The 61,055-nt window shown below is 42.5% G+C and overlaps 4 protein-coding genes across 9 annotated transcripts; 1 reads left to right on the top strand and 3 right to left on the bottom strand.

Moving 5' to 3' along the window:
* Positions 1-2,587: 2,587 nt before the first annotated feature.
* On the bottom strand, positions 2,588-11,777 carry LOC124854874 (von Willebrand factor A domain-containing protein 7-like). The gene is made up of 16 exons (XM_047343527.1): positions 11,737-11,777; positions 10,363-10,550; positions 9,972-10,244; positions 9,750-9,840; positions 9,364-9,495; positions 8,468-8,654; positions 8,208-8,377; positions 7,666-7,778; positions 7,445-7,561; positions 5,054-5,275; positions 4,832-4,964; positions 4,585-4,734; positions 4,079-4,171; positions 3,716-3,990; positions 3,334-3,627; positions 2,588-3,231 (listed from the first exon to the last, which is right to left on the bottom strand). The coding sequence occupies exons 2-16, from the start codon at positions 10,537-10,539 to the stop codon at positions 2,728-2,730; spliced, it is 2,931 nt and encodes a 976-aa protein (XP_047199483.1). The 5' UTR covers positions 10,540-10,550; positions 11,737-11,777; the 3' UTR covers positions 2,588-2,727.
* A 1,535-nt stretch (positions 11,778-13,312) lies between these two features.
* Positions 13,313-17,543, top strand: LOC118122425 (protein ABHD15). Its single transcript, XM_047343340.1, is given in 10 exon segments — positions 13,313-14,080; positions 16,084-16,135; positions 16,138-16,176; positions 16,179-16,311; positions 16,401-16,453; positions 16,456-16,546; positions 16,584-16,675; positions 16,678-16,761; positions 16,764-16,805; positions 16,808-17,543. Coding segments are annotated over 10 exon segments (1,620 nt in total). The 5' UTR covers positions 13,313-13,360; the 3' UTR covers positions 17,122-17,543.
* Positions 17,544-19,954: 2,411 nt separating this feature from the next.
* On the bottom strand, positions 19,955-39,430 carry taok1b (TAO kinase 1b). 3 transcript variants are annotated; one of them, XM_035179136.2, is made up of 21 exons: positions 38,446-39,430; positions 29,959-30,217; positions 29,634-29,705; positions 28,953-29,054; positions 28,800-28,845; positions 28,562-28,658; positions 28,341-28,454; positions 27,939-28,030; positions 27,615-27,708; positions 27,108-27,189; positions 25,923-26,090; positions 25,472-25,678; positions 24,731-24,865; positions 24,394-24,630; positions 24,168-24,296; positions 23,776-23,859; positions 23,407-23,526; positions 23,084-23,323; positions 22,789-23,001; positions 22,176-22,358; positions 19,955-21,936 (listed from the first exon to the last, which is right to left on the bottom strand). In XM_035179136.2, exons 2-21 carry the CDS (start codon positions 30,088-30,090, stop codon positions 21,436-21,438), a joined length of 3,048 nt encoding a protein of 1,015 aa, XP_035035027.1. In that variant the 5' UTR covers positions 30,091-30,217; positions 38,446-39,430; the 3' UTR covers positions 19,955-21,435. The 3 variants fall into 3 exon arrangements, with proteins under 3 accessions (XP_035035027.1, XP_035035028.1, XP_047199616.1); XM_035179137.2 differs by lacking the exon at positions 38,446-39,430 and adding an exon at positions 37,736-38,399; XM_047343660.1 differs by lacking the exons at positions 27,615-27,708; positions 27,939-28,030; positions 28,341-28,454; ... (4 more) ...; positions 29,959-30,217; positions 38,446-39,430 and having other exon boundaries at positions 25,923-26,034; positions 27,108-27,168.
* Positions 39,431-41,024: 1,594 nt separating this feature from the next.
* On the bottom strand, positions 41,025-55,382 carry smg6 (SMG6 nonsense mediated mRNA decay factor). Of its 4 annotated transcripts, none has more exons than XM_047343657.1 (20): positions 55,284-55,382; positions 51,698-54,074; positions 51,398-51,590; positions 50,781-50,891; positions 50,432-50,538; positions 50,027-50,105; positions 49,648-49,758; positions 49,102-49,317; positions 47,043-47,104; positions 46,774-46,919; positions 46,291-46,443; positions 46,035-46,109; positions 45,434-45,608; positions 44,958-45,177; positions 44,607-44,786; positions 44,229-44,396; positions 43,814-43,958; positions 43,459-43,721; positions 43,266-43,347; positions 41,025-43,166 (listed from the first exon to the last, which is right to left on the bottom strand). In XM_047343657.1, exons 1-20 carry the CDS (start codon positions 55,372-55,374, stop codon positions 43,036-43,038), a joined length of 5,085 nt encoding a protein of 1,694 aa, XP_047199613.1. In that variant the 5' UTR covers positions 55,375-55,382; the 3' UTR covers positions 41,025-43,035. The 4 variants fall into 4 exon arrangements, with proteins under 4 accessions (XP_047199613.1, XP_035035025.2, XP_047199614.1 ...); XM_035179134.2 differs by having other exon boundaries at positions 46,330-46,443; XM_047343658.1 differs by lacking the exon at positions 46,035-46,109.
* Between the last annotated feature and the right edge of the window lie 5,673 nt (positions 55,383-61,055).

Here is a 61,055-nt window from a genome sequence, read left to right as displayed (position 1 = left end):
GGTTTGGTTGAGACCCGAGGCACAATACCAAAATAACCAGAATCCCCTGCGCTATGACGTCCTCCAGAATGTTGTTGGTGCAGTCGTCTCCATCACAGTTTCGACACGTTGCTCTGCTTATATCTGAGGAAAAGTTCATCAACAAGACATTTGGTTTCCCCAGCTTCACCCAGTTACTATGACTGTAGAAATCCTTAACCAGAGAAGATAAGGGCTAGTAACTCAACAAATCTATCTGAATCTAAATGAGTAAACCTTTTAATGATTCATACCTGTAATGGATGTAAAATCTCCCCCAGTTTCTCCATCGCTGCCTCAAAGTTTTCTTGCTTGTTGCTCGCTTTGACGGCCTGGACTCCCTCTGCGATGATTCTCCTTCCTTGCACAAACATCTCATCGTCAAAGTGGAAGCTCCCGTTGAGTGCATGACGGAGGTCCACCCGTACGTTCCGTAATATGACAGATGTGACGGCCAGCAGGAAACTCTTGGAGGATTTTTGCGTTGCAGGCAACAGCAACAGCCTCTGTGGTGTAAGGCTGCGACACACACCGACATTACTAACAGAGATGTAATAATTTCAAAATTTCTAAAACTTCCAGGGAAGTGAACTCTTACAGGAAATGTGAAGTCTGTCCCTTCAGCTTGAGCCAGGTCACAGCACACTTGCACAACAACTTTTAAAATTGCACCCTCAGTGATTTCCAGGTGACTCTGAGATTTCCCGGGTAATATCGCGAACCCATGAGCTCCAGTGTGCAGGAGCAGGAGGCACAACACGGCCAACTCCGACGACATAACGTACCTGAGGAGAAACAGGTTTATTTCAGGTCTTTTTTGTTTGTTTAATGGCAGTTAATGGCATCAGTCATTTCCTGCTTCCATCAACAAAACAAAGGGTGTGTTACATGTTTCAAATGCCAAATGAGGACAGGTACTATGTAGATTTGCATTTATATAAAAAAACAGATCCTACCTCTGTTCATCAGGTGCAATTAATAATCTTGAGTTAAAAGTGTACGGTACCTGAAGTCTTGCTGTTGTCCTCTAAACTCATTATTATTGTGTCAACACCTGCCTCATGTGTCTCGGACAGGGCGTGACCACGCTGCACTTGTTCAACCTGTTACCAACTACTAAACTTCCTCATAGACACACCGGTTATTAAGAACGGTGAATGAAACTATCTCACACTGAAACTTGCTCTGAGGGACAAACTAAGACACATTCCTGTGCGTTCTCAGCATTTCAAGCCCTCTTAAGGTGTCACCTGCAGAAGGAAGACAGCAGGGTTGAGGTCCGGGCTCGTCGGGGTTATTGGATGTTCCTCTTTCTGTCACATGGCTGCTGTCGGTCACTTCAGGGCATCATCCACTTATGTTGCTATGGGTGTCACCTGTTTCTAGAATGAAGTAATTTTATGCCATGAACAGGATCTGTTGTGTTTGTGTATCGCCGCTATCCAAATTACATAGCCGGAAAAGATGGCAGCGTTTCAATAAACATTCTATAAACAGTCTATCTGGTATCTTTTTGCCCCATTTCTGGATATTGGGAGGAATTTGAGACGTGTCTGTATATACTTAAGCATCTCTTAATACTGAAGCCCCTTTTCCACTGGTCAAAAAAACCCACTAACACCAGCAAACATCGGGCTTTGTCTGCAATGGGAATGGTTTCAATCGGGATTCCCCCCAGGGTCAAATTACTCTGCAGATCACAGGTCTGGATCAACACTAGCTCCGATCGGCAGTGATGCGTTGGAGACATGTTGAGGTCCCCACATCTACAGAGAAGTGAATGAGCTAATTGACCCAACACAGAAATGGAGGGTGGCCCCAATGCTGTGTCTTGTCATGTCTCCACAGGGCTTCTTCTACACCTTGTTGCAGTGACCATACTCGTACAGCACGCCCTGCGGACTGTGCACTCTCCCGTGAACACAATACTGAGTGTGTATGTGTATTGTCTGTGGATCGAGAAATTAACTCTTTGTGATTAGATTAAAAATCCTCATGGGTTTGAAACATTACATCATATCAGCTTCTTTATTATGTATGAGTCAGGGATGCTCATTCTTCCTCCACTAGATGGCGCACTAATGGTTTTGTTCAGCTCAGGAAAGAAATCACTTTGGATCTCTGCTGCTCCCATGTGAAACAACCCAAAACTTCATGTTCTTATTTCCCATTTCTTTCATGCTTATATCACATTTTGGTGATAGCGACCAAATAGGATGTTTAATTTACCACCTTGTTTCATTACTAAGATTAAAGCTGATCCAAAATTCCCCCCCCCCTTTTTTTAACCTTTGTATCATGCCACTAAAAGCTCGACAGTATGGGCTTGAATATTTCCACTTCATTTTGTAATCCATGTTTTGGTTTTATCATGATATATCTTTTTATTATTTGTGAAATAAATGAGTCTCAGACGTAGATAACATTTTCATTTAATCAACAGTAACAATCACAGCTTTAATATCATCAGTAGCCTGTAGTCGCCTACTTGTAGCAAACAAAGCTTCAATCTCAAAGCTCCCAGGTTATTAAGGATAAAAACTATTTAAATCAACAAGGGTAGACCAGATTTTAGAAACACCTCTCAGTAGAAAACTGAGATCCTGAGTATATACTGAGAATAAACTGGCAACTCATTTTCAAAACCCCAAAAGCATGTCTTAATATTTGATTCTTGATCCTTGATGTACAGATTGAACTGATCCCGTTTCAGATGGTTAAGCTGAGCCCTAGAATTGTGATGCTGAGGCAAAGGAGAAAAGACTGAACCGCTTGTGCAGAAGCTGCTGTTGTTGTTGTTGTTGCCGGCTGTGCGGTGGTTGTAGTGGTGTTCACAGTAACAGCAGCTTGTGTAGAAGCTGCTGTTGTTGTTGTTGTTGCCAGCTGTGCGGTGGTTGTAGTGGTGTTCACGGTTGGTGTCGTTGTCCGGACCGTGTAGGAACAGGAGCCTACATTACCCACCTGATCCACAACTACTATCTCCACATCAGGCGAACAGCAAGACGCATTATAGGACACCAGCGTTGCATTACCAGCGAGCAGGCTGGTGTTCGTGGTCCCGTTGCCTTCTCTGAAGCTGATGGTGTCGATGCCCGTCCCGTTCACCCCATCGGTCACCACCACTGACAGCTCCCACATCGACGCGCTGCAGTTTGCAGAGCAGTTGGACTGCAGGTTGAGCAGCTGACACCCTGGCTCAGTGAAATCAGTCACCTGCGGAGAGAGAAGAAAAAAGAAGATGAAGTCAAGTGATTTTACATCAGCAATTCAAATAGTTAAAACAAGGATGAAGGGTAGAATGATTTTGACAGTTACCGGGATGAGGACAGTCAAACGCAGAACGACATAGTTGGCGTCCGTGCCTCCTGGAGCATTGGCCTCGATGGTCAGGGTGACGTCGGTGCCAGATGCAGTGCTAGCAGGTGCTGTGATGTTCACCGTGCCATTAGCCCTGCTTCCAGCGGTCAGGGGTAAAGTGGATGGGAACGATAGCGTAAAACCTTGGTCATTGGTAGCTTGGATTGTGAAGCTTCCTCCTGAGCCATTATTCAACACAGAGAAAGGAACAGAAAGAGGTACTCCTGGTTCCAAGACACCTTCTAAATCATCCTTAAAAAAAAACAAAAGGAAAAACATTCAATAACAGGTGAAACATCAGAACTGCAGTTCAGTTGTTAGCCCGATGTATTTTACGTACAGCAGAAACAGTCACAGCAGAGGCACGGATAGAGTTGGATGTCTGCCTTTGGAAAGATTCAGTTGCTCTGGAGGAAGTGTTGCTGCTCTGGCCCTTCACAAGCACCACAAACTCACCCGATGGAATATTGTCAAACCGAGCTAAGAATTTTCCTTTCCCCAGAGCCTCCACGCTGCCATTAACCCTCTCTGACGTTAACGATACCACCAGAAACACTTCTGTCACTACGGCAGACACATCCCCGGTTACCGTCACCCTCAGGCTGGCGTTAGCACCTTCAGGGTAAAAAGAAAAAATCCATTCAAGCATGTAGAAGTTGATCGATATTATTTTTGAAGCATCACAAAGATCTGGGTCCTTTACCAGCTCTGGGGCGATTTTCCAGGACTTCAAAACCTCCCAATGGGCCCTCGGACACCTCCAAAAAGTCAGAGAGGAAGTCGATGGAACTCTCACCTGCAAAATATAAAAGTTTCAAAAAAGTGAAACATAGCAGCCATATGTAAATCCGGTGAATAATGACTTAATTCACCGTAACGTCACTTGCAATCAGTAGATGACGAGATATTTCCGCCTGGACCAAGCTGGTCGATATTGTCACAGCTTTAAACACATGAGTAGTTGACCGTTGATTTTATGGCTCAGTGGTTGGGCCGCACATCTTCCATGTTGAAGATCGTAGGTTCAAAATCTGCCTAGCAAGTTTAGCAAGTTTAGCTTGAGGAACAAAAATAGCACTAAACCTTTTCTAAGTAATACCATGTTCTTTTGTGTTTTGAGAAAATTGTCCGGTCCAGATAAAGGATATACAACAATGTAATGTTAAGTACTCATTATGTGATTAAGCAACATAATCCCGGAGGCCTCACCTTTGACCTTCAGCGTGTAGGGATTTGTTGACACTAATCTTATTTCCCACAGTCCCACTTGTGTTGTCAGCTCCAGAGTCTGGAAGTTTCCCACTGACTGGGTTGAACTGATCAAAGGTCCCGTCAGGTTAGTGCTGCTCTGAGACACATCTAGAGAAAACAATAAACAAAGCACACTGGTTAACTATTGAATAAATGGTTGATAAACACACACTAATCGCTTTAACCAGTAACAATGACAGATCACCTGAGGGACTGATGAGAGTAAAGGCGACTGAGCGCCCATTGATGTAGATGGTGAGGTTTTTTACCGACTCGTCCACTGTGAAAGTGAAATTGTCGGATTTTCCAGGATTCCTGGCCGCTTGCAGAAGGAGGACCTGGAAGATTAATTAAAACTAATGACACAATTTAATCTTGATCAAGCATCTAAAAATGGCTTATGCCAGTGTGAGCGTTTTGTTTGTACCTGAGCAGAGCTGGAGGACCCTGTTACGATGGTGGTGGCCGCGAGCAGCTGACTTTTTGTGGTCTGTATAGCCACACCTCCCGAAGCCTGCGCCAGGTCCGTGTACACCTTGGAAGATGCTTTTGTTATCGCTTTGGGTTGTTGTTGTTGTTGTTGATCGTTGGTATTATTACTCTCTCTTCGGCGACGAAATCCCAGACTGCCAGTTATCATGAAGTTCACCTAAAAAGAAAGTAGGTAAATGAGACACTGAGACAAGATCATGTAAAATTGCAATAAAAACATGGAATGTATTATCAGTCTGTGAGAAGATAAAAGCTAATATTTGGCCAATTAAACAACAGTACTATCTAACCTGGCAAGTAACACAGCCCAGAAGCCTTTACAAAGCTAATTTCAATCCTGCTTTCCTGTTTTAAACGTCATGAAAATGACATAAGTGCTGGTAAGATTGAGTTTTGTGTTTTTGCGTTGGTATAACCAGGGAGTAGACCACTAACTGTGGACTATTGAGTATTGTGCACACCTTTAAAGCTTAAAGAGCGTGAGGCACACTCACACGATGGTTGCCAGTACAGATGAAACAATATGCTTCATTATTATGTTGGGACCTGGTATTTGTTCGGCCTACATGTGCCGTCAAAAGCCTGAAGCCGCATGTCCCTTTGTCCTGGAGAAAACCAGACCCTCCAGGACTCAGTCTCCCAGGGGCCATCAACGTCACACAGAGGTGTGAAAACCCCCCAGGGACACAGGTTTCAACTCCTATTGGTCACTTTGGGCCCCATGACCTGTGAGGTCACCGGGCCAATATAAGGCCTGTTCCCCCTATCTTCTATCTCTTTCTACAATCCTTCCGAGGGGAGAAGGCATCCAGCCTCTTTCCATCCACCTCTTCGAGAGGAGCTCAAAGGTGCAGCTTCCAGCTCATCTCACCAAGGAAACCTCCTCGCAAGCTCTACCAACGTCCTAGCAGCGACGCAATGTCCTGCAGGAGAACTTCAAACAGCAACTGAGCTGCACAGCTCAACAGAATCACTAAGGCAGGAGCCACAAACCAGCAAGACGACTTCACAAAACTGCGAACTGCACAGCAACTCTTTTTCCCCTTTCCACGGATGGGTAACACAACTGGGCTCAATAATTATACTACGCTAAGCAAGACTGTTTATTCGATTCTGTGTGATGTTTATAAGTTTGATTTGTGGGGTTGTGATATACGCATATCTCTTCACCTAATTACCTCTGAGCCCCGCTACATGTCGTAAACATTCCAATAGGGGGGGAAGGGTGTTATCTTCAAAGTGGCCAGCCGCCATTTTGGAAGCACACAGACACACAGACACACACACGTATACTCATATACACATCTTTGTTTAGTCAGTACACCGTTAGTAATTTGTGTTTTTATACTTTATTATATTCATAATAAATGTTTTTCTTTCACAAATGTTTTTTTATTAATGTTGCATAAGTGAATTTTGCCAACCTCTACACTGTCAAGAACTCCATATCCTTCAACTTAGCTAACTATCTATATGGTAATTTTGGTTATAGTTATTAATTTAATTGTTAATCAGAGTTCCAAATTTGTAGTTAGTACTTTTATGAGACTTAATCAATAAATTGGCTATCTTTTCCCTTCCTTTGAAGGGTGGTGCCCCGAGGTAACTTTAATCAATTAAAGTTATTATTTAATATTAATAATAAAATATTCATATTTAATATTTTATTTTGATAACCAAATTTATTGAATGCCGAAAGGCACACCATTTTATGGTATCACGTTTAATGCATTATTGCACAACAATTATCATAAATATATGAAGTAGGTCACATAAGGTGGATCATTAATGAAGTCAAAAAGGGCCCAGTCACACAAACACAAATGCAAAACCAATATTGCCGGTCAAAGTTGAAGTCAATGCGAAGCCAAGCTGTGATTTTCCTGTTTTTTTTGCCTCTGAAGCGAACGAGGAGTGAAGGTTTGCCACAGATACACGATGCGTGTGACCGTGCCTTAATCCTGCTGACAAAGAATAAACCTACATAAAAAGAAGTTGTGTATCTTCACCAAACTGTCACCGAGTAAAGCAGGTCATGTTTCTCTGGTCAAGCTTTGCTGTGCTGTGCATTATTGAATTTACAGTAAACAGTGGAACTATCCAGTTTGACTTTTTCCCACATTAAACTCAAGGACAAGAACCATAGAATTTTCTTTAGCATCCCAACACTCATTACGGCTGTTTTAGCATAGCTCTGTTATTATGTCATTCATTTTATTACAGGCAGTTATTATTTTGTATTTCTAAGTAAATTTTCTGATACAAATTTACTGCAATATTAATTTCCCCGGCCTGTGCTTTTACTCGGACAAAGGACGATACTCACCACTGATTTGGTTCGTTCTACGAGTGTGATCACTGCACCCAACAGGTAATCGTCTTTAGCAGTTGCATCAGTGAAGAGGAAGATATCAGACCCTGGAGGAGCACCGGTTAAAGCCAGCTGTATGAAGGAGACAGGCAGCACCAACGTAGTTTGTTTTAAACCGTTATCGTGGGATTTTGCGGGGTCAGATCTTGAAGTAGTCTCAAAGATTTCAACAGTACCCGAAGTCCTGAAAGACTCATTTCTGGAAAATCTCCTCCACCAGTTGCAGTAAGTGAATTGATAGCTCTCTTGAAGACCTCTGGATCTGTAGTCCTCGTCAGGGGCCCAAAGGCTGGGTTTCAGGTAGAGACGAGAGGGGAGGAAGTATTTTATTTTTCATCTTGGTGAGTAGTTTCCGATTTTTGTTACCCTTCTCACCTAAAACCCATATTTATACCACGGACATCATGAACTCTCAGTATAAGAAGCTCAAATGCTGTTATGAAAAGTTGTACGGCTGTGATTCAGGTTCAAGGTCAAATAAACAGTGATGGAACTTGACCAAACGATAAATCTGATTGGACGACAGCTAATGTTAGCAGTCGCCACCAGGGGGAAATCATAACATTTAACTTTTGGGGCACTGTCATGTTATCCATGTTCTTATATAGTCTATAGTTAATATGACCTACAATTAATTTTGGTTTAACAGACAAAAAGAGTAAACTCTCTGTAGGAAAAACGACCTATGTACAGGATTATGAAGACTTCAAGGTCCCACCTGGATCATTGAACGGTACGAGAATGTAAGCCGAGGGCTCGTCCTCTGTCCCCACTCTGCTGTTGATTATAACGCTTGTGACGGTCCTCACTGCCGCAATGTCATCCCTCATGCTTCCCGTGGTGTCGATCACAAAACAAAGAGCTTTCCCTTTGTTGATTCCCATCAGCCTGAGGAATGAGTTTTCAAAAAGTTGAAATTAACTTTGTGATTCAGATTTTTAAAGTGCATACAGTAACTGTGACCGATTGGTTTCTTACTGTAGGAATGTGGCGTCACTGGCAGCCCGACGAATGTCCTCCAGCACCTGCCTGGTCGCAGCGATGGCCATGTTTGCTGCTTTAAAGTGGAGATGTCCGTGTTCAGAATCAGTCGTGTCTTTGTTGATCCCACCCGTAGGATCAGTGCTGCTTGTTCTGTCAAATCCACCTCCATGGCTGCATTTTCCTGTTTACCGTTAGAAACAGAATAAGAATGACATGCTCAGCTTGACACGTGCCTCTTCTATCGGTGACAACATTCCTCCGTATGCATTTATATGTATGCGTTTCAGTTTTATGACCCTGGCTAAGGTGGTTATGTTTTTACCCGTGCCTGTTTGTTGGTTGTTTTATTTTTTTCCAGGATTACCCAAAAATGTTGGTGCGGATGCAGATCAAGGTGGTTACTACTGCGTGCTGCATCAGATATTTTATGTCTAACTTAAATTAAAAGAACATATAAGCCATTTATTTATGTTGCATATGTATTGATTTATTAACACGTTTATATATATCGTGTTGGTAAGAATGGGGCGGATGGACAACCCAAAAACATAATGCCTCTGGCCACTGGGTGTCGCCAGCGAGGAGGCATGAAAGCCACAGCATCCACAGGTTTATTATTGTTGGATGTCACAAAAAGTCAACATTTCATGAGAACATGATTCAACTAATATATGTGTAGCTTGCAAACACATTGTTAAATACGGTCCATATCTGCAAAGTGGGCCACTTTAGGCTCACATCCATTTTGTTTCGGCCACAAGAAAGCCAGTAGTGCCGCATTGTTGCCTGAGGTGGCCCACATCCTTCTGTCATCTGGGAATCACACTCATCAAACTAGCATTGGATTCGGATCCTGTCAATGACCCAGTCAGGTACATGAAGACATTTACCATTAGGTTTGGAGAATCCAGGCAAAAATTCAAAATATCCTGTGGTGAGTATCTTTTCACGCAGGATGTCCTCCAGAATGTTGTTCCTGCAGTCGTCTCCGTTGCAGCTGCGACAGGTTGCTCTGCTTTTTGCTGTAGATTGGATGAGATTAGATTCAGTTTAGTTGCTGTAGAACACAATCAACACCAGTGCAGTGAAATGCAGTTGAGCATCAGCCCACATTGAGCAAAGAGGAGTAAAAGTGCATGTGGACACACAAATCAGTGTAAAGGATAATAAGCATACACTTTTTAAATGTTCTATACAATTGGTTAAATAAAGTGCAAGAAAACAAGGTGGTGAAATTGTCACACACACACTGACATTATAGCTATGATGCTTTTACCTGCTGTTTTTCCGATGCTTCCTGGTTTGATCAGCTTGGAGTTTGGATTTGTTTCTCCCATTTCCACCCAGTTGCTGTGACTGTAGAAATCCTTCAGATTTAAAAAGGTAAGACACAGAAGTTATTTTCACCCAGATCCCCCCAAATAATATTTCATGCAATCGAAGCACAATTTTACTTCATAAATTACCTGCAATAGAAATAACCACAAATAGAAAGTACCTGTAAAGAATGCAGCAGTCTTCCCACATTTTTCCTCGCCGCTTCAAAGTTCTGGAGCTTATTGTTGGCCTTGACAGCTGATAATCCGTTCGTGATGAGTTTCTTTCCCTTCGTGAATTCCTCGTTGTCGAAGTGATGACGGGCGCTGTAGAAATACCGCTTGTCTATACCCACATTTTTGTCTTGGATAAACTCGATGGTTTGGCTGAAACTCTTGGAGGATTTTGACGCATCACAGGCACGAGCAACAGACTCAGCAGTGTAAGGCTGTGTCTAAACACACACACACACACACACACACACACACACACACAGTTTTATTGCAGTGTGAATTAATAATAATTATTTGTTAGCACGAAATCTGTGTAATTTAGCTTGATTCAACCCTTACTGGTGATGTGAACTTTTTGCCTGCAGCCAGAGCCACATCACGGCAAACACCCAGCGTGGTTTCAAGGATGGCCCTCTCAGTGATCTCCTGATGATTCAGAGAGTCTCCATCAAAAATATCAAATGCATGAGCCCCAGTCTGCAGGAGCACGAGACACAGCGCAGCCAACCAACCCATCACTGCAGCACCTGTGCGATAGACACGAGGGAGAGATTACAAACTGGTACAATTTCATTTGTATAGTGCCCAAACACAATATGCACTCCGTGGTACTCCCAAAAGCTGTGCAGCCAGAATGTGTTTGTTTCATTTTATTTGCTGAACAGCATTTTTCTTTGATTTCTAACATAATAACATAGGTGACTGTCTCGTTATTTAATTTTTCAAGTGTTATGAAGAAATTTTGTAAATGTAAGCAGAACTCAGGTGGAACCTTTGGCACGGGATTACCATTATTATTAATGTACTTAACGTCGGAGTTTCTACCATGACAGTCTTATCTGTCAGTGAAAAATGATCCACCCATTCTTTAGAGCATTACGTTTATTAAAGATAATCATCAAATCACTGGGACAACAACAACCACCAAACCTGTCATACAAGTTCACGTCCATTTTTCAGATTCACTTATTCACAGTGGTGAATTTTACTGAAGTTTTTTTGTACTCAATTCAACAACTTTACTTCAACATGACTTTGCGTATTCACGTAAATGACACAAAAAATAAAACCAACAAGTACATAAGGATTATGTTATAAGAAAGTTACCTGATGTTACATGATTTTCACAGTTTTAACTAGAATAAATTTAGCAAAATGTAAGATACGAAAACACACAAATGTTCATATTCAGGGGATCAATCAAAAGCAGAGAAAGCGGGGGTGAGTTGTTACAGATATTATATATATATATATATTTTTTTTATAGCTCTGATTACTTAACACCATCTCTTCTATTTCTGTGATCAGAATTAAATGCTTGAGCTGGTTGAATTACCAAGGGCTACCATTTACATACATACCGTGCTTTAATTATTTGACTGATGGTATTAATTGCAAAGATCTATAATAAATCGATTATGTTATAATTAATTAGTTAAAGCATAGTATGTACATGAATAGTAGCCTTTGGTATTTGCACCACCATAAGCATTTCATTCTGATATCACACACATCCAAGATTTGGGTAAAACAAACATAAGAACGCTAGTGCAGTGAAAACAAGAGTTAGGCGCATATAATAATATTCTGAAAATCTAGGCTCTGGTTAGGACAAGAAATTGTATTAAAATCTAAAAATGTGACAGATGTCACTTTATATATATATTTGTTTTAACATCACTAATGATTGTTAGATATATGAGTGTAACCTACCTTATGTCTTGAAGTCGTCTTGGAGACTTTATCTCTCATGGAAACTCTGACATATATAAGAATTCACATCCGGGGTGGAGTCACTTGTTTGACCGATTTTCTTTGTCACATTATGCAGGTTTGATTTTAATCATACTTTCATTTATGGGAACTTGCATTACCTCCTCAATTGATTTCTTGTAAATGGACACACCTTAAACTGTTTCTATTGATTTGATTTGATTTATCCTTTATTTTTGCAGGAAGTCTATGGTTTAAATACTGCATGAGCTCCTCAAGCAAAACAAAAAGAATTGCTTCATAGAAAACATGCAAAAGTAGTGCAAAGAATTCTATACCTCAGGCACAAAAATGAATATAAATATATATATAAATATAAATATATATATATATATATATATATATATTTATATAGTAAACAAGGCTGAGATGTAGGGAATTCACTAATAAAGTCTGTTTTTGAACTATAGAGTGTAGCTCACGATCGAGCTTTGTCAAAAAATTCATAGATTTGAACTTTTTCAATAAATGATCAATGTGCATTTAGTGTGCACATTGAACTGTTTTTGAACTGTTTTACTAAATTAACGGTCATCATCATTTTCTTTTGTTTACCTCTTTTACCTCTTTTACACTCTCTATCTCTTTTATTCTGCTCTTTTTAATCTGTTTGATTTGACTTGAAAGTTGTTTTTAGCAGTGCTACCTGATTTTAAATTGATTTATTCTGTCTCGTGTTGTTTCTACCGTCGTTAAAGTGATCAGAACCGAAGCTGGTTTCAATCCTCTTGATTACAGGCTGGTGATGGTATGTGCTATTTATTTAACTGGCTGTTGCATTGTTTGCAGAAGCTTTTCAAGGTCAACCATTCATGAGCTGATAAGGAAGTTCATTAAATTACATCAGTAGTCAAACAGGCTCATGCTTCATTGGAAAGAGGTAACCTGTTCAAATAGCTAAGTTCCCCTTCCCGTCAAGAATGAACTCAGAACAATAGAATGTAAAAGGATCCCTTGACATTGTATTTTGTTCCTTGACGTGTCGTGAAGGAAAACAACTTTCAAGTAAAATAAAATAAATTAAAAAGAGCAGAATAAAAGAGGTAAAGAGTTTAAAAGAGGTAAACATAAATGAAATGATGATGACCGTTTATTTAGTAAAACAGTTTAGTTAAAGACACTTGTGGCTGAGGCTGAGGGGGTACAGCAGTTGTCCTCCAAAGTATTAGTTTGTTTTTTGCATGTCTGCCAACATATATAGGAACATGTGTATGTGTGATTATCTAACTTAAATCTTTATACTGTTTGATTCCAGATTGCGAAGTAGGAGTTTTTCTAGTTGAAAGACTGTTCTAATCATCTACAATCTGTTATTTCTATCATTTATTCACTCTAATTTAAAAATCCTCTCTGAGTTTATCCCCTTTGTAAAGTTTAAATAGAGTTAGAGTAGAACTCAGTTTCCTGCTGTATCAATAATCCCAAAAATGAATTTCCAGGTAACAACCGGGGGAAAGAATACAAAAGAAATGACAAGAGACAAGGTTAAAGAGGAGAATCATACTAAAGTTAATGGGAAACGAGACTTCAGTGAACCTATCAGGTCAGACCTTCACTCTGGTGCATGAAGCAACAGTTTGTAAACGATCGGGGTCAAAGGTCAGTGAGGGAATCACAGCAGAACGTCCCAGAGAAAACCACTGGATTACTTTATGTAAAGATGGCACCGTTTGTATGGGACTGTCTGTCCTGTTTGCTTCCTTCCCTGTTTCTGTTCCTGCTGAGTCTCGTCCTCCGCTGGCTCAGAGCACGTTGTCGGACAGGACGGGCGTCCATGACTGAAGAAGAACCCACGCTCATCTGCAAAACCTCTGCACTGGCCAAATATCTGCTCCGCCACTGTGGCTCTCTGGCCAGGCCGAGACCGGCCGCCTGGCCCAGGGGAGACCCCCACCTCCAGACCCTGTCCGCTCTGCTGTGTGGACCAGCAGGAGACACAGTAGAGTTCACCAGGGACAATCTGCTGCTGAGAGACGGGGGGATTGTAGCGGTGGACTGGGCTCTGGAGACCGGACTGGCTGAGAGGATTGGGAGGGGGAGGTGGGAGGGGAGGAAGGAGCATCAGTCGGGGGGAAAGGCGCTGGGTTGTTTCACCTCGACGCCTCCTGTCCTTCTCCTCATCCCTCATTCATGGGGAGGGGTGAGCCCTCACTTGAAGGCCCTGTGCCATCAGGCCATACGTCAGGGCTTTGACGTGGTGGTGTTCCACCCCCGGGCCACAGCAGGGTGCCCGCTGACCACAGCACGACTCACTGAGTTTGGAGACCCGGCTGATCTTGAGCAGGTAAAGAGAGAAAACCTTTGATTCGCAACAGGTGCAAACTTCTTTTCTTATCACGTTAATATTTTTTGTGGGTATGAGCTGAAATTATTAGTAGATCCATTGATAGACAGAAAATAAATAGCCAACACTTTCAGTTTAATCATTTTTAGTAATTTTATTTCTCAACTAGATTCATGGCCTCGTCGTTGGATGTGTCCACCAACTCGTCAAGTTACAGTTTACATGATGTTTGTGCAGACTCATGTTAGTGAGGACTTTTGTGAGGTCGGAGGGAGTTTGACCTACTAGATTTAATCAATTTGATTAAATCTCTTTAATCTGCTGGAATTCAGTGTTAAAAGTCTATTCAGGTTAAAGCAAAGATGGATCATGATTTTATTTTTATGGTTTTAGCTCCAACAATATTTTTTATATATTTTTATTTTGTTGTTCTTATATATTTTTTTTAAAATATTGTTCTTTTGTATCTGTTTTGTGTTATTGCATTTCTCAGTAGGATCTTTTTTTTTTTGCACTTCTTTTTTATTCTGTGTTGTGCAATAATGCATTAAACGTGATACCATAAAATGGTGTGCCTTTCGGCATTCAATAAATTTGGTTATCAAAATAAAATATTAAATATTAAATCATAACTTTAATTGATTAAAGTTACCTCGGGGCACCACCCTTCAAAGGAAGGGAAAAGATAGCCAATTTATTGATTAAGTCTCATAAAAGTACTAACTACAAATTTGGAACTCTGATTAACAATTAAATTAATAACTATAACCAAAATTACCATATAGATAGTTAGCTAAGTTGAAGGATATGGAGTTCTTGACAGTGTAGAGGTTGGCAAAATTCACTTAAGCAACATTAATGAAAAAACATTTGTGAAAGAAAAACATTTATTATGAATATAATAAAGTATAAAAAACACAAATTACTAACGGTGTACTTACTAAACAGAGATAGGTATGTGAGTATGCGTGTGTGTGTGTCTGTGTGACTCAGCATGCTTCCAAAATGGCGGCTGGCCAAAGAGATAACACCCTTCCGCCTTCGGAGTGTTTTACGACATGTAGCGGGTTCAGAGATAATTAGGTGAAGAGATATGCGTGTGTCTGTGTGTGTGCCAAATTAGAGAAAGTTACTAGATGCATGCAAGGAAAGACTGAAGAGCATAACTAACATTAACTTTCAAATAACTTGTAACCACAATATCACAGCAACACAAATCAAACTTATAAACATCACACAGGATCGAATAAACAGTCTTTGCTTAGCCTAGTATAATTATTAAGCCCAGTTGTGTTACCCGTCCATGGAAAGGGGAACAAATTAGTAGCTGTGCAGTTCGCAGTTCTGTGAAGTCGTCTTGCTGGTTTGTGGTTCCTGCCTTCGTGGTTCTGTTGGGCTGTGCAGCTCAGTTGCTGTTTGAAGTTCTCCTGCAGGACATCGCGTTGCGGCTTAGAGGTTGGTAGAGCTTGGATTGCGAGGAGGTTTCCTTGGTGAGATGAGCTGCAACTCTCCTCCATGAAGTTGATTTGAGTTGAAAGAGTGAGCTGGACCATCGCCATTTTCCTCTGAGAGGATTCGTGGAAGGGCCGTGTGCTCCTCTCAAAGAGGTGAATGGAAAGAGGCTGGACAGCCTTCCCCCTCGGAGGATTGTAGAAAAGAGAAGATGTGAGCTGGAGAAGCCAAACTTCTCCCTCGACGGGTCGCATGGAAAGAGATAGAAGAGAGGAGGAACAGGCCTTATATTGGCCCGGTGACCCACAGGTCATGGGGCCCAGAGTGACCAATAGGAGTTGAAACTTGTGTACCTGGGTGGTTTCACACCTCTGTGTGACGTTGAGGCCCATGGGAGACTGAGTTCTGGAGGGTCTGGTTTTCTCCAGAACAAAGGGACATGCGGCTTCAGGCTTTTGACGGCACATGTAGGCCGAACTTTGTTTCACAAATTCGAAGTCCCAACATCTGTGAGCGCTACAGAAATAAAGTGGATTTCTTCTCTTTTCCAGGCAGTGACCTACATTCACAGCCGCCACCCGTCCTCCGAGCTGGTGGCGGTGAGTGAGGTTCAGGTTCAGGAGTCCTTCTCTCCTACCTGGGGAATGTGGATCCAGCACATACCTGACTGCAGCTGCTGCCATCTCACCTGTGCTCCTGGGCCAGCTGTGGTTCCAAACAGCCATGCCTGCCATTTATCGCTGGGGTGCGCTGTTTCACCGGAAACTGCAGCTGAGGAGGTGAGAGAAATTCAAGTGTGAAGTGTATAACACCGATATAAATATAGACATGATCATAACTTTTACTTCTCACATGGCTCCGGTGTAAGATACGCAAACTCCTTCAGAGGAGTTGTGGATGTGGACCGGGCCCTCAGCTCTTCCTCCTGAGAGACTTTGAAGAAGCTCTTTACTGCTCTTCGGCCCAACTTCCAGAGAAACCTCCAGTAAACTCTCTAAACAGCTCTGGACTGAGGTCAAGACCTCATTATGAGAGGAGGTGGCTCCCTCAGCGGCCTGGGCACTGGGGAAAGGGCTCAGCCAGCCGAGGACTGGGACAGCTACTGGGAGAGGAACGAACCCCTGAGAGATGCAGATGAAGTGGCTGTCCCGTGCTCTGCATCTGCAGCCGTGATGACCCTCTCCTCCCTCCTGCCTCCACTCTACCCATCGCCCTCTTCCAGAGCAATACTCCCTTCTTCTGGTGTTGACGGACAAAGGAGGGCACTGTGGATTCACTCGAGACCGACAGGAGATGGAGGGAGGAAGGGTGAGAATAAGGAGGTGAAGGAAGGTAGCTGGAGTCACATCGCAGTTCTGGAGTACTTCAGAGTGGTGGCTGATTTCCTAAGAGGTGAGAGGAGGGATGGGACAAGCTGGGGGTCACTGGGAAACATCCAGGCTGGGCAGAGGAACAGGGGCAGCACCATGGCCCCTCTCCGCAGGAGGAGAGCCACCGTGATGAGGAGGCCGAGACCTCAGGCACCAGAACCGAGCAGCGTGGATGCAGAAGGAGAGAACTTCACCTGGAAGAGGTCCTATACACGCTGAGGATGAAGATGGTGGAGGATCAGAAAGATTCTATTGACTTTTGGACTTCGTCAATCAAACGTCTGGAAGATAAAAGCAGCCAAGTAATGGACAGCTATTGGAAAAGATATTTTAGTTCAGGAGACAAAAAAAACGTTTTTTCTTCAACAATTATTCATGTTGATCATGTGGATAATGGGTTAAGACAAACTAATATCGCTCATGATAGAATAAATGGTCCACGATAACGATATCACCATACAGCGATTCTGCAGTAATCATGCAAGACAATCGTATAATGACTCATCACGAACTAAACAAAATGCCCCTAAAGAGTTGAAGTGCAGGATTCATTCTGTAATTTAGTGTCAGTTTCAGAGTTTGACACAAACTGAGATGAACCAATGGACAAAAAATTGCATAAAGTTGAAAATTCTAATGTCTCTTTGGTCTTTAACAAACACACTGTAACTTGTCACATGTGCCATCATTCAAATGTAAAATAACCACAAACTAGAGAATATAAATATAACTAAATATTGAAATTTGGCCCCAGCATATTGATAATGTGAGTAAGGATGATAATAAGTTGCAGAATCTGTACTTTGTCCCACTCCTCCACTTTGTATGTATCAAAACATGATGAATCCACGTTCAGAGCCGCTTTGAGAAAAAAAAGTCAATAAAGAAAAAGGTTTTTAAAGCTTTAAATACTTTTACTTTGTCATTCTCCTCAAATACAAAACGCCATAGGACAACGAAATATTAAAATTACTTTATTACAGATGATTCTTTATCCAGTAGCCCTCTTCCAACAAAAAATAGTAATTACAAACAAAATATTACATTTATCCCCTAAACTTTGTTTCTGAATTTCTTTTATACATTTTAAATCACTTTGTCATCTGTGAGGAATAGCTTTTCTCTTCTGCTATGCAACATTCAGCTTTTTGCACAATCTATACAGTTTAATACAGTTTAATACAGGTCTCTGGACCAGGGAGAATAAAACAGCAAGATCCACCAAATGACAGGAGAGATAAAAGAAATACTGATCAACAGACTGTACAGAAATGACCCTGCCTCCCGCCTACTCTCAGCCAATGGCAGCCGTCCCTCAGCACACTGAGGGGGTGGGGGATCACAGTAGACTCTTTAATCTGGTCAATCACTTGTGCAATCAGTGCAACTGATCCAGTTCAGAGTGACCAAGGTCTAAAGCTAGACTCTGCCCCAACTGCCTCGAAAACACACAACTGGGACTTCTAGTAAACACAAGAGAAATCTAAAAATCTGCCACTGGTTTGGCTGCAGACATCGAATGGAAAATAAAATGACCCTTTCTGGTGTTAAAGGAAATAAAATCTCTACGGAACTGGAAAAATAAAAGTTGTTAAAATATGTTGGGTGCAATGGCATCCTGGCAGAAAAAGTTTTCTGTGCCATTAAAAAAAACCAACAGGATTGTAAATAGTGAGTTCAGGGAGGTAAGATTAAAAAAGGCAAATTCTTTTAAGTGCAGTGTGAAAATGCTTTTTGTAAAACCAGAACAGAAGCAGGAACACATTTCATAAGTCAGACGCTCAAGTTCAAATAATATCAGTGGATCCCACAACACCTAAGAGTAAGTCTTTGTAGATATCAAACAACAGATATATTTTCACTGTCTTGTGCAAGAACTTGTCGGGTTGTGGAGGAAACCAAATATTACAGAACTGAGCAGCTTTTCGGACAATTCTTTATTTTCTATGTCACTGTGACCTCAACCTAGAAACCATGAAGAATCTAAGCAGACAGCTTGAGTCTCTATACTGGGTATTGTAATGTCAGTAAAATATAGCCCATGCTAAATCAAAGGCACACCTAACTAGATTTCAAATGATGTGCAAAATTATCCTCATTCAGCATTAAAAAAAGAAAAGGTTGCCGTTACACTCGAGTCAATCTGACCAAGAGTCCTGTTGTCATTCACAACAGAACATCTGTAACAAGTCTCAGAACTCGTGGCTGCAAGTAAGACAGTGAAAACCCAGCGGCTGTAAAACACTTAAAAACCGCTGGTCTAAAACCACGTCAGTGTGTCCGCATCACAAGTTAAATTGTCTTTGATTTGTCAATTAGGATTTCCATATTTTCAAATTCAAAATATACAATATTAACAGGTTTCCTGTACATTCCACCTCTGAAGATAATATAATGCATAATCTCTGCATTTCACAATAAGACTCCCACCTTTATCTCCATTTCTCTATAATCCTTTTTTTTCATAGATTCATATAATACATATATTTTTTTCTTTTCTTTCACTTGAAGAGCTCTTCTCAAAGACAGGAGCTGGGGGTTGGTTGAAGACCACAATAGGCTCAGGGGGAGGAAACAGAGGAGGAGGAGGGAAGCAGGAGACCGGTGGTCAGAGGCTGACGTTGCGGTCACCAGGGTGAGACAGAGCGGTGTACACCGGGGAAGTTGCAGGGTCATGAGCGGAGATCCCAGCATCACCACCCATGCGCCCACGGATACATTCAGCAGTCACCAACCAGCAGAGCACCAGTGACGCTCCTCCGTGCATTCAGTGTTCATTCGTTTCAATTTGACCCCTTTTTTAAAAGTCAGAAACTTTTTCAGACAAATATTTCAGACAAATGTGATGGACATTAGCCGAAGAGTTGCACAGAAACAAATAATTGTTTGAGCGCGCGTTTGTTTATTTACGACCAACACAGCTATGTGCACCATTTATTTTCACTTAAATGTCCCAATACCACTTTCACAAAATGTGACCCTGTACATGCATTCATCAGTAAAGTGTGCAAAGGATATAACTGGGGCCCGGGAATATAAAAAAACCAAAATTCTATTTCAAGTGAATTTGTGTGTGTAAATGTGTCAGATTCATATTTCCTGTGGGTAAAGGCCTGTGCCAAAGTGCAAGTCATTGTAAAGTCACGACACCTTGTGGTGAAGCTCTACTTGAGGTAGGCAAACAGGCATCGTTCACTTTATCAAAGAAATTCATAGTGCATCGATAAGACGGCGCCAAATTGGAGCAGGCAATTAGGGCATTAAAGTGAGGAGTGAAGAGTGAATGCACAGGTTTGAATCTATTCAGGTAGAGGTTGGGTGCTGCTGAAAAGCCACCCTGTCATGACGGCTGTGTAAGGCTGTAGTATCCCTCAGACTGGGCAGGTGTGAGTGAAGGGCAGAGGCCTGTGGAAACCAAGAGTCGAACCCATAAGGCAGAGCACGAGCACAGGAACTGAGTGCTTCTCTCCTGCAGTCCAGCTGAAGATGCATCTGTTTGGCCTCATAGTTTGAACTGAACCTCCACTGAAATCTCATAAAAAACTTCACAATACGTTGGCATGAGTAGTTACCACAACAATATCTGACTCTGTACCTTTGGCATCTTCGCAGCCCTGCTAGTAAACAACTCCCCACCCAAGGGTGTTCAACCCATGAGACATTCAGGACTGGGTGTGATTTTTAATCTTAGTGAATCAGGTGATTTCACAGGTTACATTTCCACTCGGTGGTAGATACCATCCTCAGTTACATCACTGCACTACATCTTTAAAGTCAGAGATACCCACTGACATCAATCTCTGTTCTGTTCCTTCCATCTCCCTTCTACACCTTTGCAACATGTTCTGAAACTCTGTTCTTTAATCGTCAGTCTCAAGTCCGACCCCTACGTCACCTCCTGCCTTCTCATCTGATCTGCCTGCAACAGTACATGAGCAATAATCTCATAAAACTTTCTCTTATTACGATTTCTGTGCTTTAATCTTGAGCCGTGAGTGGTTTGAAGTAAAAAATATTTAAGTGTTATTAAAAAAAATTGCACACATTGAATGCTAATTTTCCCCTGATGCAACTAATTTTGCTATCACAAAACAGCATATAAAACAGCATACTGCAAACAAACTCCTCCTGATAAACTCCTGCTAGATAATCTGAACTCTACTTTGAGTCTATGGCAACAGAGACTAACATTGCAAATATAAAAACACATAAAATAGCACAGTAGGCTACAGTAAAACACTATTGCACTGTGGGATACTGTATATGGCCTTCAGCCATCTTGGATTAATCTCGAGACTGTTGGGTTTCCACAGACCGCTGCTGGTAGCAGTGCACTGGTGAAAGAGAAGTGGTGATGGGAGCAACTGGGTGGAAGTAAACCCAGTGTCAGTACTGTGCAGTAAGAGTCAGACGTACAGTGGGAAATAAGTGTATGTGAAGCATGTGTGGAGTGTGTCTGTGTACAGTGTTACTTCGGTGTGTCAACGTTAAGACATTGACTGTTTCTCTTTTGTGTGTGTGTGTGTGTGTTGCCTAAGTGTACGACAGATGGGATCCGTTGGAGATCTGAGAGGTGATGCTGGCGCTCCTGCTCATGCCCTGTTCATTCCTTCCCCCTGATGACGTCCTCCTCATAGCCTGCGGGCTGTTCCTCACCCCTCCCGCACCGCCTCCACTCCCCCTCTGACTCCCTCCTCCGGGGTGATGGAGGCTCCAGGGCGGTGGACCCCCAGCCAGCATGGGGTGACCCCAGGGCTGCTGTGAGCTGGAGCTCCCCTGGTGGTGATGACTATGGTGGCCCCCTCCTCCACCTCCTGCAGGCCAGTGGCCTCCCCCCTGAGCCCCCTGGCCTCCTCCACCTCCGCCCCCCCAGCCTCCCTGGGGATCAGAAGCCAGGTTAGTGAGCACCATGTTGCTAAAGCCCAGCCGCATGGACTCAGAGTCAAAAGCCTCGATCTCTCGGGCCTGTCGCTCCAGCAGCGAGCGGATCCGCTCCAGGCGTTCGTTCTGCAGGGCGAGCATTTCCTCCTCAATCTGTGGAGAGAAACAAATAATATCAGCTTGATTTCACAACTTAACAACTCACATTGAAAGTGAATGAGTAAGGGAGTCAAGTCAATTGCCTTTTAGCAGGTTTACCCACGTTTAAAAACCTGCATATACCTGCAAATTTTGGTGTAAGGTTTAAGTAAGGACAGTATGTGAATGTCAACATTAGATTTGTGCGATAACCAACACGAGACGACACGGTGTCCGTCCAGGCCCTTTCTTACTTTCTGCTCCAGCAGAGCCCTCCGCAGAGACACCCTCTGCTCCAGCTCCCTCTTCTCCTTGTCGTGCTGGGCGTCCGTCTGCATCTTGATCTTGCTCTGGTACGCGTTGAGCAGCTCCAGCTCCTGCTGCAGCTGCATCCTCAGAACCTGACACTCCCCCTCTTGAGCTTCATCTAACCGCAGCTGAGGGCAGGGAAACAAAAGACACAGAGAGAAAGAAACTCAATCTTTCTCTGTGAGCACGTGTATTTGGCCAGTGTCAATGAAATCTACTTTTTTTTAAAGGAACAGAGATCCCTTAAATAGCCGAAATTAGAGTATAACTAATTTCCATCCCTCAAAATTGACAATGAAATGTAATCATGCATCAAAATTAGAATCATATACTATTTATTGGCATCCATGTGTTAAATTATACATCATATTTAGATTCTTCTTTCCTGAGATAAATGATAACTTGGGACTATTTTAACAATGCAAACTCCCGATGGCAGCTTTGTGTGAAGACAAATCAGACACTGATTTGTTTGGTGACAGTAACGAAACTCGACTGAAAGGAGACATTTCCATCTTTGTTTCATGAGCCTGTTAGACTTTCTCTTCAGATACTCACAGCCTGCGTGGAGAGCATCTCATTGATGGAGTGGTCGTACTGCTCTGCCAGGATGGCCAGCTTCCTGGTCTGCTCCTCCTTCAGCCTCTTCAGCACAGCCTTGTGGTCAGACTTGGGCGTGGACTCCAGCAGATGATTCCTGAGGGCCTTGTACTGCCGGGTCTGGGTTTTACAAGTGTCTTGGAATTGCTTCTTAATCTGAAGCTCCTTAGACTGAGAAACATATTGACTGTTAAGTGACATGTGTGTCTGTGTGTGGTTTGTCACAGGGTCGGTTTCAAAGTGTTTTTTGTACCTTGAGGCTCTTGGGCTGCTGTCGGACCTCCATGACATGTTTCCGCCTCAGCTCCCTCTCCCTCCTCTTGTTGTATTCCAGCTGGTTTGTGAGCTCGGTCTGGTGCTGGGTACGGATCAGCTCTGCCCGCGCCTTCTGGATCGTCCCCAGATGCCTGAACTCCAGCTCCTGCATCGACTCATGATGCCTGAGCAGCATGGCGTGCTCCAGGTCCTTCTGCGTCTGCCGTTTGTTCAGCTCCTGGAAAAAATAGGAGACAATTCAGGGTGGAGGTGAGACAAGAGCAGGTGATGGCCTGTAGTTGTCTCTGCATGTTGAAGTACCTCTCTGGCCAGATCCTGTTCCACATTGTGTCTGGCGATGAGGACCCTGCGTTTGAACCGACGACACTCCAGCTCCAGGTACTGCCTCTGTCTCCTCAGCAAGTTGGCCTCCTCCTCCGCCTGGTAGTGGACACATGGTCACATGACTATAATGTACAGTATATCTCACAAATCGACTGAAATGGAGACAAGAAAACTTGGCAAGTGAAGTTTTGGGGGACAAATGAGCTAAGCAGGGTCAAACCTGGGTAGTTCTTAGATGAGAGGTACATTTTGTTAACGTTACAGATTCAACTTGTCCATTACCAGGTCTGAGGAAAAATAATTACTTGGTCTTGGAAATGTACGTAAAGTCTGAGAAATCCTCACCTGGAAGTGCTGGATGTTCTCTTTCTGCTTGGAGAGCCACTCTTGCTTCTCTTTCTTTGGAGTCGACTGGTTCTCACTCAGTTCCTGCCACACAAGTGATACTTTGTTTTCTTTCAGTGTATCAGGGTATCATCACTATTGGGTTTAATATCAACATTTAGCAATTCAAGAATGGGTAGTTTGAGCTCTGGCTTCCTCAGCCTGTGTTAAGTGCCTGGATGAAACTCAAAACTTTTATTTCATGAAAACTGGCTTTATGAGAAACTTTCAGGAAAGGGTTTCTTTGGGGTTTGGACAGGTTGTCAGAAAAAACAAGATATCTGGTCATATCACCGTGTGTGCGTGTGCGTGTGCGTGCGTGTGTGCGTGTGTGCGTGCGTGATGTATGTTACCTCTTTGAGCTGCTCCTTGCGTAGTTTATATTCTCGTTTCTGAGACTCCAGAAAGCTGCTGAGCTCTTTCTTCTGCTGCACCTGGATGTGCTGCTGGAACTTCTTCTCATCATTGGCAAATGTCTTCAGCTAAACCAAACATGGACAATGAGTAAAAACAAATTACACTCTTTTCATTTTTAGATTAATATTTTGTGTGTGTGGGTATTTTTCTTAATTTGCTGACATCTTTCTCGAGGGCCGTCTGGTGTTTTTTGAGCAGCTTCTCCATCTCTTGGGTGAAGTTGCTCCTCTGACTCTCCAGCTCTTTGTCCAGCCTCAGACGGTGCTCATCCATCTCTCCCTTCAGCTTGTTCTCCAGACCCATCAGGTGCTTCTGATGTTGCCGTCTCATTCGTTTGTATCCTGACATCTGCTCCCGTAGCTCAGAGTCCTGCTCGTGTTCCTGCATCTCTCGAGTCACCTACAAGATACACGCCAGAGAGAATCAGTAAGGTCCGGATTATTTAAAAAGGTGTGTTGGTATAACAGAGATGATGAAGGAGTAGTAAGTGTGTTCTCACAAGTGACGCTGTGCGTATGGTGGCAAAATGCTCTCTGTTGCGGTAGTGCTTCCTTGGGACCTGAGCTGGTGTTGCCTGGGGCTCAGTGGGTTGACTGCTGGGTTCCTGCTCCCCAGAGAAGCTCTCCTCTTCTTCCTGGAGACATGAGGCAGCACTATTAACAAATTACTCTGTCACAGTAATTAACAGTACACATACAAAAAAAAAGAAGCATTGGGAGCATGAGGAAAATCTGGGACAGAGCGAGAATAAGACAAACAGAAACGATCAAGGTGCTACACAAACATCACGGCAGTGAAGTGCGATGTCTCACTCTGAATCCATTCACCTGGCTGCTGTAAGAAACTCCCCACTCACCCACTTGATGACACATCTACCCTTTTTTTGCATTCATCCATCCAATATTTATTTAGTATGATAAAGAATAATAGACCAATTAATCATAGGGATGCTCTAGCAATGTTCTATTGCACTTCCATAAAGTAAAGGGATGGGTAGAGACAGATTGCCCTGGACCTTCTCTGAATGGTACTGAATCTTTCAAACTTGTGCCCAATTTGCAGGGTTTCAGCTTTAAGGGCAAGGTCACACATGAGTATTTGCTTTGCCACAGGAAGCAAATATTTCACTCGCACAGATAGAAAGTGAACAGGAGGGAGTCATTTTCTCAGACTAGACAAAGTGCCCCTTTTTTTGTCAGAATTCCTCTAAATAGTTGAGTGTCTGAGTCACTTTACCCACCGGTTTGATGTGGATGACAGAGCTATTGGACATGACTGTGTGGTCCCCCTCCATCAGGTCCAGCTCGCTGTGGCTGTCCTGGGCCGCTTCATTCAGGCTGTTGACGGAGCTGCTCTGGGAGCTGGCGCTGATGGACATACTGGGGATGGACTGATTACTGCCGACGCTGTTCACTGTTCCTGTTCGACCTCCACCAGGCTCCAGCTCCTTGGGACAGAGTGGAAAGAGCACACACACACACACACAGACAGAGAGCAGAGAGACAGAGAGAGAGAGAGAGAGAGAGAGAGAGAGAGAGAGAGAGAGAGGAAAGACGAGAAAGGGACACAGAGAGACATGCATACAAACCAATGCATGCCAAATTATTTTCTCTTCATGGTTGTTTTCTGTCCCACACAAATTTTCTTTGTATTCAAGCATCATTATTTTAACATGCAACACACACACACACCTCATCTCCATCCTGAGGCTCTGCAGCGGGTCCGTTGTGAGCCTCCTGAAGGAGGATCTTCTTCATCTTGCGGTACTGCAGGTTGTCCAGCTCTCGCACGGCATCCTTGGTCCTTTGAATAAGATCCATTAGCACAGAGTCTGGACGTTCACGCTGCAGAAATGCATGCTGCAGTGGAAGGTAGCAGGAAGGAAAAGACGGAACATCATTGAACAGAGAAGTCACAGAAGAAAAAGAAGGATAACAGGAATGAAATACAAGTTTTTCACACTGAAACTTTGTGTTTAACAGCGTAAATAGGCGTGAAAGTTTGTGCACTTATTTATTATGTAAAGTGTAATAGCTGTTTTTTCTTCAGGACGTGTAAGATGTAACTCTGGCTAGAGAGCGAGGTGAGAGAGCTTTTCAGTTTCCGGCGCATTTGTGACCTCAAACGTGACGTGAGAGGGAAATAAAAACAGAAAAAGGCTAACTCTTCTACTGGCAGTGAGAAAGGAGTCAATTAGTGGGTTTACCAGCGGGTTTACCAGCGGGTTTACCAGCGGGTGCCCTGCCTATACTCGCTAATTTTGGTGTAAATGAGATACCCAAAGAAAAAGAAGCAGATCATGTATGGCCACTGTCAAAGTTAGTTATTAGGAACTAAAATATGACAGGAAATCCCATAGCTATTGTAATGACCTGCAGCCCATTAAGAAACATTAACACTGTCTTCCTGTACTTTGTAGTAAAGTAAAGTAAAGTTGGACCAGTAGTTCTGCTGAAGAAGATCAATTAGACAATAAGTTAAAAAAGAAGATTGTAAGAGTTTGAATTTTTCAAGCAAAGACTGTTTTTAACTTAACATTTAACAAAGAAAGACACACTATAGTGCTTACAGTACCCCAAGGACGACTTCCATTAGCAACAGTGAATCCATTAGTGAGCTAAGTGACAGCTGCTCAATTACTTAACAGTGGGTGGAGAAGTCGCATCTCTTCAGTAATTACATGTTCTTTCTACAAAACCGAGCCGTGTGTGTGTGTTTGTCCATGTTGTGGATGTGTGTGAATCTGGAAACAGGGGATTAGTGAATCAAAATAGAAGCTTATTGAGGACAGAACTGAGTGCAAACGTCAGATTTATCGCAGGAGGGCCTGTCATCAGGTTTATGTGTGGCAGTGCACAGTACGGGCATGAACTTACACCCAGCATGTCGTCAGAGTGCGGCCGGTCCTGGGGGATTTTCTGAAGGCAAGAATCGATAAAGTTTCTGAAGTAATCCGTCCTGAAACAAAGACGACAGGACAGAGGGTCAAACCACAACAAGACACTGACACCGATCGTCCTAACAAAAGTCAACACAATAGGTTCAGGTGCAAAACATACAACGTAAATACAATACAGCCCAATTTAAAACTGAAGCAAAGCATTTCATAGCATGTTTGTATTTTTTAATGGTTTAATTTAATTATATCACATTTCATTTGTTCTCTTTGCTCGTCATTTTTCATTGCCCACAAATTAAAGGATCAACCCAGAGTTTTTGTACGATCAGTAGTAAATCATGTTTTCTTAGAACTTACATAGAAACAAAATAATTTTCACAGGTAATGCAAGTTCATTAAGTAAGCAGTCAAAATCAATTCACAGAGACGTGCAACTTTGCTAATCTATGCTATTTATTTTCATTGTGTGTTTGTGGCAACTTACCATTCACTAGACATTAGTGTGGGACTCTCATTCTGCGCTATGTGGTATAAGGCACTCATTGCATTCATGTTAAACAAGGGAGGCTTCCTCTCCGCTGGAACAGAAAACACAAAGTCAGGACTTATTTCTTCTTATTAAATCAATAGTATGACAACCAGAGAAGCATAATATAGGCTCTTTGTATACAAATCATTTTACCAGTGATAGCAAACTGTGTTTAAAAAGAATGGAAGGGCTATATTTTATTTTATATTAAATATTCTATAATATACTGCAGTTTCATCCTTATACATAAAATAAACACAAACATACACTGTTACCTACCTAATTCTATACAGGTGATCCCCAAGGACCAGACATCCACCTTCCCATCATACTGGCCCTCATCCATGGCGAGAATCACCTCAGGGGCCATCCTGGAAGAAGAAGTGGAGCAGAAAGATAAAGTTGTGGAAAAAAGGGAAAGCTTAATTTACTATAATCGTCCAAAGTTCATCAGCAGCATGAATAAGATTTTAAAAAGCAGGTCCTCCCTCCTGAAGACGATATCTCTATCCTGAGCAAAGCCTTCAAACACTACAGCAGGCAGCTCTTTACTTGTGTGCGAGTATGCAAATAGAGGTAAATACCATTTAAAGTGAAATCCATTTCAATAATCAATACTTCTTTAAGCAGACTGTCAATCACAGACGGCTTCTGGAGTCAACATTCTACACATTCACTTACCAATATGGCGTTCCCACAAAGGAGTTGGCAGGCGAGGCGATGGAGGCCGAGCCAAAGTCGGCCAGCTTGACCAGCCCCGGTTCAGTCAGCAGGATGTTACCTGCCTTCACGTCCCTGAGCGACAGAGAAACAAGAAGAAACGTGTTCAGATGATGGGGTGTGTGGGGGGGGATATATATTGTTTACAGACAGTTCTGCAAAGATTTAAAAAACTGCCTCACCTGTGGATCATATTGTGGGAATGAAGGTAGGCCAGCCCCTGCAGAGCACCATGTGTAATGGCAGCGATCTCTACTTCTTGTAGAGGTTTTTTATGAACTGTAGGAGGAAAAAAAAGACTTGGAACGCCAGCTGATGAGGACACATCAAAGACTACTTTCTTTTCTTTGAGCTCAAAAAGACAAGACAGATCAAAACCTCATCTCTTGGGAAAAACTGAACCACAGAACACCTACTCACCTTCTAACAGATCAGAGGCTGAGCCGAGACAATACTCCATCACCAGCTGGAGACAACAGATGAGGTTATGAATAACAGCGAATAGACAAATACAAACCCATATATTTGAATGAGATGATGTTTCAATCCTGTGCGTGTAGTCAGGTGATTTACCCATGCTGTGTGCTCACGGAGGTAGCATCCTTTGTACTCTATACTATTGGGGTGCCGGATCCTCTGGAGAAACTTCACCTCCTTTATTATGTCCTGCCATTTCTGTTGGGGAAAGCAGCGACTTCAAAACAAAACATGCAATGCCTTGATTCTCGTCACAGATTATGTGTAATCTGATTATAGCTAATCTGAAATCAGGAGCTGTATCTAGGTGAAAGTGAAAGTGAGCGCACAGGAGCGACCTTGTTGTATGTTTAAAGGATTTTAAATCAGAATTACAATGATACCCCACTTTAACAGTGTGGTCCAGCAGCTCTTGAAAAAACCTTGATGAAGCACAGAAACAGGCAGTTTTTGTTAATGGTTGTCATGTTAGGATTTTTACAGTTTGACAAGAAGAGGGTTTGACGATATCAGCATTTATTATTTATTGCTTACATTAAGTATTTAAAATGTATATATCAAAAACTTGTATTGTTAGTTTGTGGTAGAGGAAGTAGAAGACAAAGAGCAGCTGTATTGACCTGAGTTGTATTAAAGTGCACAAACATTATTCACAATTATTCAGTGGAGAATATTTCCTGAAACGTGTAGAAAGGTTTATTGTCAAAGTCTGAACTATCGTAGATTATTAATTATACTATCACATATATATAAATATTATTATCATTCTTGTCTCACCTCAATAGACTGTTTGCCATTGTAGGACATCTTTTTGATTGCCACCACCTCATTAGTGCGTACATCCCGTGCCTGGCAAACACAAAGGACAGTCAGGACACATTTTTAACAGAACATACAGGACTTCTAATGCTCTGTACATTTTCTGTAATCATGGACCATGGACTCAAATATACAAGTTGTATGTGATTCAGTTGCTTTCTCAAAAAGCCTTGAGCTACTGTTTTAATCACAGAAATGTATACAGTAACATAAGGAACAAAATTGACTGAGATCTGATCTGAGATACTTTTATATAGTTAGTGCAAAGATGTAGTTGACGTACAAAGTAGACGGCGCCAAAGCTGCCATGGCCAATCTCTCTGAGGTCTGAGAAAAGCTTCTCTGGGTCTTCTTTGAAAAAAAGATCAGACACCTCCGGATCCTTCAGGCTCCCTGCCCTTACAGAGGAGGGCATCCTGGTTAATGTAGTCCCTTATCGCCCACTCGAAGGGGGTGGGACTATCTGGGTGCTGAGCTACGCCAAAGCAGCTGAAGATTCATCTGCAGTAATGGATGGGCCTGAGGAATCAGCACATGGGCGCCTAGATGGACAGAAGGGGTGAGGGGGAGCGGAGGCAAAGAGAGAAAGACAGAGGCGTTAGCAAGGACAAGATAAAACTCTCATGCAGGTTTGAGGAAACTACATCAGCGAATGGTAGATGCCACATTTTTTAAAGTCTGCTCTCCATCCATACAAACTACAACACAAAGACACACTACACAAGGTGTAAAACCAAAATGCTTTGATTAGGTGTGCAACAGCTCTCCAAATCCAGAGTTCAGTTCAGACTTCCATTTTTGAGCCACAGTTCAGTTCAACTGAATTTCAGTGTTATTATCAATCCTTGAGCTAATTAATCCAACCTGATCACTCCATCGTAACTGGGCCACAATAATCATGTGACAAATGCAGTTGGAAGACAATACAATAGGTGTGATATAACTTTATAGCCCTAACTTGAAATAGAATTATGCATGTGTGATTGAGATGTGTTGTTGTGTAAACTGTGAAATGAAAAATGAATTGTTGAGCTTGACAGGCTGCAGCTGAGGCAGCAGGACGGGGTATTGTGGCTGTTCTGTTTCACAAAGCCTTGGGAAAAAAGGTTTGTACCTTTCTTTGTATCTTTAACAATTGTGAAAACACACGTGGGCTTGAGGCATCATTAAAATATCATACCGCATACGACAACACACTGGCTGAAGTGACATACAAAGTTTCTCCAGAAAGATTAGAGGCTCCACATGTAAACACGGTGACTAAAGCCACTGGTCGCACCATCAAATGCTGACCCCAATATAATCCACTAACTGCAGAGTCATCATGAGTGTATCAGTTCAGTTCAGATCGCTTCAGCAATTATTGCAGATCTGTAAGTGACTGGAATACTGGGCAATGCAAATATCCCGGCTCAGAGATTGATTTCATGTCTGGTGCTATGAGGAGGCCGACAGTAATGAGGGGTGAACTGCATCAGAAGATCAATTAAAGGACCCGAGGTCAAATTTGACTGTGTACTCTAAACTGGATGCATCAATTGTGCCCTTGTTAATTCATGTAATGTGCATATAAGATTAATACTGTGTTTTAATGCTGAGTGTGTGTCAAAGCATATTGTATAATCTGCATCTATACAGCAAATTCTTCGAGTGTGTAGGTGTGTTTCAGAATTTCATCACAAAAACGAAACTGGCTTATATAACGTTTCATGCAAATGAGCAGTATCTGTCAACATCCTGTATTGTACAGGTAAAGGCTCAGTTATGCTCAAAGTTTGACATACGGAAAACGGACAACAACTTCTGTCAGTACTCTGCTTTCATTACATCCATATTTGTCTTATGAAAGCTTACAGAAATGGACGATACAGAGCAGTGCCACCAGAAATCATGGGAGCAGTGCACCCAATAGTTCAGGCGAGATGACCATTGGACATGAGAAAGAAATTTCAACAATGACAGAACTTTTTGAGGGGACTTTGCAAGTAGGGATGAAACTACAGGCATTTACAACGTGGCCACTTTTGCATCCTCTATAATGAGGAACTTTATCACAACAGCGACCATTGCCGTGTTTGTTGTTGTCAGAAACAAATTGTTGTCAATTTTCTGAATCAGCTTTTCAAAGTAAAATACAGAAAAAAGCTGGAGGTTGTGATTTTTTGTTATATGCAAAGGTTTAGACAGCCCTGAGTTACTTCCAGATTCTGTTGAGTACAAAAGAGAAAAGTAAATACAAGCCCTGCAGCAAGGAGACATTTAAGAATGAGCATTTCTTCAAATGTTAATACACTTCTACTTTTTTCCATGAACTTTAAAAAAATACCAACTGTTTAGCATGTGGGTGGGAATATTATGATTGTGTGGCAGCCAGTGGCACAGGAAACATTGCACAGAGAGAGAAAGAAGAATGGATTAATCTCTCAGTAAATCCTGGATGAAATATGTTCTACAGCAAGTCAATAAACCGAAAAGAAGATATGATGAGCCAGAGCAGAACTCAAAATCCACCATGAACCATTTCTTCAGGAAACACAAGCCAAAGCTTTTAGACTGACCCTCACAGTCGCCCTGACCTAAACATCAGTAAAGATCGGTGTGTAGATATTAAATATGCAATGTGTGTGATACACGGTCTAAAAATATAGAAGAACTTGAAGAGATCTGCAGGAAGAGAACCAACAAAAGAAAGACTTACAGAGAGCGTTTGAAAACTGTGCCAAATCTGCCAAAAAGGGGGTTACCAAATACTGACTGAGGAGGGCGTACAAACTCTTGCATATGCAACAATCTTTACAGAACATATAAAACCAAAACTTCAGATCTCGTGCCTGACACGAGATCTGAAGTTCAATCAAAAACCTACCAATTAAAGAATCAGTCCGCCCTGTTTTAACCTCATCTCCATGTTTTGTCTTCAGCCAACATGAAACGAAGCACAACCCTTTCCATACCCAGATACCACAGGGATATCATTACGGACATGCTCAGAGGGTAAACTGCTACTTTCCTCCTTTCAGCTTATCTTTGTGTTGGCAGCACCGTGAACCGAACCTATAGTTATCAGCACAGGCCGGCAGCCTGTGGCACCGCTACCACACAGGCTGGCTTAATGTCACAAGGTTCGTCCTGGTGAAAACGCGATCCAGCTGACTACGAATAAAACAAGCATGAAACTCTTATGATGAAACACAAAGCCCCCAAGGACAACACATATCTGGGAACAAACTGAAGTAACACAGACAACCACAGTCTTTTTATGTTGGATACTAGTGAACAGAGAATCATTCAGATTTTGTCTAATTTTGTCCAAATACATGCAGCATTACAAGCTAAGCATTATAAGACAGATAGCCTTTTAAAACCTTCATTTTTAAAAGGCTGTATGAAGCTTTCAGCAATCGAGCCAGGTCAAACACTGAATATTCAGGTGTAGGGGTCTTTCTGCTCCGCAAAAACAATTGTGTACAAAAACAAATCACACATGAAATATTCCAACTGAAAATCAAAGCATAATCAGCATTTCCCACATTTTCCCACAGTAGCTCTGCAATACAAGTACACAGAGGTGCTGTATGTTTCACATCCGTGCCTTAAGGTTAGAATAACTGCTTCTAAAAGTTCAAATGTATTCAAGCTATAAGATAAATTGTTAATACAGAAAACCCCTCTCTGCCTTTATATGTGCGTCTGTGAGAGAGACTTGAGTTGAAATAATTTGTGTGATGTTTGTGTGAAAAGCAGAAAGGCTTACAAGTAAAACACCAACATTCTTTCCACCCAAATCAGCAGAATAACAGAAAAAAACATGTTCAACATTCTCTGTTGTCTTGAAGCTCTCTGAACTGTAAAGATGTTTTCCATCTACCATGTGATAATACTTCCTCATGAACACTCAGCCTGATTCAGCACACACTGATTATGAGTGTACAATCACAAGGTAGCTTGCAAACAAGCAAACTATTATTTACAAGCTGTTTCTGTTCCTGTCGGTTACTAGATTCATTTTTTAATAGTTGCTTGTTTGCAAAAGTAATGTTTTCCTGATGCATCTCAGAAAACTGAATTGTTAAGACTCTAGTGATATAATTTAATAGCATGAATTGTTATTACAAACCTCTTTATATTTTATCATTGATACATTGGGACACCTGATCAGATAAATATTTTAAATAACTTTATAATGTAGCTTGAACAGTATATGTATTTTAAATAATGTTGAGCTATTCCTGGTTCGTAAATAAAGAATTCCACATTAACCTTGCTCACAAAAGGCTCAAGGCTCCGGCTACACCTGAGAGCAACCAATGCTTTGTCATATTTTGGATATTTTTCTTGTCATCTGTCAAAACTTTGACCATCTTTTGCTTTACACATATACATTGCTTTGCACAAGTTTAGTTTGACTCATGAGTTGTACTGACCGACACCCTCACAAGGAAACCCAACACTCTGGGAAGCAACACATTATACAACAACCAAAAAAAGAGCCACCCTAAATCTCTTGTGTGTGTTACATTTACAATATAACATATACAAGTGTAAGTAACAAAGGGTACATAGGTACTGCAGTTTTCAAATTTTGTAATGGATTCATTAGCTGAACATTTTCATTGCTCAGAATAAGGTCAAAACAAAAAACATTACTGTAAAGTTAAACAAACATCTTGTCACTTAATATCAGTGGAGCGTTACCTGCACTTCATTATTTTACATCTAGAAGAAATAAACTATTCGACTTGGCTTGTGTTGGGCTATTTGTACAGTTCCAACAGACTAGATAATACAGTGTAATACAAATGTAATTATGTTAATATCCATATTTCTCTGTTTCTCTCCCCCATACACAGACAATCCGAGCACAACACACTTAGTCACAAGACTGAATCTGGAAGAGACAGACTCGTCCGCAAGACATGCGTGCGCACGCTTTATCACAAAGAACAGTGTGTTCAAGAAATGCAACCAAAGTTGTTTTGCTTTACTGCTTGAGAAAATGGATTCTCTCTTGATGTATTATGTGAATTGATTTCCTGCGCACAGTAAAAATCACCAAGAAGCCTAATGAAGAGGGAACCAATACACAAAGCTAAGTAGCGAAGGGTGTAACGGAGAGAAAGAAAGAGAGAAATGGAGGGGGATAATAAATAATCTAATACTTTATTGATCCCCACAGTGAAACTCTCTCAGCTGCAGAGCACAGGGTCATCTACAGAGGAGCAACCCTGGAGCAATTCTTCCGTCTGCTGCTTTATCAAAAGAGAAAGAGAGAATTTCTGCTAATTAAAACCTAGAGAACCAAACATCCGTTCATCCTTTATATTGGTTTTTTTCCATTTCTGCTGTTTACAACGTATAACATACTGCAAATACAGTTACCAGCTTTTATCAGACTACAATGCAACACTTTTGGATTTAACTGCCGATTGTGTTAGTTCAGCTCGCTCCGATTGCATTGATCACTTTCAACACTGGGTTAAACAGAAGCCTACAATTAGAAATGTTGTCATTCCTCCAAAAACCGCGAAGATCTGCCGACCACCAAAATAAACAGATTGTCAGATTGATTCAAGCCCCACACATCCATGGTACACCTCTGCAGTTAGCTTCTGTTATTTTGGTGATTACAAAGAGTGAAACCCGTCGGATGGTTTTGTTGCACCTGTTCGTTGTTGCGGGATAATTTACACTGTTGTGATTCTTTTAGGGACATGGAGTTCACGTCAGTAGAGCTTCAACTTTAAATGTCAATCTGAGACGAAACCTCATCAACCACGATATACTAAATCGCCTTTAAACTGTTTTTATAGAACTGTGGGAACTCAGGTGTCATATTAATTTACACACAAGCACACACACACATATACTTTCATGCATATAGTTTCAAAATGTCCTTCAGACAGATGCTAAATGCTGTATTGCTAAATAATTTAAGTAGGACTGCACTTAGCTGACACATCTTATTAAATGATCCTGTATCAGCCAGATGTAACTGGTCCACATGAAATCCTTCTCTTTCACTTAGCTACAACATTTTAACAATGACTCTTTATAACAACAATTTAGTTAAAATGTTCACATGCCAAAAAGAAGAATCTCCTCTTGCATGTCCCGTAATTTTCCCTTATCAGGTTCAGGGAGGTGTACAGATTTTAAACTGACAAAGAAAAACACTGGACTAGTAAATGATCTGTGTTTGAATCAGACAGAGTTTAGGCATTAGGTTCATTCTAGGCAGTGAAAAATAGGTTAGGTGTTCAGAAACAATGCTAATTTGTGACCTACATGTGCGCTGTTGTTCAAATAGCTCACGCGCTGTGTGTAGATGGAGATAGAAGATGGAGGGTGGGGTGTCCATGCTCCTGCTTCCCAGACTGATTACAGATTGTGGCTTTCACTGAGTGGAGGAAGTGAAAGCTCTCTGGCTGCCCAATGTCAACAACAACTCATCCCGAGTTGTAGTGCTACAGAGATGATGTGAGCAGAGTGACCAAGCACTAAGAGGATTTGATCCATCCCTTTCCTCTCGCCGAGCTCCACTTACACTTTGTTTTTATCCGTGTTGGGATAAATGTCATGAGCATCGACAGCATAGTTTCTTCTGAACGAGAAGCACTTGGGTAAAAAGACAATTCCCTGGGCCACCACCCTCAACACCATGACATACAAAAGAATCCAGTCATCTCTGACCTTAGCACTACTGGACTTCACACTGAATCTTATTGACGGCTTAAATCTTGAACTGTTCTCCACAAATGTGTAATGTGATGAAGATTGAGTGATTGAAAAGTTAATTCTCACCCATCCATATCTAAAAATCTGGCAAACCATTAATATTAATATATTTTAATTGTTTCAACAGTGTGCGTCCTCTCTCGTCACTTAAAATACATTTTGGATGTGCCTAACCTCTGCCTTTTCGTTCTTATTCGTAGTCTGACTCATCATATAAGCTTCTGGTTTCCAATTGTTCAGCAGCCAAACTTTATTATTTCAAACTGCTATGTCGCTACTGTCTGTCAGGTTGGTCAACACAGTGAACACCTGAGGATCAATGTCACTTTATAAGCCCTGAGGTTTGTCAGCTAAAAAAAAAAAAAAAGAGCTTAATTGTAAGCAAGACATTCAAGAAACTAAAGTACAAAAAGTACATTACATATTTCATAACAATAACAAATTCAGTTGTGGTGGCGATGGTGGATGATATTGTGGAACCGGGTCTTGTTCTGCAGAGGCTGACTGTTACCGACTGACTGGGTCTAGACTTAAGCAAACAGGGAAGGCTTTGCTCCAGTGTCGAATCCATTTTTCCTGGGAGACACTTAAAGCCATTATGCAGCGTGACCATATTCAGCACCCCCTGATATAACACTGACACACACCAAAAACCTCACAACTTTGCAAAGGCTTCTCCTGCATAGGGACGTTCACATGCAAAGGCAGCTACGCAACTCTCATCATCGGCCAGCAGCAAGACCTTGAAAGTAAACAAGGGGAGATGATCCTTCTTGTGAATGGGCCTTCTTGTGTTCTGACAGAAAAATAAATGAACAAATGTCAGACGAGCACAGGTTACACAGAACACAGGAAGGCAGGGATGGGCATCCGAGCAGAGATCCGTGATGAGAGAGGATGAGGACAAGTTGTACCTGCTTTTCAGCCGAGGTGCACGGACACCCTGTTCATCAGGGTGTAAAGACAACAACAAAGACAGCTGGGTTTGCTCACACTGCAGCTATTATAGGTGGCACATGAAACAAAAACCATATCCAAGTGTGTGTTTGTGTGTGTGTGTAGATCAGCCATGAAGCCACGGAGCACCAGACCTGCTGGATCCCCACCAACAGGAGCTCGGTGTCTCCACGCTAAACTTGATGTCACAACACGGACGACGAGCGTGGCTTCACCATACCGGAGGTGCTGCGTTCAATCCCCGTGTCGACGACCCACTGTCATGCACAAAATCGTGGTCACAGATAATCCCAGCAGGAGAGGAGCTGGTGGAGCGATGGGCAGTGTTACGCAATGTCAACAGTGAAAACGGCAGGAATGCGACTCACGTCAGTGCACAACAACAGCGGCCGATGGACGCGACCTCTGCAAGGATCACTCGATGCTGAGTGTCTGTCTCCTGGAGGAGAAGCTGCCTGTAAACACGGTGCCACAACGTGTGCGAGCCACAGACGCACAACATGTCACCTCCCGTCCACCTCATGCAGACAGTGTGCGAGCCGTGATGCTGCTGGTAGATGGGGAAACTTCCCAAAATACAAAATCTGACAACCCCACAGCCCAGCTTCACTTTACGCACAGCCACGGTGTGCAACAACACAAACGAGGGAGTGGCACCGCTTGCTACTATAGTTGCATAAAGCGGATTAGCAAGCTAACCTAGCTAGCTAACGCTGCTCAAGGTAAAGCAGTCTGTTCGCATTGTTTACAACAAACCAAACCAGCGACCACTTAGCTCGCTAGCCCCCCCTGCTACAGCCCCTGCTCGTGTTTTACACTGACATGCAACACAACACACCTCCGTGCCGACCAGGATGTGACAGAAGTTGCACAGACACACAAAAACCTGACAATGTGACACAACGCACAAGTTGTGACAGCAACTGTCAGGTTAGCTGGCGAGTGGAAACCGACCTGGCGATCTAGCTAGCTCCCCGGCTAACCTGCGTTGAAATGGAGCTTAACCGCAGCACAGAACACACGTTAACACGTCCAAACGGCTGGGTTAGCATGAAGCTAAAGCGGGCGAGCGACTCACCTCGTCCAGAAAGGAGTCCTCGCGGGTCGGGGACAGGGGTGTTGGCGGCTGGAGGCTCCGGTCGACGCGGCAGAGCAAAGCGACTGACGCCACACAACAAAAAAAAAAAAATCACAGACGAGGCGACGCAGTCCAGAGGAATCAAAGTGGGGCTAGCTTACACGTTAGCAGTTGCTAATTCGCTAATCTAACAACACAGTCGCCTTCCCAGCACACACGCTCCGTTTTGCTAATTTGTTCGTTTTAGCAACAGCCGATTTTGTCATTTATAGTAGCCGGTGGCAATAATAATTCAACGCGATGCTAGCTAGCCGGGCTAACGACTGTCAGGCGTCTGCCGCTGTCACAACGGGCTAGCAGACAAGCAAGCAAGGGCTATTGGCCAACTAGCTAGCTGCTAATGTTAGGCGTTAGCTAGCAAAGTTTCTCCCCTTTCGGTAGGCAGTCCCCTAACAAAAAATGGCGGCGGTGGAGAATCGCCTCCCTGGAACCCGAGGAGCGGATGAACCGACAGACACGGAGCTGTGCGGAGAGAGGAGAGTGGGAGAACACGTGTGACAGTTTCTGGGGGAGAGTGTTGTTGATGCTGTGCAGCCTGCAGGGAAACTGAGCCCCGTCCGCTCGCTGTCTAATCTGTGAGTCTGCTCCTGCTGCTGCTGCTGCACAAGCCTGCACCTGCAAGCATGTGCTGAGGATGCTGGGAGCCGTGCACACACAATGACTGTAAACACAACATCAGTCCTGGTCCATTCTTGTCCCACAGCAGGGGACAACCATCCTTTCCCCCAGTGTGTGTCTGTCTGTGTATGTGTGTGTGTTTGGCCTTCTTGCACATTTTCAGTCACTGAGCTCCTAACCTGATTAACAGTTTCAGTCCTGATCTGGCTTCCTCTATAAATAACCAGTCGTTCACTCATGTCAGTGTTAAAAACTGTTTTGTGCACCATCAGAGAGCAGTTGTGGATTGTCTCAAGATGTCAGAAAAGAACCAAGACACACACACACACACTGGTATGGTGAGAACATCAGAAGAGCATAATTCATTCTAGCAAACAACACTAGTACAGACCAAACAAGTCTAGATGATGTGTACTAGAATGTAATAATAACACTGTGATCTCCTTGTGAAACTCCTGCATGCACGTGGTTGTGAACACCACCTCACGGCCCATGATCTCTTATATAATATGAAGTGCAGTTTGTGCAGATGCCAGATGATCAGTCGTGCACCCAGTTCAATATGGGCTTGATGCCTGGCAGTTTCCACAAGTGCACCGGTGTAAACACATTTCTTCCAGTGTCACTTTACTTTAAATCGTGTTATGTTTACATTAAAAAAAAGCACATGTGAGCATTTGTGAAACCTGTGTTTACTCCATATTCACATCTAATGAACACGTTCCAGCCTCCACATGCAACACAACTTAACATCACGTCGGTGCAAGCGTGACATCTCAGAGGAAGATTACACAGTAATCTGCATTGGGAGAAATATAGAATGTGTGCAACGTGCACGGCAGCAGAGAGGTTAAAAGATGGGCATTCCACAACAGGCTGCGAGAGGGGAAACCAATCAGCTCAGAGAACAGGGCACAGAGGGCTTTGATTGGTTGCCTGGCAGCGCTGTTGTCATGATGATGGGAATCAGGTCCTGCCTGTGTGGTCTGTATCCAAGCGCAGAAGTATACTGAAGCAAATGATATGGATGGATGGGCTGCAGAACTTTCTGTCCCTGACTCTCTCCATCTCTCCATCTCTCTCTCACACACATATATATACACACGTATATATGGTATAAATACATGAATCCCTCCTGACTATAATCAGAGACACTGGGGGTTATTCAGACTGGAACATGTATTATTTTGAGTCTTGCTCTCGTTATCATTGTGAGTTTTGACCATATATCAGCCCTAAGAACAGAATATCAGGACTGAACCAGAGCAGTCGTGTTTTGAGGCTTGTCTAGATAAGATCAATCATTAAACTTTATTTTATACAGATGTCTCCACAGTCTCCTCAGCATAGTTTTATCTTTCTCGTCCTCACGTTTGTCTCCTTCATGAATTTATCAACACATTCCCTGACTCCCCAAAGTCATTGCTGCCTCCTTGGTTCAGTCACTTTCACCTGTGTATTCTTCAACTGCCACATGAGGGCACACGTGTAAAGGTTTTGGTTTGATAGTGTGATATAGTAGATAAAGATATAGATATGTCTATAATATAGATTTGTGCTGACAATTTGATTACATGTACGATGCATAATATGTTCTGATTATAGTGATAATTTCGATTCTGTCACATTTTGTTTAGTCTTTTTTTCAATGCTATAAAGTGATCTACATGTACACAACTCTGAGCTCTGTATCTTTCATGACAACTAAACTACAGGCTTTCTACACAACAGACATTCTGACATACCACAGATAGAAAACCAGAGATTTGCAAATGTATAGCAGTTGAAGTAGAAGTAATAATAATAATAATGATAGAGGCATTGTTCATGTTTTTGGTAACACCTGTGCCTTTCCTGTTATTGTCAACTGGCCATTTGCACATAAATAAGGAAAAAACCAGTGCATTTTAAAGTTATTTTTAATGATGAACGATGAAAAAACCCACTTGTCATGTCAATTACTGACTACATTTGCTCTGACACTAAAACACGAAAGCAGTGCAACTTCACAGAGGCTACAGAAAGAACAGAGGCGCTGAAAAGAATGAATTAACCTGTTAACACAAATACGGAAACATCATCTGCGGATGGAAGTTGTACGCGCCATGCTGAAAAGGTGCAACACAAACAGAAAGTGGAACAGCCACATCTGCATACAGTACAGCATTACCATATGGTGAACGTGTGGAGAGTGAACTATGAATTCTGGATGAGGTCACATAACAGAGGTGTAGATTATATCTATTTTGAGCATCCAGCCACTGTCTGAGAAGTACATAGAAATAAACTGACAACTCAGATTCTGTCTCGAACAAAGAACAAGCTAAATCTCCAACACAAATTCTACCGGTCAGTGAGATGCTAAATTTTACAGGCTGCAATTTGAGGTCTTATAACACATGTATTTTATCCTAACTAAAGTAAAGTGGATATCTGAACGACAATGCTACGCTCTGAACAGGAAAACAGGTTTTGGCTAATAAAAGCATTTAGTCAAAATGTAAACTATTGAGGTGGTATGAACTGAAAAGCACAAAACACTGATACCAAACAATGGAGGTCAGAACAACTCCCTAAAAATGAAGCCAAATCATCTCCATCGCCCCCTGGTGGCTAGCACCATGTTATGTTAAACAAAATGCACTCAGAGATGGTTGTCATTTTAGGTAGTTCTCTCACTGAAGTGTTCATTCAGTAAAATTGGTTTAAATTAGCAGAGATCAACTTGCAATTGGTCGAGCGCATGTATCTGCAGGAGCTCCTCATCACGATCACTGCTGCAGACTCTGGCTTCAAATTTTGCTTAAAGGACTAAATTCCATTAAGTTACTCAATGCAGTAAAATATTTCAAACCTGAAAACTCAACCATAACCAGACTTGATGTATTAAAGCAGTTTACACTGCTCATAAACACAAATGATGGACTATGTACAAATGCATTTGCACCCAGAAGTATGGTTCATACTGGACAACTTTGCAGATGCATATTATCAGTGTGTTATATATTGTTAAATGGGAAAAAATTGCCTTCATGAAAGAAACAACTTTTTACAAATTAACTCAAAAAAAGTCAAAAACAGAACAAAATATGAATGAACCAAACCTTTTGTTGTTGTTGACTTTTTAAAACCATTTGCTGGCAATATCAAAACTGAATGTTGGCTTCAAACTGGATGAATAATCAAAGTTACGAAACAGGCATAGTGCACTTCCTGGTTGAGCAGGAAACACTGTACCTGCTTGTGATTCCTTGCTGGGGCTGAGGTTGACTGAGGGCTCTTGATTTATCCTCACTACAGTAAGCCTCTGTCAACTGTACTGACACAGACGCTCCAGCTGTGCTTCTCTCCGCCTTCCTTTCCCTCAGCTCTGCTGTAGGGGCCACAGCAGTCTGTAGGACTGGGCCCTCAGAGAAGTGTGGAAGTACCAGGTGTGGCCTTCAGTGTTGATGTATATCATCAATTAAATGACCATTAACACTCCCTCTCTCTGGCTCATCCTATCATCAGGCCCAAATTTAATACCGCTTGCAGAGTACACACTCACTAACTAGGTGCAGAGGGTTGAGGCTGGACCCGACAACTTACAAATCACATCACTCCATTTTTACTCCCCCCACTCTGTAGTCCAGCCTTCCTGAGACTCATCAAGTCTCCTGTCTCCCTCTGAGGAAGCTCACTGATCTTAACACATAACACACACACACTTCATCACAAGAGGGAAAAGCTCACAGAAACCACTCTCACTACATTTACTTGTGTTTCATAAGCAGTGGTTGTTTGCTCTCTTCTTCATCTCCTCTCCCCTGTTATTTCATCCTCTTCTTCCTCTGTTTAAGTGTGTCTTCTCCTCTGGCTGAGTGGCAAGCAGGCTTCAGCAGTTGGCTTCCTTTGACTCCAGCTGAGCTTGGTTCACCCCACTTTGGCCCAGCTGAGGAAAGCAGAGATGTCTCGCACAGGGACGTTGCGGGTCAACGCTTTGACGCGCAGGTTGCGGTCATCTGTGAGGAGAACAACCTCTCGGTGGAGCCTCACTGTCCCATCTGTGGGGGGGAGGGAAGAGTAGAGAGAGAAAGATGCACTCAGAAGACTGTATTTACATACATTCTAAGTATCTGCATGTGACGGACAGAACTACATACTTCTCTGGGCGGGCATGAAATCTTTTGCCTTGTCTTTGCAGTAGTGGAGACAGCAGGACAGAATCACATCATCGTTGTTACCCTGAAGAGGAACAGAAAAGAAACAGTCTTATTTCATTGCACAATCTGAATCCAATTGAAAGAAATTCACATAATAAAAGAACTTATTTCGGCCTCATTTCTTTGGGCTCACCTGTTGTCCAGAGGTGTCTTCGCTCCGGAAAGCAATAGAGTCAAGCTGGCTTCCCCTACTTGTTAGGGCTCGGAGGCACGGTTCCCTGGCCTCGAATCCTTTCTCTAAGAAAGCCACTGCCACCCGGGCCTTCTCCTGCACAGACCGCACATGGGCTGCACTGACATTATAGTTGCCACGACTGCCCGAGTTGCGACCCCCTGACCCGACTCCACCACCAAAGTTGTCCTGGCCTTTAGCCAAGCCGTCTAACTCAGTAATCACTAAAAGGGAGAACACACATCCTCACACCATAAGTAAACATAAACACTACACCAAATCATTATTACTCCTTTCTTTGTCTTCTCAGTCTTACCAATGAGAGGCAAAACTATGATGTAGGTTCTACACTGAAGAAGTTTCTGCAGCCCTTCCAAATGATCAATGAATCCATTGGTGTCTGGAACCAAAAACAGAGGCCTCACTTCCAGCTCCAACTGCCCACCAGTCTGCAGAACCGCCTGGGACAGACACAAACACACACACATGACGAGAATATCACCTGAAATGTTTTTGCAGTTCACACAATGTAGAAAATGAGTATATCAACATTAGCCCATAAGAATTATCCCCATTATTGGAGCTTCCCTTTAAAACAATTCTATATAATAATCTAGTGTTATTACGAAATGCATTCTGAGGTAAACACTTTTCAGCAACTGAACAGGCCATTTTTTCATTGTTGGATGCTACAACAAATAGGCTTTTAATTTAAATTATGTATGGTTTACCTGTATTTTGTCCTTGCGCTTCTGTTGCTGTGCCAGTTTGTTGGTGAGGACATGGCGTCGTGCCTTCAGCTGTCTGATGTCATTCTCACTATCATCCGCCTCCTCTGCATCCTCCTCTCCTTCTGACGTGGAGAGAGACGACTCTGCCTCGACTATGACATCATCAGCCTACCAAACAGACACAGACATGATTAGACATTCAGCAATTTCACTTCAACTGCTCTCAACCACCTCTGCTGAACGGCAGGGAAAATGTGATTTCAGCATTTACATAATTATGAATAGGTCACATTTTGAATAGGAAGGAGCACAATCATAGATAACAACAGAGGAGACGAGAACAGATTATTAGAGGGAAAGTAGGAGGAAAATAGTCACCTCTTTCTCTGTGAGAGAATCCTGCCTGCCTCCTGTTTTCACTGAGGGGTCGGGTGGAGGAGAAGTTGCCACAGAGATGTACTTGCCTCCCTTGAAGGCCAACAGAGGCTCTTCCTGTCCACACAACGCCTCCAGAAAGTACTTGAGCACCGTCACTCTCTTACAATCTTCTGCTATTGTCTGAGGAAAGAGGACGAGGTTATTTGTACATGAGAACAGCACAATGAACAGGGGTTCATGTTAGAAGCGACAGACTAATCAGTATAATCACCAAGTCCACAGGAGTAGAAGTATGTATATGGGTATATATATGTATATAGACATAGAAATACACCTTTGCCTTTCACTCACCATGTCAGTGTGGCTGTCTGTGTAACACGGCTCCTGTGGTGCAGCCAGTATTGGTACAAAACCAGCAAGCAACCTGTCCTCCTTCAACTGTAGCACAGTCAACTCTTCATCTCCCTCGCCTTCATCAGTGTCCACTTTGTAAAGTGGCACTTCCTCGTGGTCCACACGTGCCAGCACATTACACAGGTCAGCCAGGCATTGCCAAACATTAGGGCTACAACTGGATCGAGAGGAAAAGGAAAACAGTGTTGGTGGGAAATGTGTATTTTAAAGAACCACCATCTGAAGAAAGTAATGTGCAATAGAAGCATGACTCATAGTGATAAAACTGAAGATAGGTTTCACCTGAATCAGCAGCTTCCCTCGGCTACAGGTCTTTACAATAAGTTATAATGAGCTGTCAGGCCCGCAGCTTAATGTTTTTGGTTCACTCTCACCACTCATTGTTTATGTTATTGAAGGTTTTAAATACTCACTCTATACTGCATGGCGGTGGGTTCCACTGGTCTGGCTGTCCCAACATCCAGTCAGACCAGACCTTGATGCTTGGCAGTAGTTCTCTTAGATCACGTGGAAAAGCAGAGACCCTCACCATACCCTCAAGCTCCTGCCCTTTACCCTCCTCCTCTCCATCTGCAATGGGAACTGGTTCTAAATAAGAGAGAGAGGAAAACAATAAACACGAATCCTCCAAAACCTGTTGTTAACAATCACAAATTTTTTATCAAACTCCCATCAGGTGTAAAACACATAGATGATGCATCCCCACTTCCTCCCACTGAATTTAAGTGAAGCTAAAATATCCTGAATACAGGGCCTGCAATTTTGTCCTGGTGCCGTCATTTGGAGCCACAGTGATCTTGGTGTTGGGCTCCAATCAATACACATGCTCGACCAATAGAGGGCCACTCTCTAGAGGGCCACTCTCATCTGTCAATCATGACGCATCTCCCTGTTTAGTATAAAATAACTAATTCAAACCAAACTCATCAGAAAAAATAACACTTGAACCAACAGCAGTGTGATAAGAACTATCAAAAATATTTGGCGTGTAGAGTTGGATGTGTGGTTTATGACCTTCACTGCAGCCTGCCACCAGGGGGTGAGGGAGATGTTTGGCTTCACTTTCAGGGAGCTTGTCACGTCGTCCATCTTTTCATACACAATTGTAAAACTACTTGAAAATACACTGTTTAGTATTAGGCTCCACAAATAATGTCCACTGGTGTGCTGTGGGACAGTACCGCAAGTTTTGACTTTAAACTATCTGATACAAATAATAACATACTGATGATTATAATGATCTTGATTTCAAATTAGGGAAAAAACTTACTGCTGATCAAATACTTCTGGGGTGCTTTCATGTCTGTACCTGCAGGAGTATCTTTGAGCAGCTCCGTGCAGCGTTGAACCAGAAGTGCAAACATGCCGAGGCCCAGCGCAGTGCTTTGCTCTTGCAAAACGGACCGCACATCTCCTTCTTCACCTGATAAACACAGACAAGAATTCAAATAGGTTCGACAATGACTTGTATAAAGCCCCAGCATAAGCGTTGTTTTGTTTTTTTTATTAGCAAAAGAACAGGCTCTACTGTATTATAAAGAACATGTATGTGAATGTTTTAAATATCTATGTAAACATGGCAACAAGTAAATGTGTGTTTCATTAGTGGAGCCATATTTTACAATAAATAAAACACAGAGAAATAAAAAAAGTTTTTCACTAGCTATATTTTGCATCAATTTTGCATTTAAACAAAATGCATCAACACTTTGAAGCAATGTTTGTTGATACGTGCAGGCATGTGCAGCAGTACCTCTGCTGTGGGCATTGTGTATGGTGAACATGTTGATGGTGATGATCTGCAGCATGTGTGTGCTGCCCAGTAGGGAAGGTCCATGCTGGAGTAACGTCTTGAACTCCAGCAGAACACGACTCGCCACCCCCGGGAATGACTCCATGCTGCATACACAAGACACACGTATTCATAAAAATACAAAAGAACAGACAAAGGTACACTCAAAAATAAAATCTTTTAAACTTGTCCATGAATCTGAGAGCTGGAATACATAAGACCTCACTTACCCCACTTTAGTGAAGAGCTTGCCATGTGCATGCAAGAAACTCAGAATGAACCTCTTGTTTAGCTGGAGAGAAAAGGTCGAAGGAGGAATAGTATTACTAAGCAATTTATTTATTTAGCTACAAACACTGACAAGAACACATGTCTTCCTGTCATCCAGTAAATATGGAGAGGTTTGGAGCTCACATCACCTTTTAAAATGCACTGGGCTTTAAACAGTAAGAATGGGAGGAAATGGACTGAGTGGCACAAAGGGGTACACATAGAAATACAGATTAAACTAGAGAGAGATGAAACAGATTTATTAAAAAGTAAAGAAAGTTTTGTTACTTTATGGAGATGGGATGATTGAAGTATGTGCTAGGCAGTCAAAAACTGCACTTCTCCACTTGTATGTGATGGAGTTGGGTTTCCACCCTTGGACGCAGAAAACTTGTACTTGTAGTCAAGAACATGGTCAGCATCAACTTGAGTGAAATGTAACAACACTCCAAAACGTTTTGTTCTTTCCGCAATTGTCACTATGAGCAGTGAGTGTCGAAGTGTGTGTTGCACGATGCTGCAGCCTGAGAAAGAGCTGGCTCTGGCCCGGCCCCTTACACATTCTAGGACAGAGAGATCTTTTGGACTGGGAATGACGAAAATGTATCACAGATAAAATGTCTTAATCACAAACAGAGTTGGTGAGATAAAATGTTACACGATATCATTTATGTAGCAATAATAAATGAGAAATATGTTTGTATATAACATTGTAGCTTATCGATACAACGCTCTTTAATAATTTAGCCGCTGGCCACATATAATACTCTGTTTGAGCACTCATCCCTAAAGACAGAGGTAGAGATGATTGTGATCTTTCACTAGAAGAACTCACTTCTGACAGAAATAAAGCATTTACTTTGTAATGTTCAATAATTTATCACTTTGACTCACTGCAGCTAAAACCACAGAAAACCATCTCACAGAAACAAGTGATTTGCATCAAGGTTTTAACTGAGACAGATGATACGGTTGGATGCCATTTCAGCCCATTGGAGGGGTAATGGTCCTTACACATTTAAAAAGACATCTCCTAAAAGACCTAGGACCAGCTGGTGAAGGTACACAGTGACTTCAGAAAGTCTTCTGACCACTTCACTTTTAGCATGCTTTAAAAATGTTTGCTGTTTTGTCCGAATAGTACAAATTTAGTCTCATAAGACCAGATAATAGTTTTCCTGAAGCTATCAGTGCTTTAAATGTGGTCAAATGCCTTTTACTCAAAGGGGCTTGTATATAGCCACTCTGTCATAAAAGCCTGTTTGATGGAGTGCTGCTGGGCGGGTCGTCCTTCCGGCAGATTCTAACATTTAACAGACTTCTGAAGCTCTGTTAAGCGTGACCGTCGGGATCTCGGTCACCTCCCTGAACAAGGCCTTTCTTGTCTGATTTGTAGTTATGGATTATGAAGTGTCTGAAGTGATAAATCTTCTAAGCAATAACTTTTACAAAAGTGAATGTGCCTGACTACTTTCTTAAGGCTCTATCTCACAGTCATGCATTATTTCTGCCTCAATGTCACAAAGTAGGCCCAGATTATTATTAATTATTAACAAAAAGAATTGGTGAATCACTGTAAGCAATTAGAGACAAAAACCAAAGGAACAAATAACAAAAGGACAGAAGAAAGGGTACAGAGGATAAAAACAGTAATAATAACAAATGATTACGGAACAGAAATTAAGGCCAAGGATAAACTGTGAAAGAGAAAAGAAAATAAGCAGAGGGAATGAATGAGAGTCAGAAGAAATGAATGTAGAGAACATACTGAATGAGAAGGAAAAAATGAGCAGCAGAGAATATAACGTGTTCTTCAAAGAGGAGGGTAAATGAGACAGACATCTGCAGAAACTACTGTACACGTCTATAAAGAAAACAACCTCCGCAAAACTAACAACGAGAAAACCTGTAAGACAAAATGCCCTCACAGGCGGTGTCTTTCATGAAACGGTAAATGACGCATGAGACTTGATCTGCACTTGTGTATAAGAGAGAGCGAAACGAAGAACAGGATCTTACGTCACTTGCGCTGAGACTCCCCAGCTCTCCATCCTGTTCAGAGTCTCTGCTGGACTCACTACCTCCTCTCTGGGAGGAAGGGTTTGCTGCTTTCGTGCTGGGGCGAATCCAAATCTCCACACGTGCTCCCTCTTCCCCTCTTCCTCTTCCTCTCACCGGTGGACCCCGAGATCCCCCTTCAAGTTCCTTCTTCCTCCTTCCCTCAAGCTGCTCCGTCTGCAAGAACAAAAATCTATAAACACGAAGCACTTGTGCTGCCAAGTCTCACCATAGTCACCAGATGATAGTAAATTGAATCAGTGGTGCTAATACGGTAATTTATTAAGCAAGTAATTGTGTTAACTCATTAATGTGTCTAGGCCATTATATTTTTCTGAACGCCCTCTACATCATTGCAACCAAATCATGATGGTTAATTTCCCAGGCTCTAACTAGAATTTCTATTAGTAAATCCATGTCAAGGCTGTGCACTGATGACAGAAGTTTTTCTTCCAAATAAAAAGTCAATCATCTGGCACAAGTTAATGACCAAAGTGTGTGTCTGACCTTTCGCTTAGCTTCTTCAAACAGACTCATCAGGCTCTCCTTTGCAGTGAGGATGGGGTTGGAAGCTGCCAAGCTGCGCATGTAATAATACACAGCGTCCAACTTCCTCTTCTGTAAGTGAGAGAGGTACAATGAGACTAAGAAGAAGGAGGTATCCTGCAATAAGCCGCACACTAAGGGTGGGTGCCAATACATCATTACACAAAATATACATGTACTTTTAAATTATTCCAAGAACATGCCAAGAGAAATGCAATCAGTCATAAAAAAGTCAAAATCAAGTTACTTTAAAGCCAATAATTTTATTATGTCTGCATAGAACATTTTCTGCTGAATATATTGCTTTTCATTCCGTTCTTTCTTACTACATATTACTTACTGTATACACTGCCAGCAGGGCCAGCTGGTTATATGGTCGTCCATTTTTGGGGGCAATCTGCTGGGCTTTCAGATACCAGCTAAGAAGAAATGTAAACAAGTAGAAATGAGATACAATGATAGAAATGTTCTGCTTCTACCTTGAATTTTAAGATTCTCATCGACTAGTTAATACCCAGCTGGGAAGAAAGTTTCTCTGAAAGAGATTAAGACTTGTGTATAATCTGGACTAAATGAAAACCAGTAAGTAACCAGTGTGTAAAAAAAATGTCCCACATCAAACTGACTAGGCCTGACCACTTTGAAACTGCAGCCTTTTGACTTCAAAATGAAAAATTCAATGCTAATACACCATAGGCTCTTGAATGTGTGTAAGAAATTTTACAATGTTCAATTTACAGCGTACCTGCGAGCCTTGCCGTAGTTGGCCGAGTCGCTGGCTTGTTCCCGGTAACGTGCGATGTCTCCCTGACAAATCATGCAACGCTGAGCACTAATAAGTGCATATTTTACCTGAAAAGGACAGAAAAAGCAGAAAACCTTTATCAATTAATTACATCAAATCAGCTACAACATAATTACAGATACAATTAACTTCTTATGAAATGCCAAGAAACCAAGTTGCTGTCAGCAACTGTTGCTAGTAACATTCACATCATCTGATCACTGACTCACTGAATACATGAATAATATCATTAATAAGTGACTGCTAATACAATACTCTGACACTATGTATTCACACACTATTGCTGTACCATTTTGCGTAATGGCCGAGCCCTTATAGCCATGCCATCCATGTAATCCTCCAACTTAAACTGGTATACTGTCTGCAGCTTCAGAAGCAGAGCATCGAAGAAGAGTGATCCCTGTAAAACACAGACAATGATTATAGGTAATTTACAGTGAAGGAAAAAATGACCTGTTATCAATACAAGAAATCACCGCTGTGAAATGGTTCTGAACATAATATTTCCGAGGTTCATGAGCAACAATACAGTATGAATAAAGTGTTTATGATCCCAGTGCTAATCTCAAAAACTATGGGTACTACATCTAAGTGTCATATCTCAGCTGTAATTTAAAGAGGTTTATGTCAGAATAGAAAATATACATGTGAGATTTAGACATTTTAACACATGGTGCCCATAGTGCAAGTTTTCTGAAGTAATGTGAATATGTAAATTAAATTAGTGCTAGAAAAGTCTTATGGATGATTATTTGCATTGTGAAGGAAAAAAAAATTGTCGCAAATGAAGAATGCATCTCAGGATGAAACGTACATGCTTCTTCAGACTTAATCACAAACTGCCCCTTTGCAATAACCCAATTTTATAAACCCTTGCCCCATCTTAATTTTCCACACATTTCTTACCTCATCAAGCAGCGTGAGTAACATGTTCCTGATATGAGGGGTGTTGTCAGAGGCGGGGTCTTTGAGTAGTTGGCGGAATCGCTCTATGACCTGGTAAAACACATTCTTCCACAAAGCTTGATCCAAATTCTGAGAGTCTGAAAACTCTATGTCTGTGAGGATGACCTGCTCATATAGCCGCAAAAGGTCCCCTCTAGAAAACAGAAAAACAGAACAGTGCCTTTTCAGTATTTGTCCAAAGGTGCAGCTGACAGACTTAAACGTAGCATGAAACAAAAGAGTTTTCCCCCAAATCCTCACCTGAGCTGGGCCATGCGATCCAGTCCATCCGCACTCACTCTGTCCCTGGACAGCAGGTTACTGAGCTGGAGCTCCTGTGTATCCGCAGCCCTCAACAGCTTCCCCAGCTCCCCCCTGGCCTGTTGCTCCACCTCTTGAAAACTCAAACTACCTCCCGCACCTGGCTGAGAATAAGCTGCTCCCTTGTAACTCCCACCTAACTGACCCACACCAGGGCCCGGGTACATACCGTTAGAAGGGGAGGCAATTTGGTAGGGCCCCATGTGATATGGATAAGGATAGCGCTGGCTGGTGGTGTTGCCAGGATTGTGTGGGCTGCTAGTGGGCATGGGGTAGCTATAGGGGTTGTCAGAGTTTTGGAATTTGTAGTAGGCACTGGCAACAGTCTGCTGGGATCGAAGGTGCTCACCCTGCAGGACTGGAGGACTGCCTGCTACCTCATCGTCTGTGTCCAGAAAGTGAAGTTGTCCATATCCAGTCCCTGTCTGAAGATATATAGGCTGTTGGAGAGATTTATGCTGTGAGGACTGGGTGCTGGTAAGGGCAGGTTTCTGGTCTGGGTTATTGGGATCCCAAAGCCGTCTCACTCCTCCTCTGCCTCCTCTACTACTGGAGGCCGCACCTCCCCTAAGTCCACCAAAAAGCCTTTGCCCAACCCCAGGTGAGTTAGAGAGGTCTATGCGGGATGGAAGCACCAGGATACCCCCACCTCTGCCACGAGGAACCAGGTCTTGCTTGCAATGTTGTGGATCCCCACTATGTGATGTGGAAACTGAATGTTTCTCCAGAGAAACCCTTAGGATTCCCCGACCTCCACGTTGGTTTCCCTTCCTTTCTTCCCTCCGTCTCGCTGCACTTAGTTCGTCCTCCCCTCCTCTTCTCCTCCTCCTTCTAGTCTCTGCTACGTCACCTTTCTCACTCTTTTCCAGCGATTCTGTAGATGATTCCCCGTTAGTTGTCCAGCTTTTTAAATGCCTCCTTTGTCCGTCCCTATAAGTAGCCATCTTCTCTTTATTATTGAGCTTAGGGTGCAAGCGTGGCCACTTGGTATTTTCCAAATTCATCCCTACTCCTGGACCTTCGAGGCTGGTCACGCTGCTGGCTGAGCTACTGCTGTAAGTTCGATTCCGAGGTCGTCGAATATCTGACTTGGAATATCTCTTTGATGATGATGGCGTGATGTTTGCATTGAATTTGTTTCTGTTTCCTCTTTCTACAATCCTGTCTACATTTTTTTCTGTCTTAACATCTTTCTCAGCTTCTCTGGACCGGTTGTTATTGTAATCTCCTCCTCTTCGGCTTTCTCCACGATTTTCTCTCAGTTTGCTTTGGTGTGTCTCTCCTGTCTTTGCTGGTTTGTTATCCCTGTCTGCTTCTGCTGCTCTCCGGTCTCTCTCTTTCTCATCTTTCCCTTGGTCGCTCCTTCCTCCACCACTTATGTCATCCCGATTCCCCTCTTTTTCCTTCTCCCCTCCTCTTCTCCTGCGGTTTTCTCTCTTCCTATCTATCTTTTCCTCCTCTTCTTTTGCCCCACCCCTTTGGCCTTGCCCTCCCTTGTCAGTGGTTTTCCCTCTCCTGCAACTTAACTCTCCAACATCTTGGCCCTCACTTCCAACTGTAACCTTTTCTTTCAGGCTGAGTTTTTCTACCTTGCAGGTCATTTTCTCCACTGAAGCATCAGGTGGTAACAAAGGCTTTTGAACATCTCGGCTTCCTTGCTTTCTGTTTGTCTCACTGGATTTGGAAACCTTTACATTTTCCTGTGCATCTTTTACTTCTTTACCTTTCCCTCTTGGCTTCTCTGGGGATGTCTTTTTGTTCCCCTCCATTTCCTCTGTATTGAACTGGGCTTCTGGCTCAGTTTTATGCTCAGGCTTCCCAGGGGGAGGTGTATCTTGCTCTTTTCCAACTCCATAGTCCTTTCCCTGGGTATTCCTGCGGGTCCCAGGTTGATAAAATTCCCTGTCAGGTTTGCGTGCTTTCCTTGCTGGTTTAGCAGCTCCAGCGGGGTCCTGGTGTTCTTTGTCATTTTCGACGAAGCTCTTTTCTTGATTTGCTTCCATTTTAGCCCGCGAGTGGCTGCCCTTTTTACGGTTCTGAGTGTTACTTCCATCACCTCTCACCCTGTCTTCTTCCCCTAAGTCGGTGCCCGTCCCACCATCTGTGGAGTCCGAAACTTTTTCAGGTACCACCTTTTTCTCACTCTGCAATGGTTTATCATGCTCATGTAAACAAGTGGCCGGGGGATCACTTTGACAGGTTTCCCCCTCCTCACTGTCATGGTGATGCCGTCCATGTCCAGCTGCTGGTTTAAAGCGCTGCTGATCAGGGCGCTTTGCTTCACGCTTCAAATGTTGCTTGGGTACATGCTGCTCATCTGGAGAAAGAAAAACACACAAAATTAAGATTATGAACGTCAATGTCGAAGAATGAGATAAGGGGATTACACATTTTGATTCTCTTCTTGTGAATACATCCCTGACAAAGACTGACTGCAATTCAGATCTTTAAAATTTCACAGCTCATTTCAAAAGCATTCATTTCCAATTTATAAAAAATGGTCAAAAATTCATCAGCTCAACTTACTTAATCAGCTGGGTACAGTAGTTTTAAAATAATCTTTCGTAAAACAGAAGTTTACAGTGCACTCGATAGGGATTTTTTTTCAACTGTTATAAATATAGACAGTGTGTGTTGACTCAATTCATCCAGTCCGAAGATACGTGTCTAATGTGTCCTACGTTTGTAATAATGTTTTAATAGGGTTACGGCACAGTTAAATCAGACCCTTTACTCAAGACTTGTTGACAATAAGCAAAATAAAAGGTGCAAACTTGTCTTTTATAGGTGTAAGAATTATAGTTTAGCCTTTTTGGAACCAATTCAATGGGAATGTCAACATTTTACAAGTTCCAGAATAATAGACAGTTGCCTTTATTGACACACTGCTACCAACGTTACCCACTACAACGACAATGCCTGAATTACACTGGAAACACATGCTTTTATTTATCTTGCAACACATGACAAGAGTGTGTTCATTTTGAAAAAAGTGCGCAAGATAAAAGAAAACAATCCTCCACATAGGAAACACACATCACTGGTTAGGCTGCCATTTGTGTTGACTTCTCAAATACACGTTGTATAGTTATACAAAGAAATACACACAACAATGATGTTTAAATGGCGTCAGATACATTCTCTGAAGTCTCTTACGTTAACAACAGTTGAGCTTATCGGTCAGACCGTTTTTTTGTTTTCATTAAAAAACACGTTCCTTCTGCTGAAGCGCTTTAAGTACAATAAGTAAAATATAAAACAGAGAACATATATATATATATAGTATTATTATTATAGTATTATTAATATAGTGTTTGACATAGAGTTTAGCTGGAAGGGGCTTTTGAAACCAGCCGCGCGGGATCAAAGGATGGACAGAGCGCTAAGTTAGCTAGCTAACAACATTAGCTGGAACTTAGCAACTCCGTCAGCTACTTTCCGCGAACTCGTGACGCGGCTTGGTTCTGGATTCACCGACTCTTTCCCGAACCTTCGCCTCCCTGTTGTCTGCTCAGCTTCACCTCACCTCTCTGACAGTCGGTGCTGTTCCCGGCGCTCGACGCCTCGGCTCGGAGTTCCGCGGCTGAGATTCGCACTCGGTCCAGATCGTCCGCCATCTTTGCCTCGACTGAAAACAAACACAACAAGTACGGTGGCCCGGAGGCGCCAAACCCGTGCTCAGCGGCTGACGCAGGAAGTGAAGACCTTCGGGTAATGTAGTTCGCAGATCAAAGCCTGTTGATCTGTTTCCAGTGTTTAAACATCAGAGCAAATAAATCTTATCTATTTACCAATTAGTACATTCATATGACTATTTATTATTATTTTTATTAATATTATTTATTTATTATTAGTAAACTACTAAGATAGATAGATAGATAGATAGATAGATAGATAGATAGATAGATAGATAGATAGATGGATGGATGGATGGATGGATGGATGGATGGATGGATGCTATGTATGTATTGATTATGCCTAAAGATTGTCTTAACTTTATTGTATTCTGTCGTAAGTCCTTGGGATCCTCATGCTACATTTTCTGAGTTCTGCATTATTTCAGCATTTTGTGTTTTGTCTGTTCCACCAGAAACCTTAACAGGTTTTAACACCACTCCACCAAAACTGTTCATCCAGATAGTGTTTGAAAATGATTGCAGTTTTGAAGTTTTCCAATCTTGCACGTGGCAAAAATGTTTCAATCGAAACTCTCCTAATTGCCTTTCCAATTAGACTCATAGTTAATCAAGCCATTTTAAAAAATATATATTGTTACTGTGTGAAAAAACGTGTGCTACTCTTAAAAGTACAGTTATGTAATTCTTAAGTATATGCTTTGACCTACATTTGAGGACTGGGGGAAGGGGGCTTAAAGGTCTCCACATTATGTAAAGAAACTGACAGAGAGATACTGCATACATACACACTTTGCTGTTTCATGCAATATCCACTAGGTGTCAGGAATTGTCACTTTATTATCATGTTTAGTTGAACTGGCCCATTGTCCAATGCTTTGGCCCAAAAATGTACTTACTGGCTACTTTTTTTTTTCAATAAGTAATTTATATTAATGTTATCGCCTAATCAACTTCTCACCACATATTCTCTCTCCTGTTTTCCACTCACGACTTCGATGTGGTGCAGAGGGGGAGTAATGGGACTGCAGAAACTAAATGACAAAAAACATATACAGAAAGACCAGGTGCTGTGTTTTTGCATGCTGGTGCAGGCATGTGCACATGAGGAGGGGGAGTTCCTGCAGCCACCATCTGAGGCTGAAGCTAGAGTAAACAGCTTCATTTCCCTAGCAACACCAAATTAAAGGGCCAGAGTCTTTCGTCCTTCCTGTGAATCTCCCACACGAGTCTTCCTCCAGAGCCAGACCTCCTCTTTACATCCTCACATTCCTTCATTCTATCACAGACTTATTCATCTTATGTGCTTGGTTCACTTTGTTGGCAGAGTAATCGGGAATGTCAACACACACATATGCATATGCAGGTTACTTCTTACATAGATGTTATTAGCGGTTGTGCAGAAATTGGACAAATTATGATGCAGGCAACAACAGAAAGAAGAGCAGAAAGAACTGGATTAATTACACCAGTTTATTGACCATGTTTGGTTTTACTTTCATTGTATTGTGTTATTTCAGGATAGGTTTTGTGATTGAATTTCATGATTTATTGAAGGCACTTGAAAGAAAGGTGCAGTCAAAACAAAGGTGAGATCAATATCACATGTGGATGATGGTTATTATTGTGATTTATTGGCATCATCATTTTTATCACTCCTATCTGTTCTTCATTTTTATGATTACAATAATTTGATGTGGTACAAACAATATGGCACATATGTGTATGCAGAATACTGTTTTGATGTAGTGCTGGCAGTGTCTCTCGATGAAGCAATGGCACACCAGGGGTTGTAGAATGTTTCGTGTCTGCAGTGGAGAGGTGTGAGAGAGGGAGGGGGGCTGCCGGAAGTGGTGGGCGTGTGTCTCCCTGTGTGTGTGTGTCTGTGCGTATGTGTGTGTGCCCGCAAGTCTGTAAGTTACTTGTGTGCCTCTGTGCGCGTGTGTGTATGTGTGCAGAGTTCTGATTGTCAGTGCTGCACCACAGTGCAGGTGGAGCAATGCAGGGTGATAAGTGACACAGAAGGACAGAGAGGGGGAGGCAGAGAGGTGGTGAGGGAGACATGGGGGAGGAAGCGAGGGAGAGAGGTGAGAAGGCATGATGCAGGAGGAGAGGGGAGAACAGGAGGAGGATAGACTGTGAATACAGATAAGAAAAGCGGGGGAAGCAGGGAGTTTTTGCAGGTGAATTTCTGACACCAGGGGGTTTCTCCAGCCCAATCATCGAGATCTCTCCTGCCCCCTTCTCATTTTCTCCCTCTCCCTCACTCTCTCTCCGTCTCCCCCCACTGGGACACTTGAAGGTGGGAGGAGATGACTTTTAGAGATGACTGGAGTGAAGGAGGAGGAGGACAGATGGGGAAATACAGTCAGCAGAGAATGGTGGAGACAAGAGAGAAACATTGTGGCTGAGGATCGAGCAGAGTGAAAATGCTGCAGGGCTGAAAATGGGAAATAAATGAAAAGGAGAGAGAAAATGGCAGAATGGAATATGAGAGTGAGATCCTCATCTTGAAGAGTGGGTGAGAGAGAAATTAAAGACAGACAGACAGACAGACAGACAGACAGACAGACAGACAGACAGACAGGACAGACGGACAGACAGACAGACAGACAGACAGACAGACAGACGGACAGACAGACAGACGGACAGACGGACAGACGGACAGACAGACAGACAGACAGACGGACAGACGGACGGACAGAGGCTTGTGTGACGCATGCTTACTGGCATTAGATCTTGGAGTAAATCCATTCCAACTGTTAACTGCATAATTCACAAAAGCTTGATGGAGTGATGGGGAGGAATGAACAAGAAAAGGACAATGTGAGACAGAGTACATGGAGTGAAGTGTTAATGCAGAGGAGCCAAACAACTTTTTAAACAAAGAAGTAAAAAAAACTGATTGGGGCAAAGAGGCTATTTCATTTCATGACCACATTCAATTATTGGCATTAATTAAAGACCAAAACTATATTTAATCACTCCTGAGTATGTTGTGCACCCCCAATACACACTTTCCCCTTATTGCCCTTGAACTTTCTTTTCTTGCTCCAACTCTTCATTAAAGCTGTGAAAACACAAATGTCTGTCTCCCAAAATTCAACCTGATATATTTGCTATCTTTTTAAACTTTGGATTGAAATGTTTACTTCACATTTCTATGCGGTTCCACTAGAAATCGGTTACACAGACCTATAGGCAAGTATTTCAATATTGTGTTTCAATCGACTGCTTTTTAATACGAGAATGCAGGACTCCCTGGAAAGTAATACTAGAGTAATACTCAAAACTGCAGAATTACACATGGAAACTTTTACTCGGCCACGTGCAGCACATAGGACACAGTGTGTGTGTTGTATGTACTCAAATACAGACCCAAATATTCCCAGTGTCATCTGCTCTAAAAAAATTCCATTGATCCTTAAGCTGAACTCATGCAAACAGATGCACTCATTCTAATACTGATGACACCCTCACCAACACATGCACAAACAACTACCCACACTTCCACGCACACACTGTGCAGCTGGCAGTGCATGTTAATTACATTCAGCATATGTCTTTGGCATAATGTTGTGAAGTTTTGTGTGAGTCAGTGTTGGAGTTGCAGCAGATGAGATGGGGCGGCCTGTGTGACTTTGCGCAAGGACAGATGACCTTGGCGTCCTGTGGTGCCCGTGTAAACATAATGAAATCATGGGAATCATCTTGTCGTGCCATCTCAGGTAAGTCAATTTTCACTGGAGCCATTAAACAGTGGAGGAGGAACTAAACACACACATGCTTCTTCCACTGCCACACACAACATTATAAACACACACACACTCACAGACATATTCAAAGTTTCTGCAGGTATGGGTTCAATGAATCTGCCTGTGATTAGGGCTTTGTGTGTGTGTGTGTGTGTGTGTGTGTGTGTGTGTGTGTGTGTGTGTGTGTGTGTGTGTGTGTGTGTGTGTGTGTGTGTCTGTGTGTCTGTGTGTCTGTGTGTGTGTGGAGGTGCTGTGTCTGAGTGTGGGTTTGTGAAGAGGAGCACAGAGACAGTGAAGGGAACGATGTGGGGGCGGGAGGGGTTTCACTAATAAACACCCACTCTTTCCAGACCTCCATTTCACTCTGACACATACTCCCACCCCCACCGTCACCACCACCACACACACACGCTCTCCTCCTCCCCAGCTCTCATTTGACAGAATCCTCATTACGGGCACGTTTGGCAGCAGAGTCTTCCTCCTCGACCTCCTCCTCCTCCTCTTCTTCTTCTTCTTCTTCTTCTCCCCTCCCCTGTCTCCGTCTCTCTCCCTCTCTTTCGTTTTTATTTGCTCATTCTCTCTTTGCCCTGCTCGCTGTGTTCGAGCCAGCTTGGCAATCAAAGGGAGAGAAAACACAAATGAGAGTGGAGGAGTAGGGGTGGGGAGGGGGCTCACTGGGATTTCAGTATGAGTCAGAATGGGAGAAGGGGGAGGCGGGGAGGTGGGTAGGCAAGGTAGGCGGCAGTGAGGAAAGAGGAGAGGAGAGTGTATGGGAGGGAAGAGGTTTTTTCTTCTTTCTTTCCTCTCTTCTCTCTTATCTGACTGCATTCTCTGTTTGGAATACAGATGAGGAGATAGAAAGAGAGCCAACGACCGGCCGGGACAGACGAATAAGAGATTTGCACGGAAAATAATCTTCATCTTGATTCGTGATCAAACTTTGAGATTTAAAAAGAAGCTTCCTCGATGTTGTATATAAGTTGAAGATGGACCGCCTGATCGCTCGGTGTCAAAACAAGAGGCAAAAGTTTAACAAACTAATTACATCAATCTGGAGTGTAATCCCAAACGATCATGATACAATTAAAAATGCTGCAAAGATAAGAAAAGATACTGTCGCTCTGTAAGTGTCTGTTAGTGCATTTGCATGTGTGTAATCATGACACTGGGATGCTGGTAGTAAGAGGGAGTGTGTGTGAGATTAGGGAGGGGGTTAGTGAGGAACTGTTTCATTCACACTTTTTCAATCATTCATCTCCCCCCTGCTTGCATATTCATGCTGGGTGTAGTATGCGGAAATTGGATTGCGTATGCTTGTGTACACACAGGGTCGCTTACCAAATACTTATCCTCCACCACACGTCAGCACATTTATATTGCTGTTTGATTGCAGTCAGTGGAGATTCTACAGTTCTGAGGCCCAGAGCTGCGAGATTGACATTCCCGCTCTGCTACAATCACATCTGAGCACAGCAGAGCACAGCAGAGCACATGTCCCAACCGAAATGTTATAACAGAATGAATACAATTCAATGTTGGACTGTCCACTGAGGGTGTCTCGTCGTCCAGATCTCTTGCAATGTGCTGCAAGGATGTTTTTTTTCTTCTTCTGTGATGTCATAAGCGTACATCTCAGTGGGCTGCCTCTAGAGGGGGTATGGATGTAGATTGTGAAGTCATGGGTGAAGTGAGCTGTGGTCGATACATCTACTCAGTTGCGTCATCGTTTCAACATCAATACAAGCAAATATTCATAGATGTACTTGGATAGAGACACCCTGCATATAGTCTGTATAACAAACTAGGTCAATCCATTTTATTATTCTGGGTAAAATCAATAACTCTAATCCCACAAGATCTTAAATTTGAAACAAATATCTGACGTCCAACATGAGACATTTCAGTCAT

The sequence above is a fragment of the Hippoglossus stenolepis genome, chromosome 15 (genome assembly GCF_022539355.2).
Source record: "Hippoglossus stenolepis isolate QCI-W04-F060 chromosome 15, HSTE1.2, whole genome shotgun sequence".
NCBI lineage: Eukaryota > Metazoa > Chordata > Actinopteri > Pleuronectiformes > Pleuronectidae > Hippoglossus > Hippoglossus stenolepis.
Note: the sequence above shows the minus strand (reverse complement) of the source record. Positions and strands in the feature narration are given on the sequence as shown.

Coding starts and splice junctions, on each gene's coding strand:
- LOC124854874 (XM_047343527.1), bottom strand. CDS start 10,539: ATGGGTTGGTTGGCTGCGCTGTGTCTCGTGCTCCTGCAGACTGGGGCT. Junction 5,276..7,444: donor TAGAACGAACCAAATCAGTG/GTGAGTATCGTC, acceptor CTTTCTTTTTAG/GTGAACTTCATGATAACTGG. Junction 4,172..4,584: donor CTACACGCTGAAGGTCAAAG/GTGAGGCCTCCG, acceptor TATATTTTGCAG/GTGAGAGTTCCATCGACTTC.
- taok1b (XM_035179136.2), bottom strand. CDS start 30,090: ATGCCCTCCTCTGTAAGGGCAGGGAGCCTGAAGGATCCGGAGGTGTCT. Junction 27,190..27,614: donor ACACTAATGTCTAGTGAATG/GTAAGTTGCCAC, acceptor TCTTTGTTTCAG/GACGGATTACTTCAGAAACT. Junction 24,866..25,471: donor CTGTCATCCACATCAAACCG/GTGGGTAAAGTG, acceptor TCATGTCTCCAG/GAAGAAGAGGAGAGCTTCTC.
- smg6 (XM_047343657.1), bottom strand. CDS start 55,374: ATGGCGGACGATCTGGACCGAGTGCGAATCTCAGCCGCGGAACTCCGA. Junction 45,178..45,433: donor CCACCGCCATGCAGTATAGA/GTGAGTATTTAA, acceptor CTCTCGATCCAG/TTGTAGCCCTAATGTTTGGC. Junction 44,787..44,957: donor CAGACAGCCACACTGACATG/GTGAGTGAAAGG, acceptor CTCTTTCCTCAG/ACAATAGCAGAAGATTGTAA.